The sequence below is a fragment of the Salvia miltiorrhiza genome, chromosome 7, assembly GCF_028751815.1.
Source record: "Salvia miltiorrhiza cultivar Shanhuang (shh) chromosome 7, IMPLAD_Smil_shh, whole genome shotgun sequence".
NCBI lineage: Eukaryota > Viridiplantae > Streptophyta > Magnoliopsida > Lamiales > Lamiaceae > Salvia > Salvia miltiorrhiza.
In genome coordinates this window covers 53,272,313-53,329,538 of record NC_080393.1, presented here as the reverse complement: position 1 = coordinate 53,329,538, position 57,226 = coordinate 53,272,313, and the positions used below count along the sequence as shown (strand labels likewise).

The 57,226-nt window shown below is 37.0% G+C and overlaps 4 protein-coding genes and 1 long non-coding RNA gene across 6 annotated transcripts; all 5 read right to left on the bottom strand.

Annotated features, from left to right (window-relative positions):
* Positions 1 to 5,422: 5,422 nt before the first annotated feature.
* On the bottom strand, positions 5,423 to 11,621 carry LOC130994840 (uncharacterized). Of its 2 annotated transcripts, none has more exons than XM_057919940.1 (14): positions 11,240 to 11,621; positions 10,256 to 10,285; positions 9,950 to 10,055; positions 9,727 to 9,858; positions 9,460 to 9,591; positions 9,260 to 9,391; positions 9,069 to 9,149; positions 8,733 to 8,974; positions 8,437 to 8,640; positions 8,247 to 8,339; positions 7,449 to 7,550; positions 6,987 to 7,352; positions 6,667 to 6,900; positions 5,423 to 5,669 (listed from the first exon to the last, which is right to left on the bottom strand). In XM_057919940.1, exons 3-14 carry the CDS (start codon positions 10,050 to 10,052, stop codon positions 5,643 to 5,645), a joined length of 1,848 nt encoding a protein of 615 aa, XP_057775923.1. In that variant the 5' UTR covers positions 10,053 to 10,055; positions 10,256 to 10,285; positions 11,240 to 11,621; the 3' UTR covers positions 5,423 to 5,642. The 2 variants fall into 2 exon arrangements, with proteins under 2 accessions (XP_057775923.1, XP_057775921.1); XM_057919938.1 differs by having other exon boundaries at positions 8,733 to 8,977; positions 11,240 to 11,620.
* On the bottom strand, positions 10,750 to 11,011 carry LOC130994974 (MICOS complex subunit MIC10-like). The gene has a single exon (XM_057920193.1). The coding sequence runs from the start codon at positions 10,966 to 10,968 to the stop codon at positions 10,765 to 10,767; it is 204 nt and encodes a 67-aa protein (XP_057776176.1). The 5' UTR covers positions 10,969 to 11,011; the 3' UTR covers positions 10,750 to 10,764.
* A 24,524-nt stretch (positions 11,622 to 36,145) lies between the features above and the next one.
* On the bottom strand, positions 36,146 to 37,739 carry LOC130995005 (uncharacterized). Its single transcript, XR_009091986.1, has 2 exons — positions 37,074 to 37,739; positions 36,146 to 36,377 (listed from the first exon to the last, which is right to left on the bottom strand). It is a non-coding gene; the product is annotated as an uncharacterized LOC130995005 (long non-coding RNA).
* An 8,849-nt stretch (positions 37,740 to 46,588) lies between these two features.
* On the bottom strand, positions 46,589 to 49,747 carry LOC130994394 (putative late blight resistance protein homolog R1A-3). Its single transcript, XM_057919438.1, has one exon. The coding sequence runs from the start codon at positions 49,745 to 49,747 to the stop codon at positions 46,589 to 46,591; it is 3,159 nt and encodes a 1,052-aa protein (XP_057775421.1).
* Positions 49,748 to 51,955: 2,208 nt separating this feature from the next.
* On the bottom strand, positions 51,956 to 53,386 carry LOC130994393 (putative late blight resistance protein homolog R1A-10). The gene is made up of 2 exons (XM_057919437.1): positions 53,119 to 53,386; positions 51,956 to 52,407 (listed from the first exon to the last, which is right to left on the bottom strand). Exons 1-2 carry the CDS (start codon positions 53,384 to 53,386, stop codon positions 51,956 to 51,958), a joined length of 720 nt encoding a protein of 239 aa, XP_057775420.1.
* Positions 53,387 to 57,226: the final 3,840 nt, after the last annotated feature.

The following is a 57,226-nucleotide window of genomic DNA, read 5'->3' as shown; positions in this document are numbered from 1 at the left end:
AAAATGAATTTGAAACGAATAGGTTATTAAAATTTTAAAATATTTTATTTTCTTTCTCTTTGTTAAAATTTTTCAACTTTTTATTTTTGTTTGTCTATGAAAATATTTATTTATTATTATTATGTGAAATACTATATAATAATGTGTAATATTAATTTGCATTATCAAATAATTTAAAATAATTTAATAACTATAATTATCATTACACTTTATACATAATTGAAAATTTCGTTCTTAATAATGTGAAAATTCGGATATTTATTGAGTAATCAGTTTATTTTTGAACCAGATTTTGCATTTATTATATTTTGTTTCTATTTAATATTTATATTTATTTATTTATTTAAATATATTATTTAATTTCAATTTCGCCGTGCATCGCACGGATGGCCTTACTAGTTCTTAAAATATAACAGCCTTTTTTTTAGTAGTGAGTAGGACATATAACAACCCTTTCATCACAATTTTCTTGTTTTGCGAAATAGGTTTCTTAAAATATAACAGCCTTTTTTTTAGTAGTGAGTAGGACATATAACAACCCTTTCATCACAATTTTCTTGTTTTGCGAAATAGGTTTATATTATTTGTAACAAAAATCTGAAAAGTTAATAACTTTTGGTAGTAAGAAAAAAAAAATATGTGTGGCCATTTTTGTAGTAGTGAGTAGGATATTTTAACACTCATCATTTCTTATTTAATATGGAGTAAATTCATTTATCGCCTCTCTTGTTGGTAATTATTTTTCATCACAAAAGTATTCATAACTAGTTATTTTTTTAGTAGTGAGTAGGACATGTAACAGCCCTTTCATCACAATTTTCTTCCTAAAAATGGAATATATTCATATATGTGATTAAATAAATAAAATCTTTTAAATACAACAAGATCATATATAGGCCTCTATTTTCACCAAATATGTAACAATAATTCTTCTCCCGCTATGGTATAGAAGCGAATTGTCACACCCCAATTCTTGAATGATACAATCGAGGTGCAACCAATTCATGGAAATAACACAAGAAAAATTTCTTGTTAAAATCGAAAAGAAGGTAATAAGTCGGGCTATGCCCCTTTGGATCACAAGTTTTGTTCCATGCTTCTGATAACCAAGTATTTATTAGCATATAACTAGGAGTTAAGTGTTTAAGCTCAATCAAAGATGTCATTCTAAATCTAACATGAAAGTCTTAAGTCGAGAAAACAAAAGACAAGATATTATTTACTGCTACAGCGTGAGTCTTAAAAGGAAGTTGAACCCTAGCCTCAGCTCAATCCCGTCAGCACCAGCCAGCCAACCTAAAAATATTTGAAAGTATTTTTGGGCTAAGTACTAGTGTACTCAGTGGGCATGCATTTTCTGAAACATTTCATATTTTCGTAAAGACAGTTTATCCAATCATACTGACATAACTTAGAAGGTTTTAAATTGAAAGAACTTCTAAGCATGTTAAAATAATTTCTTTCATTTGTGCGCACATGTTACACTCCTTTTCTGTTACTCTCTGTGATCCCGGACCTTTTAGCCACCGACGGATCTATGTCTCCTGCTTACTTGAACTGGGGGCGGACAAGTTTACTTTGACCTCGGGACGCTACCCAGGCAGGCCTCATATTTCTCATGCTCCGGAACACATCCAGCCAACCACCCTTATAACGCCTCTGGTTAGTGCCCAATGGAGATCAACCCACCGAATCAGCTAACAAGTGTACACAATTCTCAAACAACGTGTTAGGTCATAAGAGAACCTCAATTGATTAACTTTGCGAGCCTTAAACAGAGCAGAGTGCACATAAACATTTTATTGGATAAACAATTTGCATTTCACTAAATAAACAGTTTGCATTTCATTGAAACATTTAGAGCTTAATAACTCAATTATACTTTATACATTTGGAAAGTAACCCCATCTGGTTAGGCAAAGCCTGAAGATCATGATCACATAAACTCATCTCGGGAAAGCAGTGCTAATCCCCTTGGTCCACAAAGCCTACAAGAAATTCTATTCTTAATAGGTCTCGCAATGCTAATCTTATTTCTTAGTGAAGTGCTTACATTCTATAATCCACTTAGCCAGATTTTCAAAATTTAATAAATATTTGAAAACTAAATTCTTGAGTCAAGAACACCAACAATATCTTTACTCAATTTTTTTCTTAAATAATTGAATTTACGAAAACTAACTTAAAGCATGAATGCTTTCATTTACAAAAATACTTGATGCAAATCATTTCATGCTTTATCATATATGCACATAATAATAATAATAATAATAATAATAATAATAATAATAATAATAATAATAATAATAATAATAATAATAATAATAATAATAATAATATGCAAATCATTCTTTAAATTAATTAATTACACTAATTATAAAGTCTATTTTTTTTTTGTTGAGGAAAATTATAAAGTCTAATTAATATAAGAAGGCAGCCCATTTTAATTAAATGGTGAGCCCAAACTTAAATATATGCAGCCCATCTTTTAATAAAATCAGAGGCCCAACATAATTAAATATGCACAAGCCCAAAACATATAAAACTCAGCCCAACTAAAATAAAAGAATAGGCCCAGAAAGCAGCCCAACCTAATCTCTTCTTCTTCCTCAATACCTCAACAGATACGACACATACGATACAATCCGCCTCTCTCTCTCTCTCTCTGACCGAATTCGCTCAGTCCCCCAAGCTTCGTCGCCGCGTCTCCTTCTCCGGCGAAGGGCCGTTGGCCGCTCTCTACCTTCCCCCATTTACTCTGACTCAACAAGAACCGCTGTCTCTCTCATTCTCGGCTCCCTGATTCCCGGCGACAGCAGCGAGGACCGCCACCGATTTCCCTATCTCTCCGACGAGCAGCGGCGGAAAACCGCCGCCCCGACCTCTCTCTCTTAAAATCGGCGCCGCCGCCTGACCTGGTTCTCACCAGCCCACCGGAATCCCTCCGTCTCCGAGCAATAACGGTGAGACCGCTGCCGCTCTGAGCCCTAGGTCTCAAATCGTCGACTGACGTTAGGCACACAACCCAACTGGCGTCGCCCCTCACCCATCTCCCTCTGATCTCATACCTCTATTTTCGGCGAGTAGCAGCGGAAGCCGCCACTTCGCCGTCCCTCCACCGACTGGCGACTGACACACATACACACCACCAAGTTCCCCCTTTCTCTTCTTTAATAACCTCAACAAAATCAGTTCATGAAAATCACTCGAATGTATGTAAACTCTATTCATGTGCATATACAAATATATATGTTGAAATGATGCAATGAATGTATGCTGTGTGTTTCTTTACTTGATTGAGTTGGGATTGTCTTAGAGATTAATCGAAGTGGGTGCTTCACTGTGATCCAATCCAATGTGGGACACTTCAATAAACATTACAATTTATAGAGTAGAATTTTTATAGAGTAGAATTTGGAAGTGAAACCTTTTAATAAGGTTTCTGCTGGATCGGATTCTGAACATGCTTAGTTGCTGGAATTCTTGAGCTTGAGATTTTCTTATGAGAGAGATGAAATATGTTGGATGATTGTGTAGGTTGGAAGATGGAGTACTTAGCTGCAGGATTTTGAGGAGAAGGGGCATGGCTTTACAGGAGTATGGCTGCATAGGTGGTAGGAGGGAGTAGTTGGTGGCTAGGTGATGAACATGATATGACTAATTAGAACCCTTCTAATAAAAATTGGATCTATAATAATCCTTTGGTGTAACACTAATTAAAAACGTGCAAAACATTTTAAACACAATCTAAATAAATATGCAATGCACAATGATTCAAATATTGTAAATATTTACAAAGTATTGTAAATTATTTTTGTTGGAATTTAAAATAAATTCATTTTCTTTATCCGACATGAATCACCTTAACTTCTAAGTTCAACATTACTCTAAATTTAGCTACGAGGACACGGGGTATTACACGAATACAACAAATTTATCACACAACAATTCCCTTTAAATACCTCTCATTTGCACACCACACACACACTCAAACAAACTTCCTCTTCATCTCTCTCTCTCTCTCTCCCTCCCTATAAAGAGGGCTCCTTCTTAGCATATTCTTCGTCCTCACACACTCTTATCTTGCTCCTCCAAGATTTCTCTCTTTCTCAATATCCCTCGTTTCCTCAAGCCCTATAATACGACTTGAGGATTTTCCATTCCTCGCAATGGGGATCGGATGCTCATGGTGGACACTTACGCGACGTGGTGGCAAAAGCAGTTGCTGCATGGTGCAGCATTTGCGGAAGTTGATCACAGGAATTCCACCCATACCCATATATTGCAGCCTTGATAAACACCCTAGCCTTGACAAACAAAAGTGCAGGGTAAATAATTAATTAATTAGTATATATTCCCTCCGTCCCACGAATCTTGACACGCTTTTTTTTTTGGGTCATCCCACGAATCTTGACACGTTTTCTTTTTTGGGGCCTCCTACTTTATCACTTTTATTACATTCTCTTTCCTACTTTATCAGTTTTATACTTTATTAACTACACACTTAAAACATTAATCTATAACTCCTTAATTCTCGTGACGAAACCAAACATGTCAAGATTCGTGGGACGGAGGGAGTATATATATTTGTAACTTGACCTAAAACATGTTTTAATTAATTCTTTTAATTGATTTTAATCAGTGGATTATAATGTTGTCACTACAACAAAAAATGGCTTTCCAGACACCAAAAAGTGCCCCAATATGTGCTCTATTGGGGCACTTCTTGTTTTCGGGGCACTTAGTACATGTGCCTCCAAGTATCGTGTCCCAATAGGGTTGGGGGCACTTTTTATGTGCCCCGATATCAATAGCTTACCCGATAATTTAATATGCCCCGAGATTGATTTGTAGAGGCACATAAAAGTGTCCTTTAAAATATTTCGAATCCTATTGTTAAGTTTATAGGGATATTTATTTGTGCCTTCAAAAGAAATATTGGGGCACTTATTTGTATATTGGGGCACTTAATTGTGTCCTTTGCTTAAGTATCGGGACACAAAATGTGTATCTTAAAGTTCATTTTATGTCCCCAAATTAATGTTATGGGACACTTATTTGTGTCTTTTGCTTAAGTATCGGGACACAAAATGTGCACCGTCAAAATTAATTTTATGTCCCTAGATTAATATTATAGGGCACTTATATGTGTCTTTTGATCAAGTATCGTGACAAAAAATGTGTAGGCTCAAAATTTATTTTATGTCCCCAAAAAATGTTACGGGGCACTTATTTGTGTCTTTTGCTTAAATATTGGGACACAAGATATAGCCTTATAATTTATTTTATGCCTCGAGATTAATATTATAGGACACTTATATGTGTCTTAAGATGAACACATCAAATACTTATTTTGACAATCAAAATAAATTAGAGACACTATTATCTATAATTTAAAATATAAAAGCACTTACTGTACAAATACAATCATAATATATTCTTTTGATATATCAATAAATAGTATCATCCACATTTCAATAACTAAACAATCCAAATGACAACTCGATATAACTAAAAAATCCTATTATTCATGTCCAACATCAACAAGAAAAATTAAATAGTCACAAAGTTTACTATCTTCTATAAGAAAACAAAATGCAAAAATAACACCTCCATGAAGGTCCTCCGATCTTGTTCCTGCATCAATTTTCATCTTCATCCAAAGCTATCTGAATAGAGAAAATAGTATAATAAGTTATAGTCAGAATTTTACTCGTTGAAACAAATATATATAGCAGTCTCCACAACTATCGCCATAATGTATTCATTCATCAATCCAACACAGGCATAAACATAGCAAAATTACAAAAGAAGACTAAATCAGTGACTAAGAGCGAAATAAAGCTTATAATAAATTTTCTACTAACAACTAAGAAAGTAGTAGATTACATATCAAAACCTCAATAAAATGGAAAGTGAGCAAAAGCAAAGAATAAAAATTTAGCCACTTGAAAAGGAAAAGGAAATATGAAGTTAGGCCATGTAATAAAGAATACTACTCTATTTTAATTTGCAAACTTCAAGAAACTTAAAAGTATCTGAAAAAGATTAGACATAACATAATATATAATCCTGAAGCAGAGATCTTTTTTGCAAAACAAACAAATTTGATACTAGAAAGATCCCCTGATCCCCATGTATCAGAACCCCAATGAAAAGGTTAATGGTTTCTCCTAGCTGTTAATGCATTATTAGAGCCCATCATATTGGTTGGTTAGCATTCATCAGAAAATCTTGTTTAAGAAAAAAAGACCTATTTAAAAATCACTTGACAAGAAAGTCACCAAACTCCACTTCTAATGTAAAACCAGCAAGAGTTGGGTCAGGTAGAATGTGGCTTCTGACCATAAATGATGCAGCTAAGTGCTAACTACATTTCAACATTTCCACGATGGACTCAATTTCATACTCATCAACCAATCAAAGCTCACAATTTATAGGATTAGAACAAAGTATAAATAAATCTATTGAAAAATAATTGAAAAGAACCATGCATTGATGTTTTCATAAAACCCACACAATAGATAGGTGGTGCAAGTACCACAAATATTGCAACATTGCTCGTCAAATACCAACAAAATATAATATGAATCAAATAACAACACATAATTCACCAATTAGATTCACAAGAAACGAACAATTCATAATTTAGAGATTAGAATGTACCAATGATAAAGGCCAAGCGATCGGTGCTCCAATAGTATCTCCAATTGTTTCATGAAGGTCTGTTGGATAAATCAACATTTCTTCATTCTTCAAAATTGTTTGAACTATTACCTCACAAATTCCGGGCCCAAGGTCCCTACCATTTAGCCACACATTTCCTATTTCTTTCACAATGCCAATTGCAACAATTTCATTCAAATTAACAAGGCTTTTTAATTTCACGCAGGCTCCAACCTGAAATTTGGAGCATATGAATTACATAATTGAAAATATGTAATATTAAACTTGATGTAATAAACAATACTATTTATTGTAATTACCCTTATACGAGTTGGACGGCCACTTGAATTAGATGAAGTACGATTGTTGTGGGTTGAAACTGGAGCTCTTTGTGTCTCAATTCGTGTATCCGAGTGTGATTTGCTATACACCAAAGCTGTCAACTCTTCAACTTTTTGTTTAAGTGCTCTCAGTTCTTCTTTGTCTTCCATAGATTTTCTATGAAGTGCATCACGACTTGGTCTCCCACCATAGATATCACTCGGCTTCACTCCCATGCCATACATGCGCAATCGTCCATCTTTATCTTTGCCCAATATCTTTGCAAAAGCATCATCAGCATCATGCACAACATCACAATCACTTAAATTTCCATCGTTTTGTTTAGATTGCTCTTTCATCTTTTCCTATAAAACATGAATTAGAAAATATTATTGGCAATTACTTAAGATATGAGATTACATTAAAAGAAACTTAGATTATAAAGGCGCACGTTAACTTACAATAGCTTCTCGAACTGTCTCACTCGTAGCAGAACCATTAGAAGGATAACAACACTTTTCAAATAACTCTGCTCTTGTGGGATGTCTTCCCAATTCTTCATACTACAATATTTTAAGCTATTAGAATTCGAAAGTAACATTTCTAAAGACAAAAAGGCATGACAGCAAGAAACATGTTGCAAAAAGAATTGAAATAAAAAATTTACATAAAGTATCAGTAAGTAAAGTTTGAAACAAAAGGGTTGTTCAAGCCAAGCTCTGATGGAATTATTAGCGAGTTGGGTCTAGTAAATATACATGCCCCAACTTGAGAATGGTGTCAGTTTATATACAATAGAATAAGTGAATTTTCTGAACATGCTAAAGATTCATTTTAAAGACAAGAAAACCAGCGTGATGCCAATGAGTTTTCATTACTCTACTAAATACATCAGTGAGAAATTCCTTTGGATGTAAGATACAAACTCTAGCTAAAATATCTCTCAAATAGTGGACAAAAGACACTTCCATCCACTTCTTCTTGCCTCATTTTTATATTCATACTACAATTATAATGCATCGCAAAGTATAGAACAATTCCAATTTCCACAGTACAAATGGAAAAAACATAGATACACACGCCCAAAGACTAAAATATTGAACTGATCTCGAAGTAATATAGTTATATATTAACAGAAACATTGTGGAATTTTATTCATTGATTCATCTTTTGTTTTTCTTATGCCCAGCCACTATTACCAACAGTTTTATGATACATACATATACACATTACTAAATAGTTTAAAGATTCAATATTACCATTACTTCTGCCATAACTGCATAACTTCTTTTTCCCATTCGATGAGGAATCTCCAACTTAGCACGAGCTTCTTTGTTCTTTTCACTATGTTCCTGAATTAGTCGATAAAAAAAATGTCATGAAAAAATTAATGAAAACAAGATTTAAAATAAAAAATAAATATGATATATAAATTAAGTGTCATTTTACCTGTGCTTTGTCGGTATTCCAATGATCAAGTAGTTTCTTATATTGATGTGCATTTACCCTCTCTGGTACTGTCAGCAATTGTTCTTCAATAGATACACTTGGGTCAAAGTTCAAACTCTTCAATTGACACTTCCAATTCCTCCACTTATGGTTAATTGATTGTAGTATAAAACTGTCACTGCCAGCTCGCATAGTAAACCTCGACTTCAAAAAAGAAAAGGAAAATTGAGTTATACTTTAATAAATATAATATACAAACTATTAAAAAATAAATAAGAAACCTTAAATTCAACAACCTTCACTTCTCTAAGCATGTCTTCCTTATATGAGTTTGGCATCAATCTCCAATCAGTATAATGCAGTGGGCAGAATGATCCATTTCTTGCAATAGTACCTAAAAAATGAGCTAGCGTGCTTGTTTGCTTCCGATCATTAGGTTGCCCGAGCTCATTGAAAGAAACATTAAAATTTTTATTTAGGCCCCAAACTTTTGGCATGCACGTTGGTCCTCTTGCCCTCTTTTTCTTATTGCCGCCATCTACTATAAAAATATGCCATGTTCATCGATCATTAAACCTTAAAATAACTTAGTAATATGAATTGATCACTAATATAAATTAATAAAGACTGACCCAACTCAGTTGTGACATTCTCAGAGTTATTTTTGCTTGTTCTGCAACCAACTTCTTGGACATTTTCAGATGTGTTTTGGACTGCACTTAATAAAACCACATAAATGTGATTATTTTCAAAAAAATGTCAGAGATTTATAATGCTAAAATGTGATGGCAATAACATTTAATGAATAAAGTATTAATTCAACCTATCTCACGCTCAGATGAGTCATTCAATGAACCAATGATGTCATTATTTTGCCCAGTCCTTTGACGCCTACCTCTATTGGTACGAGGTTTTCTTACTTGAATGTCCGCACTCCTTTCAATATGATCTAAGCCTACACAACATCAATTAGATAATTATTATTATTATAATAATAAGACTAAATAAAAGTATTAATTCAACCTATTTCACGCTCGGATGAGTCATTCAATGAACCAATGATGTAATTTTCTTGCCCAGTCCTTTGATGCCAACCTCTATTGGTACGAGGTTTTCTTACTTGAATGTCCGCGCTCCTTTCAATATGATCTAAGCCTACACAACATCAATTAGATAATAATAATAATAATAATAATAATAATAATAATAATAATAATAATAATAATAATAATAATAATAATAATAAGACATGTTAAATAAAATAAGACTAACTAAACGTATTAATTCAACCTATCTCACGCTCGGATGAGTCATTCAATGAATCAAGGATGTCATTGTTTTGCTCACTCCTTTGATGCCAACCTCTATTAGTACGAGGTTTTCTTAGTTGCATATTAGCGGGTCTTTCAATATGATCTAGGCCTACAGACGTCAATGAGATCATATTTCAAACTAGTAATCAAATACGTTAAATAAAATAAGAAAACATTAATAAATAAAGAAATAAGTTTACCTAATTGGGTATCAGTTAAATCATCAACGGAATCAGGGCTGTCATTTTGTGCACGCCTTGAATGTCTTCCACGATTTCCATGAGATTTCGTGTTTGGCGCCATAATCTTCATGTATCAACATATATTGCAAAAAAAAAAACAAAAAACAAACAAACAAATGTAATATGACTAGACAAATAATAACAAAAACAAGGAATAGAAAATCATAGCATATCCAAATACAATGAAAAAAGCTCATATCATAACTCAAACTATAAGCATTTTATCAAAAGATTTAAGAGCCAACAAATATATAGAAAACTCACAATGAAGTTTGGATTGAAGGAAGCTCGAAACTGCATGAATTAAAAAATAATGCATCAGCTAAAAAATAAAGAAAAAATAGCTTAATAAGAATAACTATTCCAAGGTTTAGAACCCCAAGTGATAGGCCTGCAAATATGATTATTGTTTAGAACAAATGAATTGGAGAAAAATAATTGATAAGAATATATTTTTTCATTATTCACCTCCAACATCAAGATTCCAAGTGAAGGCACAAATATAAAAACACAGATTATAATTTCAAGTTGTAATGAATTCCATGGCATACTACAGACTGTTATTTTTTATAGTTACAAACTTTCAATAAAAACTCGCATATGGAGAAAAGAGCATTGCCCTAGCAATATGAGAGAGAGAGTAAAAAGTGATGGAATTAACAACAATTATGTGATGCATCACAGTTTGAGATTTAGTGGTCAAATGGTCTTGGAAATACACCATTGACACAAAACTTCACTCCTCAGCCTCAGGCAGAGGGGTGCCGAATATATTAGAGGTGAGAGCACTCTGAGTATGCCGAACCTATTCCCACTCCAGCACCAAAAGCTATAGATGCCCAACGTGTTGCTGGACTCCGGAAGATAAGGAAGCCGAAGACGGCGCCGGCGAGCGAAGAGTAGAAGAAACGACGAAGGCCGAAATCGAGGCACGCATCCCATGTCGCAGGTATCTCCGCTTTGCTTTCGTCCGCCATTTCAGATTACCGATCAGAAATTTTCCACTAGTTTCTTCTCTAAATTCTCTTGTTCAATTTCCATAATGAAGTTAACACTAATATAATCTAATGTGGGGAAAAAACTAAGATGAATGCAAGCGATACCTTTTCAAGTAATTAAATTAGAGAGTTTCCAATATAAAGCCAATGTATGCAACGCACTCTATCAATGATAAATTCCAGCAATTATAAGCAGTAATTAGAATTTCTTTCGCATATTGGTTGAGGCAACCTTCGAATCCACACATACCTCAACTACTTCAATAAAAACCTAGGCTTCTTAAATTGGGGGGAGAACAGAGGTTGCAGCGCTAGCTACAAGACGAGGGTGTGAGCAGAAGGCGCAGCGGCGACAGGATGTCGACGGCGCAGCAGTGGCTCGGCGATGATGACGGCGCAGCAGTGGCTCGGCGATGATGACGGCGCAGCGGCGGCTCGGCGATGACGACGCTGCAGCGGTGGCAATATGGATTTCAGATTTTTGAGTATTTTGATGATATGAAATTGGAGATTGATGAATGTTTCATGGGAGAGAAGAATGAGTGATATGAAAATTGGAAGAGTTTGAGTGAAATTGGATTGAGGAAGAAAGTCCGCCAAAATGTGAAAAATAGAAGAAACGCGCGTCCTCCAAAAATTTTCAATTAATTAGTGAAACTTAAATATTATCCGTCTCTACATGTAATTAGTATTTATCAATTGTCTCAAAAAATAATTTAGAGACACTTAAAAAAAAATGCCTCCAAATAAGTGTCTCAATATATCATTTTTGTTGTAGTGTGTTCCTTCTATGTGAGCTTGTTCTATTGGGAGTGACCATTGTCATCACTATTCTTTGCTTCCATACACATGAAAAAAGGTCCATGTTCGTCGGCATCCGAAGTTTGGGTATCAAAGTTGCTGCTCGCGAGCTCCTTCCTCCCCTCCCTCTGCAACCTCTTTCCTTGTAACACCAGTTTCATCATCTCATCCTTTATCACCATCAGTCTCCCCTTAGTAACAGTGCCGCCATTTAGTAATGTGATTGAGGGTATAATTCTCTATCTTCCAACATCAACATTTATAATTTCTATCCATAAAGCAAATTCAGTTGGTGGAAACAACCCCGGCCCCCATGAAATGGCTATGCTCCACCTTAATTTTGGACGATGGGTAACATGCATCAATCACTCAGATATGTGAGCTTCTTGGTCGCCATCATCAATGTAGGGATTCCAAAATTGCATAATATAACCCTGATCATATCGAACCATGCAAAAAATTAAGATAAAATTAGATGTAGATTAATACGCAAATTATATTTCGACTTACGCAGTGCTGAGAACATCAGCTTGTAATCCATGCATATTCTTTGGCAAAGATGAAGGAGTTGATGGCTTGCGGACCAGCAATGAATTTTAGCGCCATTCCAAAAATTGTTAGATTAGCTCCACATGCTAACACTTTATCTTGAGACGCCCTGCACCACATATGTATTAATTCATTATATATATTTACAAATTTATTTAATTTGATGATCAGCTAGAGTCTCACCCCTGGTCGTGCCAGCACCGGCTCTAGACAAGATCAGAATCGATCCTTCCATGATACCTGTTAGATAAAAATTCACTACAAGAAAGACGACCTTTTGCGACATTGAAAATGTGTCGCAAACTTTAATTTTTCTGTCGCAAAAGATAATTTGCGACATTTTTTGCGTCGTTGTGAATAGTGTCGCAAAAGGTTATGATGTAAATTTACGACATTATTTTCTAAGAGTGACGCAACATATACAACACTTCTTGCATCATTAAATCACATGTCGTATAAAATTTGCGACACATTACGTGTCAATAGTCGTAGTGACGCATGCTAATTTGCGTCACATTACGCAACATCAATTAAAATGACGCGTTCTAATTTGCGACACTAGTTTGTGACATTACAATAAATGCGACATAATATTTTTACAACACTTTTTTAATTTGTGTTGTAATATATACTACATTTCATGCATCACTAACTGAAATGATGCATCATAATTTGCGACAGTAATTTGTGACATTAAAATCAATGTGATGTAAAATTTCACGACGCTTGTGACATCATATTTAAAGTGTCGCTTAATAATGCAACGTATAACATTTATTGCAAAAAATTGTATAAATGTCGCAAAATATACAACACAATTTGCATCACTTTATTATTATCTTTAAAAAATTGTGTCATTTATATGACATTTAATTGAGTAATTCTATTATTGTATTTATTGATAATGTCTTGTTACTGAATTTAAGAAGAAAAAAATTGACACAAAATACATCACTCAAATAAAAGTAGCATATCAATTATTAAAATCATAAAAGTAATTTTTTCTAAATGTCAAGCTGGAAATAACATAACATAGATTGACATGTTTAGTATGTTATTCAAAAATCTAACATCGACTATGCAAGAAAACAAATCTCATAAATGACTACGTGACATTCAACGTCATTTTGTCTTCCTCTTGCTCTTTCTTGTTGAACTTTTCCCCAATTCCTGCATAAATTCAAAAAAATAAATTATGTTCCATACACATACTAAGTAAATTAACTGAAAAGTATAACCGATAACAATATATAGACAGGTGAAACATCCAAACGAATGTTTATATTGTTCTATCATCTCTTCTCTCATATAATAAATTGGTGAAAAATAAGTAAACCAAAATTTCGTATATATTCACGGAACAATAAGTATGAGTGCATTAACAGTTTCTTATTTAGTTGCTTTCTGGATCAACCATCTAGTCATCCCAATCGATAAATTTGGCATACAAGCTTTAACTAGATCCAAGGATACCTGCAACAAAGACCATTTGACAATCCTCATATAAGTTTAGATATGTTACAGAGACACGCGTACACATGTTAAAATTCACATAATGAAATACATTTATTCTCACTAGTTTCTTTAAATATTAGCTTTAGACATAAGCATCCCTAAAGAAGTTTAACTACACGATTCGTCAAAACAATACAAAAACATTTAATTGAGGTGTCGTTAATAAGGTGTCGCAATTTTGAGACATTGAAACGTGTGACGCATATGTGTCACTAAACTACGACATAGTATTTAGATGACGCACAACTGACACAAATATACGACACTAAATGCAACATTATTCTTAAAATGTGGTATAATTACGACATTCTATTGAGGTGCCGCAAATAAACTGTTGCAATTATGAGACGTTAAAATAAGGGTCGCATATTTGTCACTAAACTATGACACAATATTTAGATGACGCACAATTGACGTAAATATATGACACTTAAAGTGTTAGTGTGGTAATTTTACGTCACATACATGTAGTGTCGCATGTGCGTATGTCGCAATAGGTCTGTTTTCTTGTAGGCCCAAGTAAGTAACACCCAGAATCCAAGCATACAAGTTTGGATTCTTGGCGATTTTGAGGGAGACCTCTTTGATCAACGTGGCACCATGCAGCAACTGCTTTTGCCATCATGTCGCGTAAGTGTCCACCATGAGCATCCGATCCCCATCGCGAGGAACGGAAAATCCCCACGTCGGATTATATATAGGGTTTGAGGAAACGAGGGATATTGAGAAAGAGAGAAATCTTAGAGGAGCGAGATAAGAGTGTGTGAGGACGAGGAATATGCTAAGAAGGAGCCCTCTTTATAGGGAGAGAGAGAGAGAGAGATGAAGAAGAGGAAGTGTGTGTGGTGTGCAAATGAGAGGTATTTAAAGCGAAATGTTGTGATAAATTTGCTGTATTCGCTTCTATGCCTCAGTGGGAGGAGAATTATTGTTACATATTTGGTGAAAATAGAGACCTAACTCGTCATCCTTTGTGTTCTGTTGTTAGTCACCTAACAAAATTTACATTTAGGGAATTCTAATTTTTCTATATTGTATAAAATTGGTGAGTATAATGACATAAGCAAAAAGTGGTGTGAAGAAATAAATTATGTAGTGGTACACATTTTTTTTTTGAAGTTTGATTTATTCAAGGCACTAAAGCTTTTGCAATTTCAAACTCTTATCAGTAGTTATGATAATTTATATGTTGCATGTGTAATTACAATATATGATATTGTTGTATTTGAAAGATTTAATCACATATATATGTATATATTTCATTTTTAAGAAGAAAATTGTGATGAAAGGGCTGTTACTATACATGTCCTACTCACTCACTAAAAAAATAACTAGTTATGAATATATATACTTTTGCAAATGATGAAAAATAATTACCATATATATGAATTTATTCCATGTTAAATAAGACAATGATGAGTGTTAAAATATCCTACTCACTACTACAAAAATGGCCACACACATTTTTTTCTTTTACTACCAAAAGTTATTAACATTTCAGATTTTTGTTACAAATTAATATAAACCTATTTCGCAAACCAAGAAATTTGTGATGAAAGGGTTGTTATCCTACTCACTACTAAAAAAATGGCTATTATATTTTAAGAATGATGGCTTTTTGTCACGCATAGGTGTCGTTGGTATTCTTAAAGAATGATTCGCACCTTATCCATAGTGCAAAAATTTGGTGGCAAAAAGTTAAAAAAAACTCTCCATTCATTTCTTCTTTCTTGCTTAAAAACAAGCAAGGAAATTAAACAAATTTTATTTACCTTGATGTAACATATTTTGAAGGATAACAGTTTTATGATTCAGTTACGCGTCGTGGTCATCTCTTCTCATTTTGATATGATCTTTCATAACACTTTTCTTTATTGCGTCATAATTTTCCATATATCATCTTCTATTACCTTTATTTTATCAAAACAAATAAAGAGTTCTTATATAATTGGCAAATATTCCTACCTACGTCCTTTTTGCTTTTTCTGTTTTCTTTTTCCTATTGAACTTCCCACATGTGGAAAATTAATGGGAAATTGAATTAGTAATTAGTATTTGTATTTGTGCAATGTAAAAAATATATATCAACTCAATTATCATATAGAATAATACAAATGTTGTGGAATTTGTTCGGGAAAACAATCAACGCAGCAAGAACATAAAAGAACACCAAGGCAATTTACGTGGTTCGGATTTTTCAATCCTACATCCACGGTGCAGAACAATCTATTCTATTCACAATGAACACTCAAGAACTTTACAATTACAATTGAGAACACTCAATACTAGAAGAAGTGTATAGCCTACAAATCTATCAAGATTGCTATAATTCCTCACTCTCAACTAGTTTACAGTAATGGAAAATTCTTCAGCTTCGACTCAACAACTAACCTAAGTATTTAAACAAAAGAAATAGCAGTTGAGAAGATTTGAGCTACGCGCCGACTTCTGGAATGAGGGAACACAAATCCGTTGGATCTGTTGTAACTAACCTAAAATTGAACTCCCTTAACTCTTGCATATTTGCTAACAGATCCCTCAGCAATAGACTAAACACCCGTGCATATTTTACCCGTCAGAGGAATCGAACTCCAGACCAGAGAAATCAATATGTCAGCGGAGTCACAGTCAGAGAAATCATGCCAGAGGAATCGAATGCCCGAATTCCAGAGCAGCGAAGTCACATCACCAGAGAACTCAAGTTCAGAGGACTCAAGTCTAGAGCAGAGCAAAGCATCACCAGAGAAATCAAATCTAGAGCAGCGAAATCTCCATTCCGCTGGTGACCCATTTCTCTGGCGAGATCAGAGAACCTGTGTAGACTAATTGTATGTAGATACTTTACTCACAATTCTCCACCTTATCTAATACAATTAGAATACACCGACTACCTGCAAGAATTAGACAAACAACTTGCTCTCCTCGAGAGAGCTCATACCAATCAAAGAACAACACTTTTGGAACTTAACAGTTGGTAATGCTTTAGTAAGCACATCTGCAGCATTATCATCAGTTGAGACTTTCTTCACCACCACATCACCTTTTTCAACTAAATCTCTCACAAAATGGAATTTAACATCTATATGTTTAGACCTCTCATGAAAAGATTGATGTTTAACAAGATGAATGGCACTTTGACTATCACAAAGAATAGAGACAACCTATTGATTAATGCCTAATTTAGACAGCATACCTCTCAGCCATATACCTTCTTTCACTGCTTCTGTAACAACAATAAATTCGGCTTCTGTAGTGGAAAGAGCTACCACAGATTGTAGTGTAGATTTCCAGCTCACTGCTGTTCCATAAAGTGTAAATGCATATCCAGATTGGGACTTCCTTGTATCTGTACTTCCTGCATAACCCGAGTCAGTAAAGCCAACTAAAACTTGTTCTGAATTAGTGGCTCCACCTTGAAACATAATTCCTTTATTAACAGTTGCTTTTAAGTATCTTAATACTCCTTTTAAAGCATCCCAGTGTGCCTTACCAGGATTTGACATGTACCTGCTTACAAGACTTACATCATAAGCCAAATCAGGCCGAGTACAAAGCATAGCATACATGATGCTTCCTACCACATTTGCATAAGGAATAACACTCATGTTCTTAAGTTCTTCAACAGTAACAGGACATTGCTTATTGGACAACTGAATATGTTGAGCTATAGGAACCTGAGCAACTTTTGCTTCATTCATATTGAATTTTAACAATACTTTCTTCAAGTAATCAGATTGAACAAGCATAAGTTTCATATTTTTCCTATCTCGCTTGATATCCATACCAAGAATTCTCCTAGCAGTCCCTAGATCTTTCATATCAAATTCAGCACTCAGTGATTGCTTTACTTTATCAATCTCATTACTAGAACTACTAGCAATAAGCATATCATCAACATACAAGAGTAAGTAAACAACCACAGACTCAGTAACTTCTTTCAAGTATACACATCTATCATGCAGTGTTCTCTTGAAACCTATACTTATCATGAATTCATCAAACCTTTTATTCCACTGTCTTGGACTTTGCTTCAGTCCATACAAAGACTTTTTCAAGAGACATACCTGACCTTCACAGCCAGCTACTTCAAATCCCTCTGGTTGATTCATATATATAGTTTCCTCTAACTCACCATTTAGAAAAGCTGTTTTAACATCCATCTGTTGTAATTCTAAATCTAGGTGTGCAGTTAGAGCAAGTATAAGTCTAATAGAACAGTGTTTAACAATAGGAGAAAAGATTTCATTAAAATCTATACCTTCTTGCTGAGAGAAACCTCTAGCAACTAACCTTGCTTTATACCTGATTACCTCAATACCTTTGTGAACCTCCACCTTTTTCTTGTATAACCATCTACATGTTACACATTTCTGGTTCTTAGGTCTGTCCACCAAGATCCAAGTCTTATTTTTCAATAAAGACTCTATTTCCTCCTCCATAGCTTTGATCCATTGCTTTCTTTCAGAGCACTGAATTGCTTCTTTATATGACCTAGGCTCTCTGTAATTTACCTCTTCAGCTGCTGAGAAAGCAAAGCTAACTTGATCTGCTTCAGAGTATCTGATTGGAGGTTTGATGACTCTTCTAGCTCTGTCTCTGGCTAGATGATACTCACTGAGGTCCTCAGTATTAGCCTGTTGTTGATCATCTTCTTCCTGTTTTATACCTGTCACTTCTGATACTCTAGACACTACATCATTAATAGGAGTGTTATCACTAGTTTTATCGGTGTTTACTTCAACTCCTCTACCAGTAAACTCAGTAGTAGATTGCTCCTTAAGAGGCATTATATTTTCTTTAAACACTACATCTCTACTGATTAGGAGTTTTCCCTTTCCAGATTCTATGCACCAGAGTCTATACCCTTTAACCCCTGTTGGATATCCCACCATAACACATTTCAATGCTCGAGGTTCCAACTTATCCTGCCTAACATGCATATATGCTAAACATCCAAATTTTCTCAAATTTGAGTAATCTGCAGCCCTACCAGTCCACAGTTCTTCAGGGGTTTTAAAATCAATAGCACTAGAAGGACATCTATTTATAAGATAAGCAGCAGTGGTAACTGCTTCTCCCCAAAATTTAGGTGGCAAACCTGAGCTAGAGAGCATACACCTAACTCTCTCAAGGAGAGTTCTATTCATTCTCTCTACAACCCCATTCTGTTGAGGATTTCCAGGTACTGATTTATGTCTTTTAATTCCCCTATCTTTACAGAATTCTTCAAATTTTCCAGAGGTGAATTCTAAGCCATTATCAGTCCTTAAACATTTCAACTTACATCCCTTTTCATTCTCAACAGCACTACACCACTCAACAAATTTATCAAAGGCATCAGACTTGTGTTTTAAAATGTAAACCCAGACTTTCCTAGAGAAATCATCTATTAGAGACATGAAATATGCACCTCCACCTATAGTGGTGGTTTTGGATGGGCCCCACAGATCACAATGAACATATTGAATAGGTGCAGATGAAACATGTTTGCCAACAGGATATGGGAGTTTCTTGCTTTTACTTAATTCACATGCATCACAAGTGTTCAGTTTTTCATCAGCAGATAAACTCAATATACCATGTTTCCTTAGTTCAATTAACCCTTTTTCACTAACATGCCCAAGTCTCTCATGCCACAATTCAATATCACACGTAGAGGCAATTTCAGACTCACCAACAATAGTTTCAGCAACTAAATGATACAAAGTCTGTTTTCTGGTTCCTTTCAACACAATTTTATCTTCCTTTAAAACATATATATCATTAACACATGATTTAAACTCATAGCCTTTCATTTGTAGTGATCCAAGGGATATCAAATTCCTTTTTAGACTAGGAATATATCTAACTTCAGTTAGGAGTCTTACAGAATTATCATGTAGCTTTAACTTGATTGAACCAATGCCTCTGACAGGGCAGACTTGGTTGTTCCCCAAAACTACAGATCCCAGGTCCTTCATCTGCAAATCAACAAACCAATTCAAGTTAGGACACATATGGAAAGAACACCCTGAATCTAATATCCAACTATTCTCAGTTTTAGAAGATGTGATGTTTAAAGCTTCAGCTTCTTGGATATTTTCAGCAAGGTCGGCAGTGTCTGATGAGCTTTTTTGAGCTTGTTTTCTTTTCCAGCTGTAGCAGTCTTTCTTGATATGCCCTGGTTTCTTGCAGAAGTGGCACTTCTTTGTTTCCTTCTCATCATCCTCCTTCTTCCCTGATCCTCCCTTCTTTTCTTTGAAGGGCTTCTTGGATTTTGCTTTGTTGAACTTTGCTTTGACATTGAGGCTTTCACTTGCGGTTTCTTGTCTACCATCAGATGCCTTTTGCAACTCCCTGGATTTCAAGGCATTCATGACTTCATCCAGGGAGATAGCAGTCTCCCTCCCATACAGCACGGCATCCCTCATGTTGTCATAGGATTTTGGCAGGGCACTCAGGAGCTGGATTGCCTTGTCTTCATCTTCTAGCTTTACATCAATATCAGCCAAATCATCAACGACTTTATTGAATTCATCCAGTTGATCAGATAGATTCTTCTCCTCTGAAACTCTGAAGGAATACAGCCTCTTCTTCAAGAAGAGCCGATTAGCTAGAGACTTAGTCATGTAAAGACTCTCCAGTTTAGCCCATACTGCAGCTGCAGTGTCTTCCTTTGACACTTCTCTCAGCACTTTATCTCCCAGATGTAGGATGATAGTGCTATGAGCCTTCTTTTGCATTTCAGCGAACTTCGCCTTCCCATCTCCTTCTTTTGGAGCCTTCTCTGTGGTCAGAACATCATCAAGGCCCTGTTGGATGAGAATGGCCCGCATCTTCATTCTCCACAGGGAGAAATCATTCTTCCCTGTGAATTTCTCGGTGTCGAATTTAGCAATCGACATTTGGTAGTGAAAAGAATGGCGATTCCTCCACCGATCAAGAACACCTCCGATTCAGATTTCCTCCGATTCAAATCTCGAACAGTTGGTGTGCGTCGATCTTCCGGTTCCCACAGACGGCGCCACTTGTTGTGGAATTTGTTCGGGCGACATTTGGTAGTGAAAAGAATGGCGATTCCTCCACCGATCAAGAACTCCTCCGATTCAGATTTCCTCCGATTCAAATCTCGAACAGTTAGTGTGCGTCGATCTTCCGGTTCCCACAGACGGCGCCACTTGTTGTGGAATTTGTTCGGGAAAACAATCAACGCAGCAAGAACATAAAAGAACACCAAGGCAATTTACGTGGTTCGGATTTTTCAATCCTACATCCACGGTGCAAAACAATCTATTCTATTCACAATGAACACTCAAGAACTTTACAATTACAATTGAGAACACTCAATACTAGAAGAAGTGTATAGCCTACAAATCTATCAAGATTGCTATAATTCCTCACTCTCAACTAGTTTACAGTAATGGAAAATTCTTCAGCTTCGACTCAACAACTAACCTAAGTATTTAAACAAAAGAAATAGCAGTTGAGAAGATTTGAGCTACGCGCCGACTTCTGGAATGAGGGAACACAAATCCGTTGGATCTGTTGTAACTAACCTAAAACTGAACTCCCTTAACTCTTGCATATTTGCTAACAGATCCCTCAACAATAGACTAAACACCCGTGCATATTTTACCCGTCAGAGGAATCGAACTCCAGACCAGAGAAATCAATATGTCAGCGGAGTCACAGTCAGAGAAATCATGCCAGAGGAATCGAATGCCCGAATGCCAGAGCAGCGAAGTCACATCACCAGAGAACTCAAGTTCAGAGGACTCAAGTCCATAGCAGAGCAAAGCATCACCAGAGAAATCAAATCTAGAGCAGCGAAATCTCCATTCCGCTGGTGACCCATTTCTCTGGCGAGATCAGAGAACCTGTGTAGACTAATTGTATGTAGATACTTTACTCACAATAAATATAGTAAAAACTATAATTTTATAATAAATATTAATTTAAATAAAATTTCATAATCACTTAATTACTTTAATTACATAAATGAATATGAGTATAGTAAGTATAATTCCTTTCAATTATTGGAACAATAGTATTTAAAACTACAAGCGCGTGATTAAAAATATTTAGACTTGTATATATTAAGCGGCAGTACTGTTAGCATTAATTGAACCGGAATCCAATTAGCAAAATCAAACCAATTTAAAAATTCAGTAATTATTAGATAGTATATTTTAAAGAAACAATAGGGCCATTCGACTCTATTGAGCATACAAAATCAAAATATAACCTCAAATATTAAAACATCAAAATTTAGCCATTAATTAGGCGGTATGCCTAATTTGTCCCTTTTCCATCGCACTCCAATGACTGCCTCTTCCGCCGCGCTGAACTCAAACGGCCTCCGAAGTGAAACCGCCGAGCTGCTCCACTATCCTCCGTCCTTCAATTGCCGTCGCGGAGTTCTGAGCCTGCCATCGAATGCTCTCACGAAGCGGAGTTTAATCTTCCAGCGCCGCTTTCGTCGCGTCGGAGTGGTGAGATCGTCCGCCACCACGGTGGAGTCGGAGGCTGACTACGCCGCCGGTGAGGAAGGCAGGATTTTGAGAGTCGGTTTTTTCTAATCGATGAGGCGGCGGCGGTGGATCTGATCTGATCGTTGCGCCGCCTCCTCCATCGGCAGATCTGATCTTCGCATTCTTCAATTTCAGCCATCGGCAGATCTGATCTGATCTGTATTTGTGCTGCACGTATATAACACTATTAGTGCCATAAGTGCACACTTCCCCCTAGGGTTTAGATATTCCATTTAGGGTTTAGATTATCCATTTGAGGTTTAGATGTTCCATTTAGGGTTTAGATTATCCATTTAGGCTGTGCTTGATAGGTTAGTTTAGGCGTGTTTGTTTAATTAACTAGCGTTTTTTCGGTGTTTGATAGCATATGCAATTTAACAATGGGGCCCAATGAAAAGGGAAAGCCCGCTGCTAAACTACTGTTCATCCTCGATTATGTACCCCACGGTAGGGGTCAGTCACATTTACCTAAAGCTACAGTATTCTTGTTTAAAATTTTGGATTCCGAATTTGCCTTCCCAATTTTGTACATAAAATTCGATTCCTCTTATTGATGGCGAATTTGTTCTTCATTCATTGCCGATCTGGTAAGCCATTTTCTCTTCTCTCTACTTTTTTGTGCGATACATTCCGATGAAGTAACGATTCTAGTGGTAGCTCTGAAATTAGGATTTTATGTTGAAATTTTGAAATAGTATGATGTGGGTTAATTTTTCAATTCGATTTCTCTCTATCGTCTGTAATGAAACACAAAAGAGTATGAAAAACGCGTCGACATTACTTGTAACGACGGCTTCGTGTGCTCTTCGTTCGCCGAAAGTTTTGTAAAAGATAAAAAAAATTAAAAACAGTTCTTTTTTTGAATTGATGAAATTTCCCTATTTTTGCAATTTCTTGTATATTGGGTATTGGAGGCGACAGGCTGCAGGCAACGAGAGGGTTGATAAATGAAGTTTTTCGATTTTTCAGTGGGCATAGAGGCATGTTCAAGAAGAGGACGATGAGATTGGGTTTCGGTGGGGGAGAAATAAGATAATAGTTGGGTGAAAAAATAGGGCATGGGGTGAGGGGTGCTTCCAAGTTCCAGGCTTCCAGTCAGAGAGAAAGACGAGAGGGGTGGGCATGGGGGAGGGGTGACTTTTTTAATTTTTAGTTAAAATAAGATAAGATATTATTTACTGTGAATAGGCGAAAGTACCCACTTTCATAAGTTATCTTACAAAAGTACCCACCCAAGCCAAAGTCCAAAAAGTCAAAGCCGACATGCTTGGTTTTTTGTAAAATCAGACCTGACATGCTTCGTTTTTTGTAAAATGTCTGACTCACGTCACTTTCACAAGTTTAAAATGTGATGAAGAGTCAATAATTGCCCAACTCACGTCACTTTCACAATCTAATATATACTGTATGTTTGAAAATTTATAAAAAATTAGCTTACGTTTGCGTTGTAAAAACATTAGTAAGAGGACTAAAAATTTTACTATTATGTCTATTATGCAACAAAAAAATATTCTGAAAGCAATGGCATAACTAGCCGCCGGAAATTCATAGCCGCTGCCCAGTAGCCGCCGGTCCAAAATATACACGGCTACTTGGCAGCGGCTATGAACTTCCGGCGGCTAGTTACTCCATTTGTTTCGTAATATTTTTTTGTTGCATAATATACATAATAGTGAATTTTTGAGCCCTCTTAGTAATATTATATTATAACACGAATACCTTAATTTAGAGTTTTTATTTAAATTTTTATTTTTATTTTTTTTATATTAAAAGAAGTATACATTGATGTGAAATATGAGAGATACTGAATCTGCATAAAAATTGGATTATAGTGGGGTAATAATACTCACTTTATGTATGATTTGATTGAACACAAAATAATACAGTAAACACATAAAATAATAGGCTATTTTTGAAGAAAACACTTGAAACTCCTGAAATGTAAACAAAAAGATATTTGAGCCCTACAAAACAATTAGCCGCCAGACATTGAAAGCCGGTCGTACTAGCCGTGAGAAATTTTTCACACACGGCTAGTGACGCCGGCTACGATTTTGTGGCGGCTAATATTTTTTGTTGGAACAATAAAATCATTTTGAAGTAATACATATGGTTGTAAAATTTTTTACCTTGTTATGAATGTTTGAAAGTAACATATGTATCCCTTTTTTGTGTATTTCTATTTATTTGTTAATGTTTTAGTCAAAAAAGTACATGTCCACATGAAATACGAGATAAGGTGACTGCACAAATTTGGATTGTAATGAGGCTTTAATGCTCACTTTCTGCATGCATTTGATTGCACATTGAATAATAGATTGAAGTGTACTGAATGAATGAACAATACATTTCACGTGAATTTGTACAAAGTATTCTAATATTAGTCTATAATAGGGCTGCATTTGTGAATGAGAAAACATAAATCCAAATACTTGTAGAAAGAGCATTCAGTTAAAAAATTGAGAAATTGAAACCCTCAAGATTTGAGAAGTGGTTTGTGCGATAGTTGGTGCAATTGGTGTTCAAAATCTACTTGAAGAGGTGATTTTCTCATATATTGTTTGTGTAATTAATAGTTTGAATGTTTTATGTTATATTTATGAGAATTTTTAAAGTGTTTATGCATATTTTAATACTACATTTTATGTGTTTTTATAGATGGAATTCGTTAGATACATATATGTGAGATACAACGGACTCGTCGATGGTATACACTATGTTGGTGGGGCTACAGATGTCCTTCCCCTCGTCAACGAAACTATTGAGAGCCTGATGTGCAGCGTCAACAATATTATGAGGACGCATTCGTTGAGCTCGAGCTACCAATTGTATTATTTGGCGACCAATCTATTTGGTAGGGAGATGAAATGTGGCTTGGCCACAGACGATGACGTGGAAGCCTTGTTGGCAACTGCCGACTATCCCATGGTGTACGTTGAGCACTACAACGGTCCGATTGTAGAAGAAGCCTACATCCCTACTTTTAATTTTGCTGAACCTTCGGGACACGTAGATGAAGCACAATGCAGTCAGTATGAGACGTCGTATTATCATCATACGTCGTTTCATGGTGTCCAGAGCTCGCCTCCACGACAATATTTTACATGGGATGGACAACCGCTAGACGAATCTGCATGGAATCAAACCGAAAGGCTTAATGAAGTATGTGGGAGATTGAACGATGTGCGGACAGATGATGAACCTGAGCACGAAGCTGAAGGCTCGGTTGCATCAGGAGACGATGATGATTCTGATGACGAAGAATTTGACCCTGCGCTCGAGGTGGGCACTGCTTCTGATGCCTCTGAGGATTTATTAGACGACGATCTAATCGATTTCACGGAGACCGAGCGAGCAGGTTGGATCCGACAAAGTACAACACGTGACGGAGATCCGACAGCCGAGACCGGTGATCTAACTAATTGGTTAGTTCCCTTGATTCCAGTGGACGCCTCGGCTTCGCTGGTTGCTCGCGAGAGTGACCCTTCTAGAGTTGATGATCTGCAAAAGAATTCTTTTTACAACAGCAAAGACGACCTGATCATTGCTGTTGGTTTGTGGAACATGAAGCGAGGCACTGAGATAAAAGTTGTCCGCTCAGATCCGGGACGAGTCTATTTCTCGTGCAAGTACTCTGACAACTGCAATTTCGATCTTCGTGCGTCTAGTCACGGCCGAGGGATGTGGAGAGTGCATAAGTTGAAAGAGCATTCATGCGAAGGGGACTTGCGCACAGCTAAAAAAATCAAGGCGCACTCGAAGGTGGTGGCAGCGTTTGTGGCAAACAGAATACGCGATGATGGAGAGGTCATTAAGCCGAAATCCATCATGGCTGAGTTAGTACGCGATTTCGGCATCAAAATCAAATATGATGTCGCGCTGCGTGCAAGAAATCTCGGGATGGATATGATATACGGTCGAGTTGATGATTCGTTCCTCCTGCTCCCAAGATATCTGTATGCCCTGAAGGAAGCGAATCCTGGCACCTTATATGATTTGGAAGTAGATATAGACTGCCGGTTCAAACATTTGTTTGTTGCTCTGGCGGCTTCCATCTCACCTTTCTACTTTCACCTTTGACCAGTGATTGTGGTTGACGGCACACACCTGAAGGGCAAAAATAGTGGCATTTTGTTTGTCGCCGTGACAAAAGACGGAAACGAGGCAGTTTTTCCCTTGGCGATCGGTGTCGGTCCGATCGAGAATGATGAGTCGTGGAAGTGGTTTATGTCACATCTGAGAGGTGCTTGCGGCGAGCCCGATAACTTACTTATTGTATCTGATGCGCATGTCTCCATCGCTAATGCTGTGAAGAGCGAGTTTCCAAATGCTACTCACGGTATTTGCTACTACCACTTGTTGAACAAGATGAAGGGATACGGGCCCGGTGTTGCTGAGCTTTTCCGCCAAGCTGCATACGCCTACGAGCAATCAGATTACACGCGTGCAATGTCAGCCATGGCTGCTCTGAAGCCAAAGGCGTACGAGAAGTTGTTGCGCGTAGGCCCGGAGAAGTGGGCACGATCATAATGTCCTGTGTCCCGTTACAGTTTCCTTACATCCAATGCCGCCGAGAGTTTTAATGCACGTTTGTTGTGGGCTAGGCGTTTTCCAATCTGCTCGATGTTGGAGGCAGTCAGATTAGTTGTCGAGCAGTGGTTCAACGACAGGCTTGCGGCCGCACAAGAGAGCGATGAAAATCTGACTCCGGAGGCAAAACAGAAGCTCAGTGCAGAACTTGTAAAAAGTCGTCGTTACACAGCCAAGAGGACCACCGAGAGAAAATACAGGGTTCGTGCTAGTGGTCGCCATTATATGGTTGACCTTCAAAAGTAGAGCTGTGAATGCAACGAATTCAACGAGGACCAGATGTCGTGTTCTCATGCGATTGCAGCCATTACGTATGTCATTTCTATTCATGACCTCAATTACCATTATTAAATAACAAAAAGTATAATCGTTTGTTTTGCAGTGAGGCGAACGAGTCAGTGGAGGATTACGTGCACTCTTACTACTGGAACAGTTCACTAGTTGACACATATTCTGGTGACGTTAACCACTTGCCTCCCATAGAGAATTGGAATATTCCTTTCCGAATTGCATCTCAGCTTGTTTTACCAAATCTCTCTCGGCGACAAGCTGGTCGTCCAAAGGAAACTCGAGTTCGATCCGCAGGTGAAAGGCCGACTCAAAACACATCAACAGCGGAGGCATCAACTAGCAGTAAGAAACGAGCACCCAAAACGTATGGTCTCTGTGGCGGGTCTGGTCACACACGTCGATCGTGCAAGGGTACGGCCACCGATGCGTAGTCGTATTTATGTTTAAATTGAAGCTTTTTTAAATATGTTTTCAGTTGTACCATGTCAGCGTATGACATTAATTTATTTTTATGTATTATTTAAGTTCATTTAGAGTTCCCTAATTATTATGATATGTTGTCCTATAGTTTATTATATTATTCTAATTATTATGATATTATTTCAATTTCATTGTTCTTTTCTTCTAAATATTAAATAATAATTTATAATTTTTATATATAACTCATAGACTCGCTATATTCTATAATTATTATTATTACATTAGAAATAGAAATGAATTACTATATAATTTTGAGAAAAATATCATAAGTTGACCGGATTGATGGATTAAATCATAAAGTTGTAATTTGAAGAAATTCGATAAATTAAGTTTGAGTTAAACAATTTATAATGAACTATAAACTAAAATGATTGAAAAGCCGCCACAAAATGTGCCTACAAAGGGAGTAGCCGTGGGTAGTTACATTAGAACGGCTAATCCACACGGCTACACTTTTGTGGCGGCTAATTGTTCTATTTTGGTTTGTTTGACGTTGATAAATATATTCAATTGTAATATTTGACAAATTCAAACGATAAATCAGACTTACTTAACAATGATCACCATTTACATGTCACTACAATTATGAGTTGGAATTATGAATGAGAATTTGGGAAAACGAACAACTTGTACTAATAAATTTAGAATATACCATTACAGAGTTTGAAATTATGTGATTATGCATTAAACATGTCATTTAAGTTTGAAAAACTAATTAGCCGCCACTAATTAGTTTTTAAAGCTGTAGCCGTGGGTAATGAAGCTTGCCACGGCTAATCCACACGGCTACACTTTTGTGGCGGCTAATTAGTTTTTTCATCTAATCTTACAGTGTTATATGCATCACAAGTCATCATGGCAGTAAATATAGATAAAATGATACTAGAATGTAATGTAAAAATGTTGGTAAACAAAATAGTCATAAGGATGAAAATACACTATCAAAGTGTATTGGGGGTCGTGCAGAACTCATAGATGGCATTGCCTATCTTGTGCCTATACTCCTGAACATGGTCATTGCCCCACGACACGCTCGGCGAGTCTGCGATCAAACGCTCTACAGTCATGCACGCGAAAACACCAGAGCTCCATCGGTCAGCCTGTGTGAACTGCTCGGCAGGATCGGCATACTCGATCTGGAGCTGACGCCATTGGAGATTCTGATTCGGGTTCTCCACAATGCGTGTCCGCTCGAACCAAAGGGACACCTCAAGCACCCGGTAGAAAAGGCAGCCCAAAGGAGCAAGAGCGCGCAGCATGTCGTGGCGTTGCTGTGCCAGGATCCGATACAAGTTCGGATCAAAGACGCGGCATTTACCCGTGAGCATATCAATGCTACAGATAACGAAACGCTGAAGGACAAACACAGGAACAATAACTTGTACATGAAGAAATAATTGATCAACAATCATTATTGATCAACAGTCAAAGTTATTTATGATGTAGGTGTAATTGTGTACCGCAATGGCATCCATCCAATCTCCCTGACTCGATGAGGTACCCCTGCCATACACTGAATACATACGGTTGGCGTGCGGCTGCCACCCCAACACCGTCGCCTCAGAGTTTATAAAACGCTGCTCTGAAGGAGAGCTAAACATACGGCGCGCATTCTCTATGATCTCATTGTATTCTCTATCCAAATAAGTCTGCAAAGAAGAAAAACATTATTTCAAATAATATTTTATTATAAACGCAAAATATGTTAATGCTTACGAAGAATTCCGCATCCAATATGATATGCGTCCTGTGATCGATGTCCTGAAGCAGGTCTGTACCGGTCACCAGCCTATGCCTCAGCGTCATCATGTACGCATCTACATGCTGCACATACTTTAATGTTAATATTAAGTAAACAATAATACTACATGTAACAAGTGCATCAAAAATATTAGATACCTCGGGCTCGAGCTCTTTAGTCCTGTTCATGAGAGTCACCCAAAACTGCCTCTTGATCGGGTGCCCACTCTCTGTCACCACCAACTTCCTGTAGTTCCCACCACGGAGACGCTCCGCCATACGAGTAAATCCCTGAATATACTCCTTGTCGACGGGTTTCGGCTCGTTGCTGTGAACGTATGGGGATCTCAGCGCAGCCGAAGGCTGCCGCTCACGGTAGCTTCGTAGCAGTTGCGCATCCTCTGGTGGTGGTGGACAAACACTGAGGGGAATGGCAGGTGTTGCCCCAGAAGCAGAAGCTCCCTATATTTACATTAAAACAACACAAGTTAAACATATAAACAGTCCATAAATGACACGTAATTTCAATTAGAAGTTAAATTTAAAACAAATACTGAGCTTTTACCCCACTAAACTGCTGCCATAAACGCTCCATCTCTTCCTGAGAATATCCAGCCTCAGCCAGAATCGGCAGCGAAGAACGAGGTGGCTCGAATGGGTGTGCTAAGCTCGAGGGCTGCTCAGTGTACGAGTAGCGTGGCCCCAGATATGGGGTCAACTGTACGCCAGCCCCAAAAGTCGTGGACACACCAAAACCAGTATGCGGGCCCGGTGGGGTTTGATAATCATCACTGGCGGAGTGACCCGCGTCCCTAGCAAGCGACTCGTGTGCAGGGGACCACTGCTGCGACTCGTGTGCAGGGGACCCAATTCACGAATTTAAAATCAACGAAATAGGATACTTACTTGATTTGAAGAAGAAGCCATGGTGTATGCCTTCGGACGTTGAAAAAATCGTGAATGCTCTCCTTGAAGTTAAAAAAAAATGATTCTCATTCAAACATGGACAAACAAGAAAACAAAGCAAAAAAAAAAAAATCATTCCAATTTACCTTCGGTTTGGAATGCTCTCCTCTTTCTCAAAAATTTACCCGATGCTCTTTCTCCTCTCTCTCTCTTTCTCGGCTGCCTCTCTCTCTCACTCTCTCTCAAAAAATAAACTGATGCCGTGAATTCAAAATGGAATGCGGCTAGGTTAAAAGTTCTAATTCTTATACATGTAAATGGGTTTCTTGGTCAAACAAGCCTTAAATTGCCTTGTGAATTTGAGATACAGCCGTGTATATCCCCCCAATAAAGCTTCCGCGATTCTCGCCTATCTGTATAGCCGTATGAATTGTCCAATCACCCTTTAAGCTTATAAAAAAAAATAGGTTTTCGTGTATAAATAGAAGAAATAGTAGTAAATTAAGGGTAAAAAATATGAATATTATATAAAATGATATGAAAAATTATTTTAAAGACATTTAATAACTTACCCGCCACAAACGTGTAGCCTTCCGCTATAGCCGTGAGTAGTTTCTTACCCACGGCTACGGCAGCCAGCTACATATTTCTGGCGGGTACTTGGTGTTATGGTGTATTATGTTTCATTGATTCATAATATATGATTTTGTAATTTTTTTTATCCATCATTTGCTATTATTTTATGTGTTACAATATTAATTCATATTCCAATCAAATAAACTAAATAAATTTAGACTTATTGAGTTTATTTTGTCAATCTCCTTCTCGTGAATTTACTGCAAAGAAGAAATAGACCCTATAAAGCTGCATTGTAGCCGTATGAATTGTCCAATCACCCTTTAAGCTTATAATTAAAAAAAAATTAAGTTTTCGTGTATAAATAGAAGAAATAGTAGTAAATTAAGGGTAAAAAATACGAACATTATATAAAATGATATGAAAAATTATTTTAAAGACATTTAATAACTTACCCGCCAGTACTTAGTAGCCGTCCGCTGTAGCCGTGAGTAGTTTCTTACCCACGGCTACGGCAGCCGGCTACATATTTCTGGCGGGTACTGGGTTGTAAGGTGTATTATGATTCATTGATTCATAATATATGATTTTGTAATTTTTTTATCGACTATTTGCTATTATTTTATGTGTTACAATATTAATTCATATTCAATCAAATAAACTATATAAATTTAGACTTATTGAGTTTATTTTGTCAATGTCCTTCTCGTGAATTTACTGCAAAGAGATTGCCCCCTATAAAGCTGCATTATACCCGTGAATTGTCCAATCACCCTTTAAGTTTATAATAATAATAAAAATTAGGTCTGTTTAAAAATTTTAAATCAAGAGTATTATGAAACTAGAATTTTTTTTAAAGCTAATTAAGTATTTACCCGCCTGTTAATCCTAGCCGGTCACAGTAGCCGCTGGGATCCATTTCCAGACGGCTACGTCTAACGGCTACGATTAACAGGCGGGTAATTGTTGTATTAGCTTCAAAAGAAAAACTTGTTTCATAATACGCTTCATTTAATTTTTTTTCAACTTTCTTATACATGTTTAATAACATGAAAACTTGTCCTTATTTTTTCGAACTTAAGGCATTTTAGGGTTACAAATAATGACTTAAGTTAGCAAATAATGTCATTTCCTCAGATTTAGAGTCATATTTAACTACCTCTCTTACACATTTTCTTACACAAGTGTACTTGTGTAAGAAAAGTGTAAGAACTTTTACGGAAAACGATGCAAGCCTATCACCATCAATTGCAAAGTGAGTAGTTTTATAAGACATTTTATATGGGTGAGTAGTTTTGTAAGATAACTAACCAAAGTGGGTACTTTAAATTCCATCCCTATTATTTATATAATATCAAATTGATTTTATTATATATGAAAATAAGATTTTTTTTAATTTAACAATTTAAATTTATATAAGGTTAGAATTGTAATTTTCTTATCTAATCTACATTTTAATCTAAATTATCAAACAACTAATTCATGTTATCTAGATTTTAATCTTGATCTATCAAACACTAAAATACATTACTGTCACACCCCAATTCTTGAAATGATAACTATAACCGGGGTACGACTCATCATTTAAAATGAACAAGGGAAAAACCTTGTGAAATTCGAATAAAAGGGATAACAATCGGGCTTAGCCCCTTTGGATGAAGAAAGACAGGTATTCAAGTGATACAATCAATCAACAAACATAATAACTTCAGGATCAGAAGTTTAGTGTCATGCTTCAGATAACCAACATTTATAGAATGAAGTACTTGCGAATTAATAGTCTCGGCTCAATAAAAGATATTGTTTTAGAGTCACAACATAATAGGTCTTAAGTTAAGGAAAACAAAAGATAGTTACTAGCTAGTTCTACAGCGGAAGTCAAAATACGGAGTTGAACCCTAGCCTCAGCTCGCCCCGTCAGCACCAGCCGCTAACCTGAAAAACATTTGAAGATTTTTGGGCTAAGTACTAATGTACTTAGTGGGCTGCAACTTTTGAAACATTTCATAATCTGAAGAACAGTTTATCCAATCATACTTGACATGACTTAGAAGGATTTAAAGTGAAAGAACTTCTAAGCATGTTAAAACATTTCATTTTATATATATATATATATATACTTAATTTGCGCGCAGTTGTCATACTCATTTCTGTTACTCGCTATGATCCCGGACCTTTTAGCCACCGACGGATCCGTTTCTCCCATTTACTTGAACTGAGGGCGTAACCCAGACAAGTTTACTTTTGACCTCGGGACGCTACCCAGGCAGGCCCTTACATTCTATGCTTCGGAACACATCCAGCAAGCATCATTATAACGCCTCTTAGTTAGTGCCCGAATGGAGATCAACCCACCGAGTCAGCTAACGGTGTACACAATTCTCAAATAACATGTTAGGCTATAAGAGAACCTCAATTGATTCGTTGTGGCAAGCATTAAACAGAGCAAAGTGCACATAAACATTTTATTGGATAAACAGTTTATATTTTACGAACATTTAAGCTTATTAGCTCAATCATACATTTGGAAAATAAGCCCACCTGAATAGGCAAAGCTTGTCGTTTAACCTTATCTCTGAATCGGAATAGCAGTGCTAATCCTCCTGATGTTCAAAGCCTACAAGAAATCTATTCTTAATAGGTCTCTTAAATCTAAAATCAAATCACGGTAAAGTGCTTAACATTCTATGATTCACTTAGCCGGGTTTTCAAAATTTAAAGAATAAATAATTGAAAACATTTATCTTGAGTTAAGAACACCAACAATATTCTTACTCATCTTTCTTTTGTAATTGGAATTATAAATAAAACTAATTTAAAACATGATGCAATGCATGACTCATTTCATACTTAAGCATATAAGTGTTTACTTAAAAATGCACAAGTTCCTAGTTCGTTCTGCTCTGTTACGTTAACCAGCTCTGCTCTACAGCTCGGGTATTCCAGCTCTGTTCTGAAACCTAGCTCTGCTCTTCAGCTCTGGCGTCCGAGCTCTGCTATCCAGCTCTGGCTTCCCAGCTCTGGCTCCCAGCTCTAGCCTCCAGCTCTGGCTTCCAGTTCTGGCCTCCCAGCTCTGGCTCCCAGCTCTGGCATTCAGCTCTGGCCTCCCAGCTCTGGCATTTCAGCTCTGGCATTCAGCTCTGGCATTCAGCTCTGGCATTTCAGCTCTGGCATTCAGCTTTGGCATTCAGCTCTGGCATTCAGCTTTGGAATTTCAGCTCTGGCATTTCAGCTCTGACTTAAGCTCTTATCTCCCTACTCTTCTCTCATCTATCTACTCTTCTCCCAACTTCAGTACACCTCTCGACTGATTTACCCACACAGCCAAGTCCACAAAAATTTACCTTTCTTCCTTTTCTTTTAACACCGACAAGTTCTAAAGCAAGAATAAATACAAGACTCTACTTTTTTCCTTTCCTTTAACAGTTATGAAGCTAAAACACATATAAACACACAAATACATGAACATGGATTTGGGTTTCTTGAACAAAAAGTGAAGTAAGGAAGCAGAGGAGTAGAAGGTGAAACCTTGGCTTGAATTCGCTGAGCTGCTGTGTGAATCGAGAGCTATGGTTGCTGTTGTTCTTGGAGTTCTCTTCGGGTGTTGGAACGAGAGAGAGAAGTGAGTGAATTGAGAGAGAGTAAATTGGGTACTGGCGGAGGAGGTGTATATTTGAAAAAGGGGAATAGTGAGGCGGTGGAGTGGAGAAAATATCAAGGATTCAAAGTGGGTTGGGCTTTGATGGAAGATGATGGGTTGGGCTTTCATTCTTTTCTTGAAAGCAATTAAAAGCTTAAGGCCCAAACAAAATTAAATCCCAACTCATGAAATGCTTGAATGCTTAATTAAATAAATATGCAATGCATATAAATTTAATAACTAAATTTACAAATGCTTTTGTAAATCATTTTTGTTGGAATTAAAATAAATTCTTTTTCTCAATCCGGCGTGAATCATCTTAATCTAAGTTTGAAAGTATTCTAAACTTAGCTCGAGGAAACGGGGTATTACAATTACTAATCTCACTCAAACCATATTATTTTAACTAAGTTTTATTTATCACTCTTTATCTCAACTAGCTATCAAACTGGCAATTTCAACCATCGGCAGATCTGATCTGATCTGTATTTGTGCTGCACATATGGCACTATTAGTGCCATAAGTGCACACTTCCCCATAGGGTTTAGATATTCCATTTAGGGTTTAGATTATCCATTTGAGGTTTAGATATTCCATTTAGGGTTTAGATTATCCATTTAGGGTTTAGATGTTTCATTTAGGGTTTAAATGATGTTGTTGTTTCTGTATTTGTGTTGCACGTATGACACTTATGGCACTATTAGTGCCATAAATGCCCAAATGATCATTTTACTTAGTTTTATTTTGAATTTTCATTGGCACTTATGGTACTATTAGTGCCATAAGTGCCTAACCCGACCCGGCACGAGACCCGCGTGCCTGATCCTACCCGGTCCGCCTCATTAAGGGTAAAAACGTTCAAATCAATAAAAATGGCCAAATTTTGTGTTTATTCAATGTGTGACCATAAATTGTGTTTTATACTTCATTTTGGCTACTTCAAAATTTTACTCTATTTTAAAATTAGTGTGCAAAATCAAATTTTGTTATTATCTCATTATGAAATGCATGACATGCATCAAATGTGCATATCACATACAACCGATACAAAATTAGTACAATAATTAGAACACAATGTGTAACATGCTAGCTACACGGTTAAACCGAACAACCACTCAACACCTCTATATATATATATATATATATATATATATATATATATATATATATATAACATGCATGCTAATTAACACTCTCAAATCCATACCTCACACACTAATTAAAACACAAAACACAAAACTTCATTCCTCGCAATGCATATATAAGAGCACCTTCTTCACCCACATCGCTGGCGGCACCCCTGCCAAACGCAGCACCAAGATAACCGCCGTGGGCGTAGGCAACGTCAAATCATCCTCACCCAAGATCATCCGGTCATGCAAGTTACAAATGTCACGACCGGCCTTAATTAAGGATAATTAATCCGGGAAAACCATGACTGGGGAAGGGAAATTAAGAAGCGGGTTTAGAAAGGGGTGCATAAAAGAATACTCAAAGAGCTTGAATACGCGTGAAATATTTCTTAAAAAGGAAAAAGGCATAGTTCGCATAAAAAGGGTACTCAAAGAACTTGTATACGCGTTATATTCCTTAAAAGGAAAAAGGCATCATTAGGGGCTTGGCTAAAACATTATCAGAGTTTGCAACGGAAGGCGTAACTGAAATAATCAGTGTTTACAGCGGAAAGCATAACTGTGATACATGTATGAAGACATGTATCCTTTCTGAGCCTACTTTAAGTTCGACAAAAACTCCACTCAGCAACACTTCATCGCCCATCACAGCTCAACCTGCACAAACATAAACATCGAAGGGCTAAGTACAAGAGTACTTAGTGGGCAGTTGCCAAGCATATAACATAACATCATTAACAATTTCACAATATCGCATAAGAGGCATGAGTTTCTTTCATATCCTTTGCTCATTAAACATTTCCAAATTCATAAATAGCATAAGGGCATTCTTCATCATCAATCTTCATTAACAAACATCGTGTCGTGGAGAAGGCCTTCCCCAACGAACACGGGCATCGAACCGTGAGAGGGAGCCTCCCTCAGCGGTCACGGCATCGTACTATTGAGGGAGGCCTCCCCCAATAGACGCTGTAACACTGGCATACTGGCATACTGGCATCGCGCCGCGAGAGAGGCCTCTCTCAGCGGACACGGGCATCGCGCCGTGAGGAAGGCCCTCCTCAGCGGACACGGCATCGTACTGTTGAGGGAGGCCTCCCCCAACAGACGCAAGCATCAAATATAAGCATAAACTTATCAGCGTAAAGCATTCAAGCGTAAATAAGCGTAATCAAGTGTAAATTACATAGGGCGTAAATAGTATAAACATCATAGCGTAAATCATTTAGCGTGCAGCATAATAAAGCTTAACTCATTTAAGCGTAATAAAGCATACCACACTTGAAGATCCAATTTGCATTTTAAAGCATAACACTTGCATAACATTTTATTTACGCGTAAGAAATTGCCCACCTGATAGCAAAGTTTTGCTAAGGTACTCTAACTCCTTGTGTAGTTCTTACTCTTGTGCTTGACCTTAATCACGAGAATATAAAATAAGACATTGCCTCGAGGAAAATTCTTAATTAATGAGAAAGCGTAATTTAACTATGCATGAATCTGGTATGCATGAACTAATACTCTGAGCGATAATCGGGAATTCTACTATTAATCCTCGTTAATAGATTTAGCTAATTCTCGTCTAGCGCGGTCGAATAAAACTGTGATTCTTCCTTCCTCATCGGAATATTCTAGTCGTGAAATAAACCTCGCATTTGTACTTGATTGAAAAAAGGACTAACTCGGCTTTAAACGAGGTGTGACCTTGTAGAAATTATCGGGCTTTTCGATAGAAGCATCATTACTAGCGTAACCTCAAATAATTAATAGGCTCAAAAGAGAGTAGCCAATTAATTAAATAAACCAGTGGCTTAAATGAAATAAACAATAATGGCTTGCTTTAAAGTCGGAAGTCCAAAAACATTAATTAATAAACTGGGCGGCTCATTACTGATAAATAATTGGGCTCCATCAAAAATTGATACTGCTAGGCTTAGCTCAAAGGAGTAACTTCAGCTCAAGCTTTAAAAGAATTAAAGCCCAACTTAAAAAGTCTTCGACCCAAAACAATTAAAATAGGGGTCCAAATAATAATCAATGTGGACTGAAAAGAATTAATCTTAGCCCAAAAAGGCAATTTAATCGGCCAAAATGATGAATTAAACTGGCCCAACGAAATATAAATGGGACTAGAATAATAGCCCATCATAAAATATGCATCAGCCCAACTCCTTAAAAAAAATTCGAGCCCAATGTAATGGCCCAACATTTCAACTCAAAGCCCATTTGAATTTAATAGTGAGGCCCAAGTCATTAAAATTGTGAAGTCCAAAATAAATAAAAGAAGAGCCCAACAATTAAAATAGAAAGCCCAATATCAAACAAAAGAGGAGCCCATTCCAAAATAAAAGAATGGCCCAAGAAAAGGCCCAATTCTCTTCCTTCTACACCCAACTCTCGGTCTTCACTCTCAAACGTGATTCTCATCTTTCTCTCTCTTTCATCTCAAACAGCCGCTCACGACCTCTCTCTCTCTCTCTCGCGCTCTACGCGAGCTCCGCCGCGAACCGCTCCGGCGAGGCCGCGCCGGCCGAGCTTCTGCTGCTGTCTCTCTCTAATCCCAACTCAAGGAGCCGCTCATCCCTCTCCTTCCTCAAAGCTTACGCTCGGCATCCTCAAAACTCTGATAGGCTTCACCTTCTCCGGCTAAATCTGGCCGGCTGCGCCTCCTCCGGCGTTCAGCTGTCATCTGCTTCGGTTGGCTTCGACCGGCGATGAGTCTAACCCCGGCGCCGTTCTCTCTCCTCCCCCCAGAGCCCCAAAATCGAGCCCTAAAATCTGGAACACCGCTGCTACTCCTTCGCCCGGAATCCGGTGATTCAGTCGGCGTTGGCCGTACTCATCTCTCCCTTCGTCTCAACCATGAATTCAGTCAGCGCCGGTCGTTCTCTCTCTCGGCCAAGATCTGATCGGCTTCGGCTTCCGACGCGTCAACCCCAAAGACGTCCTCTCTCTCGCCTCACGCGGAAACCAAAGACGAGCCCTGAAATCTGGAATTCATCGTTGCCGCTGTTTCTTCGTACGAATCTGATGGCTGGTCGCCGTTCTAGTGCTGCTCCGGCCTGGAGTCGGTCGGCTTCGCTCACCTTCTGCTCCGGCCGTGCAGTGGCCGTCGGCTCTGGTAGGCCTCGAATTCAGCGTCGTCTTCTCTGTTCCTTCGGTTCATTCGCAGAATCCCATGGAGCCTTGAATTCCTGGCGAGTCGCCGCTGCTGTCACGCCATTGTCTCGAATCCGGCGAGTCAGCCCTTCTTTCCGATGCCGGCAAGACGGCGAGAGTTCGCCACTTTCCTTCTTCGTTTAATGGAACAGGTTCGACCCAAAGACTCCCCATTTTTCCCCAAATGCTAAGTTCAGTAATACTCTACTGTGAAGAAGAACTTCTAGTTTTTGGCAGTTCATAACTCAACTTTCTTGGCTCCTATATTACTAAATGCGAGATATCAATACTAGGCATGTGATTGCATCTGTTTGATAAGAGTTCTTAATGCATTTGTCTCATGAAGAACATGTATATAAACTAACTTCCTGTGATTGCTAAGTCTCTTTATGCATACACTCATCTGTATACTCTGTATCTTTATTCAAACATGTGATTGATGGTATGATGCATGCACTGGATTTGAATAAGCTGAGCTTAGTATAATACCTTGATGTCTAACTGTTGGTTGGCTGTTGTTGCATAGTTATATGAACTGGAACTACTGAACTTGAGAACTTGGCAGGAACAAGCTGGGATTGTTCTTTGGTACTCTGTGAATGAGCTGAGTGAGTATTGTATTATTGCGTGTGGTGGGGAAGGAAGTAAGTGGAAAGTTTGGTGGAGAAAAAGGGTGGTGGAGTTGGTAGAGTGCAAAGGTTGGTGGCTGATAGTTGGTGGAGTAAATACGTGTACATCATTAGCAAAAGATGGAAATAAAAATTTTATCTAAACTTTAATTGATTGAAGAGCTTTTGCTTTTGTAATATACTAGACGATTTTCCCCAAGCTGGGAACTAGACTGTAATCTGTGAACTGTAAATAAATACTGGCTTCGATTTTAAATCATCGCATTTTTGTATCTGCTTGATATCTTTTTCCTTGCCTGCTAACTTGATAAACTGTAATATAACTTAAATTAAATCCGTAGATTTAATCTGCGTTGCAGTCGGAATAATTCCTCGACTTCTAGTAAATAATAGAAATAATATTTCTATCGCATATAAATTAATAACTTGACTTTGCTAAGTCAGTTATTAAACTGGATAATAAATTATTGAATGACTGAATAATCCTCGTCGCGTTTTTCTCATACGTTATAAAGTATAAAGCTAAAATAATAACTCCGTTTCTGATAAAAAAAAAAATCAGGACCATAAACTGGATTCATTTATAAAAATTGCATTTACTAGTTTTAATCATAATTAAAAGAGCGGGCTACTACAACAAATATATAAAAAATTATATATACTAATACTTTTGCTTGGAGGTGTAGATGAAGAAAATAAAGAGGTAAGTCTAGGCCGAATGGACTTATTATGATAATTAAGATGCTGTGGGGATGAACGACAGGTAATTAAACCATAGAAAATCCAAAGCATGGTGTTCACCGCGTAAGTGTCCACCATGGCGAGGAACGGAAAATCCCCACGTCGTATTATAGGGATTGAGGAAACGAGGGATATTGAGAAAGATCGAAATCTTGAGGAAGAATATGCTATATAAGAAGGACCCCTCGTGAAGGCTGAAACATTAATTCATAGAGAGAGAGAGATGTAGAAGAGGGAGTGTGTTTGAGTGTGTGTGGTGTGCAAATGAGAGGTATTTAAAGGGAATTTCACCACCTTCTTTTTTTTTTTTTTTTGATCAATAAAAAATTCATTAAAAAACTGTGGTGGTACTAGGAGTACCAAAAACATCAAACAAGTGGTGCGAACTCGTTAGAGCACCACAAAGTAAAAGAAACATTGAACTCGACAACATGGAAGATTTTGTTCCAGCTCCAAAGCCTCCCTTTGACCTCATTAACAAGATTGGACACCTCCCAATTCTTGTTCTCAAACCTACTCTCATTCCTATACTTCCAGATCAGCCAAACAGTCCCAATCCAAAGAGCTTTAAGAAAGTTCTTGTTTTTTTTTACCACCTTCTAATCAAGCTAATTTTTTTTTTTTACTTTTTATTGTGCGCGACTTGATATTAAATATGATTCTTATCTAAGTGAAGCACATAGTCACATTTTTATGATTTCCTTTGCATGTACTGTACGTAACTGCAAACAACTACTCTAACAAATGGATTGGGTGATTAATGTTGAATATGTAAGCCATGTGGGATGTGTATTGTTTTACGCAAATGGAAAACAAATATTTTCCACTCTTTTTTATAATTCTTTTTTTAGAATTTGTAGATAATAGTAATTTTTATCGGGTTTTTTTTTTCATGGATTTTGATGTGGGTGCCAGATTGTTAATAATTATATGAAATATTGTTGTATCATATATTATAATTATACAAGTCAAATATTTCAAAGACAAAATGAAGAATAACTATTTCTTTCATTTCTTTTATTTTTGCTCTTTCTTTCTAGAAATTCATCTATATTTTTGCTCTTTTTTTTCACACGATAAAGGACAAATAACCGTCGTTAAGCAAAAAAGCTCCAATTAATATTCCCTATTTATACTTGAGGAACTCAGCTAAGACCATAATTCTTGTTTGGATTATTTTTCCTTTAATGCAGTCATAACCATTATTTGTGACTGCATGTGATGTCTGATTTATGCATCGATCAGAAACCAAGTGCTTCACTGTTGAAATCCCTTTCAAATTTCCAAAAATTTATTGTCCTATTTAGGAGGCGTTTACTTTGCATGATAGATAAAATAGATGATTGAGTATTTTTATCCTCAAGAGTAGGATTACTCCAACCACTCTTTCCATGGGATAAAAATCAAGCAAAATGTCCCATTGGGATGGCCTAGTGGTTGGGGTGGTTGCCTGTTGTCCAAGAGGTCACAGGTTCGAATACTCTCGGCCACAATAACCACTAGGTGGGGTGTGTGTGGTTTGTATTATTTATAATGTAATTTCATCAAAAAAAAAAATCAAGCAAAATTAGCTTGGAGTATAGAAATAATCAAGGGCCTTGGGTTATCTCAAAGTTGCAATCATCAAAGTAAACAAGGGATTAGCCTTACTATTTTTATCAAACAAGGCTTATCCACCAAAGTAAACAACTCCTTAATTAGGGTATTGGAAAGTGGATTGCACATAATCATAAAAAAGTTAACATATGCGACAAATAATCAATGTATGCCAGAAACATGTGACGAAATAAATACGAAGTGTTAAAGTAAAAATATGCAAAGTTGTTAGATTGCCGTTGAAGCATATATATCAAATGGCTTACGCATTTCTAAGATGCGTTTATAAATATACTAGAAATTCTGCACCGCAAAGAACGCGGTTTTTCCATAATTGCTCCGTGAATTATGGGATCAATAAGCGTTGGTCGAATCATTTTTAAGTCTAAACATATTATACCATGAGTATTTAATTTGTACAGCTAGGAGCAACAATCTACATAACACAATTTATATATAAACTATTTAAGTATCCTTTCAGACGTTACGCGTTATATATACATATACATTAAACCAAAAATTGCATCGAGGCATATACAATGTACATACAAAAGGTAACCTCAAAATGCTAGAAGAATGTCACCGACACGGTGTAATAGAGCCAAAAATCATAGCTAGAGAACTGTACAAAGTGCGTACATACAAAAGTTGCTTCAAAGTCTCATAAAATATTTCACTTCATTAGTCCAATATTCTTCGCTTGATTGTTCTGCCACTCCTTGACTTGAGTGTTGGTGTTTGTGTAACTCTTTTGCCTAAAAGTTAATGATAATATTAATAAAATTAGTTAATGACAAACATAATGTATTTGCATATATATCGTTGATGATTTGATTTAGAACTATTAACACCATTGTCTCATGTAGAATACTAACCTTTATTATGCTCGACAACCACTTCAGTAAGTTGGTGGGATGAATCAGATATGCTTTGTATCTTGTCTTTTAAGATATTACACTACAAGAAACTAGGTGATTAGCGACAGAATTTTTCGTTGCTAATGCCCAAAATTTCGTTGCTAAAAACAATTACTGACAGATGACCGAATGAGACCGTGAGTCGCCGTAAACGTGGTCGCTAAGTCGAATACCGACGGAAGACGGAGACGACGACGGTGCGGCCGTCGGCGGTGATTGACGACGAAGGCGTCGTCTGAAATCAGCGACGGAATTTTTCGTCGATATCAGCGACGGAATTTATTTCTATCGCTAATTTTTTTTAATATATATATATATTTTAATCAATCTACCTTTATTCCCCACAAGTATTTTTGTATTTATAATGTATTTTGAACATAATTGCATACGTTAAGACGAACTTCCCAGTGGGTCACCCATCTTAGTTGTGCTCTAAATCGAACACGCTTAACCTTGAAGTTCCTTTCGAGTGGTCACCAATACAGAACACACGTATTATTGATATAACTAACACTTATTAATTCATTTAAGCTCTATTTCAATATGTAATATCATTTACCCATAACCTTAGAATATATCGAGATGATATCTAAGACTTGTGGTGCCGACGAAAGAATGACGGAAAATATACGATCGAATTTAAAATAATAAAAAAATTAATATTATCGTTAATTAAAAAATATGTATTATTGTTGAAAATAACAATAAATTTAAAAATATTCTCAATAATTTAAAAATAAGAAAAAATGGAATATTAATTAAAAAAATAAAAAATATATTTTTTAAAAAATAAAATAAAAATAAAAATAAAAAAATAATTATAATATTTACCGACGGATTATTTTTCATTGCTAACTGAAATTAAAAAAAATTAAAAAATAATATTTAACGACGGATTATGTTCGTCGCTATTCGGTCGGTAAGACTAAAAAAATAATTAAAAATAAAAAAATAATATTTAACAACAGATTATTTGCTGTCGCTATTCGGTCAGTAAATCTAAAAAAATAATTAAAAAATAAATTAAAAATAAAAAATAATATCTAACGACATATTATTTTCCGTCGTTAAAAATTATGTCGGTAATTCCGTCGGTAAACTTTTAAAAACATCTTCGTCAGAATTCCGTCGTTCCGTCGGTAGATATCGACGGATTATTTTCCGTCGGTAATTCCGTCGGAGTCCGGTAAATTTTTTTGTAGTGTTAGACTTCATTTTCTTTGCCTTCTTTATTGATAATGTTGTACAGAAACTCCCATCAATCATACAAGAACACACTTCAAAGATTAAGTGTCTATAATGACAATAGTTTTTCTCTAGTTTTTCAGTTTTGTACCCTTAGCTACTTGTTTGTCTTTAGCTTGAGCTGTTTTAGTCTTCCTTGATGTTTTTTTCCACAAGGCCCTGTTTCTCCTGGTATAGTGTGCCTAAATGATTGAGTTAATATTGTTAACAATGAAGAATATTAGAAACAAAAGTTTATCTAATTGGTTGAATTGAATAATTACCTGCTAAAGGTAGACATGACTCCATATGAGAATCTTCAACAAGTTTGCAATCAGTTGCTCTCTCCACAAATTCATCTACAAATAAAGTTCGTTAATTATATTTGTATACGTTTTATAAGTTGTTGGAACTAAGCAAGTAATTGGTACACATGTGTATTGGTTTAGATTTCATGGTAATTACATAATAGTAACAAGTGGCAGTTCAAAACATCAAGCTTCCTTCTTCAATATCCTTTGTTTGGAATCTGCAAAAGTTGATCTTTCAAGGAAGGTGTGGACTAGTTGATGCACCAGCTGAAATTTGGGAGATGTCACAACTCAGGCACGTCGTGTGCAACAACATTCGTCTCCCTGATCCTTCTCCGAGTGACCAGGAAGACGGGGTTTGTGTCTCGAGAAACTTGCAAACATTTGTGCAAGTAGTGAATTTCAGATGGATGGAGGAGGTGTGCAAGAGAATTCCCAACATCAAGAAATTGCGCATGGTTTTTGATGACGTCTCAACAGGTTATGAAGATTGTATGTCTTACACTATCTCCACAATCTCGGCTCTTTACAGAAGCTCGAATCACTGAACATTCCCCACTTGGCTAAACAAGTTATGCTTGAGAAACTGCAGCCTCACTCGAGAAGATCTAGCAACGATTGTTTCGTTGCCACATCTACAAGTTCTCGAGCTAGAACACAGCTCTTTCTTGGGAGGCGAGTGGAGCACTTTCAACGGTGAGTTTCCTTGTCTGAAGTTGTTGAGAATCGACGACTGTGATGTTGGTGGTGTTGTGCTGCAGGCACCTCTAATTCAACTACACATATACACACCAACAAGAACAACCTCCAAGCATGATTTTGCAACAAGCTGTATACCTCTTTCACCAAACTCTTCCGTTCAAATTCTTGAGAAACCACTTTTACATTAAAATGTGCTCAACTCTTTCTCCAATATCATGTCTGCATCTTTTTTCAATTCATCTGCACTTCCACTCAACTTTTCTCCACCAAGTCCGCCATCTCCATTCAGTGCTAAATCAGAATTCTCAACCCGACCTCTCTCTGCAACATTTGTATCCAAATCATCGCATCTCTCAGCTTCAATATACAATATACAACGGCGGCGGTGCCTCGAATTCGACACAGCACGAGAGCTCCGCCGCCGACAGCTGCAAGCCCTCCGATCTGTTCGGATTTCTCTCCTTCCAGCAGCTCAACTACGGCCCTAACATCGGCCTCTCCATGAACCCCAACACCAGCATTTTCTTTAATTCCAGCTCCAAGCCATCGGAAAATATCATCTCCGATCATTTCGGAGCCACCGCCGCAGCAGCAGCTGCGAACCACCGTGGCAGACTCGGCGACCCACGCTGCACGAGGGAGAGGGAGGGAGAGAGAGATGTTGTCGGAGGAGGCGGCAGCTGCTGTCTCAGAGAGAGGGAGCAAGAGAGGAAAGGGAGAAGAGGAAGAAAAGAGAATTGAGGGAGAGAAAATGAGATTATTTTATAATATTTTTTTTTTAAATTTAAGCAAGTTTTGGTCAGCCTTATCAACAGTTATATCTAATAAATTAATATATTCATATAAATATATAATATGTAAAATAACTTTAAAATAATAAAACATGTAATAAGGGTAAAATAGGTCATCCACATGTGCTCAATACTCTTTTTATATTAGTATAAGATATAGATTTTTTATTAGTAGCCAAAATATTACATAGCATATAAGAAAATTTGTGAAAAACATTTTGTGTAGTTGATAAAACAATGTTCGAGGCATATTCAGTCAAGAATATGACCTTATGGATGTGTTTACTTTGGTAGTAAAATTTTCATTTGAAAATAATGGATAAGAAAATGTGAGATAATATTATTTTTTCTCCTTTTTTTTATCATGTGTTTACTTTGTTAGAAATAGATGGATAAACAAATTGAAATGTTGGAAAATATTTTCACACCCTCCCAATAGGATAATATTATCCAACATTTGTGAGAAAAAGAGTGAAAAAGGGCTGCCCGAATAAATTTTCTTGCTTGACCGGAGAAAATTATCCATCATAGGAAACATGTGAGAATGATGAAAAATATATTTTTTCTTAACCTTTTCTATCAAAGTAAACACACCCTATATGAAAAACACAATTCTTTCTTAGGACATATCAGCAAGAATGAATGTAGAACAATTGTGCTGATAACGTGTTGTAAAGTAGGGAGAAGAGGAGAAGAAGAGAGAATAGCGTATGAAGATAAATCTGCATGAACATATTATTGTGATGACTAAAAACCTATTTATAACGAGATACAAAACTAGGGTTTAGAGTTTGGTCTTCATCTAGATTCTATACTATCTATACTTGGAAATCTATATTTATATATATTTTTTACATCAAATTGAACATTATCCAGCGTCAAGCCCTCTGTTTCCACCATTGCCATGAAGCTCTCCAGTTTGGCTGAAGAGACATGAATTTGGATTTGAAGGTCATCATTTCCCTGATACTCGAGCTGGTAGTCTTTTATTTTCAAAGCCGAAATCGCGGCGGAGTTACTGCAACATTTCACATGAATAAGTTTGAGTGTTGGTATCTTAGCAATACCCCATGGAATCTCTTCCAACTCATTTAGAGTATGAAGAATAAGCTTCTCCAGATTTGGGAAATGACAACTATCTGCATTCCAACATCTCAGAAAGCAGTTATAAATTTTCAAGAACTTGAGGCGTTGAAATTGGCCAACAACAGGACTCCACGTCCTCGTTTCCGCCATGACCCAATTACCTCGTACCACGAGAACTTCCAGTAGGGGCAAGGAACCAATTATTGTCAGATCATCCCACTCAAATTCGAAACCACGCAAGATCAACTTGTTTAGTGAATTGGGAAATGTGAGTACCTCATTCAGCTTAAAATACATGTTCCTCCACCTAATGTCGCCTCTCAGTTTGAGTGATTCAAGTTTATGCAAGCGATCAAGATTACACAAACACTCCATCAAACTATCATCGTACCCTCGCAACCCATCATTATATTGTAGATGCAATATCTTGATGTTGGGAATGATGTTGCACACATCCTCACTCAACCTCAAATTCACTGCATTCCCAAGCGTCTGAAGATTTTCCAAGATTAACAACTCATCTTGTCCATTGGGATGAGGAAGACAAATTCCACCACACTCGATATGCCTAAGTTGTCGCATCTTCCAAATTTCAATTGGTGCAACAACTAGAGAACCCGACCTCGAAGTTTTCTGAAAGATTAAAGAATGCAAATTCCATAACAAGGATAATGAACTAGGAAGCTCCAACAAAGAAACTTCTAGGTTCTGAAAAGCAATGTAGCGCAAGTTAACACACCCTAATAATTCTTCAACTGACCTGTCTCTGTATTCATACAAAATTCTCAACAATCTATGTTTATGAGACTCCACCAACTGAAATCTATAGCACATGATAGAGCGTGCAAGTCTGGAGGTATCATTGTGATATACAAGGCGTCGTTCTGTGCCTAGTACAGGGTCTAGAGTGATCGCATGAAAAAACCCTTGTTGCTCTGCTACTTTTAAGCATAGGTCTCTCAAAAGATCATGAATATCACAATATTTCATCTTCCAATTTTTACTTCTCTTCTCAACTATTATCAGATTTCTATCAATTAGTTCCTTCAAGTAATCCTCTGCAACTTCTTCTAAAACTTGGCCTCCATTTGATTTCAAAAAACCTTCAGCAACCCAAAGTTGGATGATACTCAATATATTGAGTTTCTCACAATTTATATGCTTAAGAACTCCTATATGAAGGAAGCAAGGCTTTAGATAAGAAGGCAAGTAGTTATAACTTGAAACCAATACATCTAAGCTTTCTTGCTTCTCTTTTGAATTGGGACTTGATTCTATATCTTTGGCAACACTCTCCCAATATCCTACGGTCCAGGAAGACTTTAAAAGTCTCCCTCCGATCACAACAATGGACAATGCTAGTCCTCTGCATAATCTAACAATCTCCTTTCCAACTTTTTCTAGTTCAGTGGGGCAATCTTCATTTTGGAATGCCTTCTTACAGAATAATTCCCAACTTTCATTCTCATTTAGAAGACTCTTCGAAAGGCAAGAAGATCCACAATTGTTAGCCACATCTGACAACCTAGTAGTTAGAAGAATCCGGCTTCCACTTCCATTATTGGGAAAGAAACACCTTACTTCATCCCAAGCTTCGACACTCCATATGTCGTCTAATATGATCAAATATCTCCTACCAGATAAAGTTTTATGCAATTGTTCTCCTAATTCATCTACCATTTTTTTGGAGGAGTTGTCTTTGTCAGAAAGAAGTTGTTGAAGAATTTGTTTAGCATTGTATTGCTGAGAAACGGTAGCCCAAGCACGAATATCAAAGCGTTCGATGATGAGTTGATTAGAATAAATAGTTTTGGCAAGAGTAGTCTTACCCATGCCGCCCATACCGACGATTGAGATGATGTGCAGATTGGATCGATGACCGGTGAGCTCGTCAAGAAGCTGAATCAACTCATCATGAAATCCTACCATAGCAGTTTCTTCTCTCAATCTCTGAGTAAGACTAAGAGGAGTTGTTGAATGCGTGGGGGGTTGGTCCTCTCTGAATCTGTGCTTCTCCTTCAACTCATTGGCCTTTTCGATGAGAGCATCCATGTCTTCAATTATCTGCCGCAGATAGTCAAAGTTGCTGAGGTTATATTCACCATGAAATTGATCAACATCTCCAACTGCAGCTGCATTTTTCTCTTGAATTGCCCTTTTTTTCTGTAGATACAATGAGAAACTCAAAGCTGCTTCCCCATCCTCAGCTGAAACAGGAAGGAGTTGATTGACGATGTGAGATTCAATCATATCTTCAGCCGTATGAGCTGCAGATGCGATTAGGCTTTCCAGATCTCGTGCTTCTCTTGCAGCCACATGAGGTGCATGCTCTTCAATTGTTTGGTTGGATTCACCGTGAAACTGATTCACATCTCCAACTGCAGCTTCATTTTTCGGTTGAATCGCCCTTTTTCTCTTAATGAGCTGCATGAAATTGATCCAGCATCCACCTTTAGCTACATGAGGTGCAGGCTCTTCAATTGCTTGGTTGGATCCACCATGAAATTGATCCACATCTCCAACTGCAGCTTCATTTTTCTCTTCAATTGTACTTTCTTTCTGTAGATACAAAGAAGAACTCAAAGGTATTTCCTGATCATGAGCTGAAAGAGGAAGGAGTTGATTGACGATGTGAGATTCAATCATATCTTCAGCTGTATGAGCAGCAGATGCGATTAGGCTTTCCAGATCTTGTGCTTCTTCGCTAACTCCACCAACATAATTGTAGGTCTCTATAAAATCAAGCAACAAAGCAGCCTTTTCCTCGAGAGATTGGATCTGAATGTTGTGGAAAGAAGTGGAAATAGGAGGATGGGTCATCATCTGCTGAGTAGTGTTCAAGAGAGAAGCAAGAGCTGCATAAGCTGCCATCTCAAACTAATCTGCAGATTGCAATATGAAAACTGGTCAACGGTAGTGTTGTTGGAAACGAAAGAGTGTTTGTTTGGATGAGAGCAATATTATCTTTTGAAATATCAACTTTGGCCCTTTTTCTGCTGATCCTAATCCACTTCATATCATTATTTTATCCTTATTATAGCATCCACACCGCACGAGCCCCTTTTGGGTCCCTACTTAAGAGCCCCTCATCCACAATGGGGGTTCTATAAAATTTATTTTTATTTTGTACAAAATAAATATTAAATTTTAAAATCGAACATTTCATTAAATTTAAAATTTCAACATTAAAATAAATTACAATAATAAAATTTACAATAATTAAAAGAATTACATTAATTTAACTATGATTGGATAGGAAGGACCAAATTAATCGTGCTCAAATATGCTCGATTAAATCTTCGTGGATGTTGTTGTAGAGTCGTTTATGAAATGTAAATTTGTATTTATTATTATTAAGAAAAATATTATTTTGTATCATAAAGATACTTTATATGTATGGTTTCATTTGCTATGGTCGTTATGGACAAAAGTATTATTTGTTGTTAGTAAAAATATCAATTATTATTCATAAAAATATCATTTACTTAATACTATAAGAAGGTGTTTGGTTTGAGTGATAATGGATGATTGATAAAATAATCCATTGTAATCAAGTGTTTTGGTTTGCATGATTGGCCCACCTCTAATCAATTAACTGAGTGACACTTGATAATAGATATGCATGAATTGTAGCGGAACGAGTACTTCAAATTGAACGTCCCATGACACATTAATTACAACAATGCAAAACCAATTATTCTAATTAAGAGACCATCAACTTTTCATGATTATGATTGATCCTTTCCACATGGAACCTTTAACTTTTCGCTTTTACTGGAAAAAAGATCATTCTCGTGCAAAAATGAAGAAGCATGCATTCAAACCATAGAATTATGTACTGCAAGTGCACAAATAATACAAAGCACAGAATATGAAACCATTGCCATGAAGCTCTCCATTTGAGCTGATGAGACAAGAATTTGGATTTGAAGGTCACCATTGCCCTGATACTCGAGCTGCTCGTCTTTTATTTTAATAGCTGAAATGGCGACGGAGTTATAACAACGACTCACATGAATAAGTTTGAGTGTTGGTATCTCACCATTCACCAATACCCCGTGGGATCTCTTCCAACTCATATACATGACAAAGAATAAGCTTCTCCAGAATTGGGAAATGACAACTATCTGCATTCCAATATTTCAGATCACATTTTAAACCACTCAAGGACAACTTGTTCAGCGAACTCGGAAATGTGAGTAACTCATTCAGCTTATAATCCCACAATCCACTATCGCATCTCAGTTTGAGTGATTCAAGTTTGTGCTAGCGATCACGATTACACAAACACTCCATCAAACTATCATCCCATCCTACAAACTTACGATATTCAAGATTCAATTTCTTGATGTTGGGAATGATCTTGCACACATCCTCACTCAACCTCAAATTGCATTCCCAAGAGTCTGAAGATTTTCCAAGATTAACAACTCATCTTGTCCATTGGGATGAAGAAGATAAATTCCACCACACTCGATATGCCTAAGTTGTCGCATCTTCCAAATTTCAATTGGTGCAACAAATTTCAAAACGTTCCGTGAAGGTTTCCGAAAGATTAAAGCATGCAGATTCCACACCAAGGATAGTACACTAGGTAACTTCACATCCCAGTCACCAGGGTAGCACAGAGCAAGGTAGCGCAAGTTAACACACCCTAATGGTTTTCTATAAGTCTCACGAGGAAAATCACATTCCAAGATAGTGCGTGCTAGTGGAAGTCTGGCGTTTTGTCTCACCCCCCGGAAGAATTGGAAGTTTGCCACTCCCACCAGCGAACATTAATGTGATATACGAGGCGATGTTCTGTGCCTAGTACAGGGCCTTGAGAGATCACATGAAAAAACCCTTGTTGCTCTGCTACTTTTAAGCATAGTCTCTTAAAAGATCATGAATACCAAAACATTTCATCTTCCCATTTTTACTTCGCTTCTCAACTAATATCATATTTTTGTCAATAAGTTCCTTCAAGTAATCCTCTGCAGTCTCTTCCAAAACGCGGCCTCCATTTGATTTCAAAAATCCCTCACCAACCCAAAGTTGGATGATTCTCGAGATATGGAGGTTATGATAAGGAGTAAGTTAAAGAACTCCAATATAAAGAAAGCAAGGCTTTAGATGAGGAGGCAAGTGGTCATAACTTGAAAATAATACATCAAAGCTTTCTTGCTTCTCTTTTGAATTGGGACTTAATTCTATATCTTTAGCAACACTCTTCCAACATTCTACGGTCCTAGAAGACTTTAAAAGTCTCCCCCCGATCACAACAATGGACAATGCTAGTCCATTGCATAATTTAACAATCTTCCTTCCAATTTCCTCAAGTTCAGTGGGGCAATCTTCATTTTGGAATGCCTTCTTACAGAATAATTCCCAACTTTCATTCTCATCTAGAAGATTCTTCAAAAAGCAAGAAGAGCCACAATTGTTAGCTACATCTGACAACCTAGTAGTTAGAACAATCCGGCTTCCACTTCCATTATCGGGAAAGAAACACCTCACTTCATTCCAAGCTTCGACACTCAATATGTCGTCTAAAATGATCAAATATCTCCTACCAGATAAAGTTTTATGTAATTGTTCTCCTAATTCATCTACAGTTTTATCGGAGGATTTTCCTAGGCTAGAAACTAGTTGTTGAAGAATTTGTTGTTGGGAAATTAGGTGCAATTTCCCTCTAACCAGATATGTGAGAGCGAAATAAATGCGGAATAATAAAAACACAAATTTGATAACGAAGTTCGGCCAATTATGCCTACGTCTCCGGAGCTGCTTCAGATCTATTTAACAAGGGAGAAAAATATACAGTGTTTACAACACTCACAACACTCAACTCACAACCCGTTATACCCCGAGAAAATTACTATCTAATTTTCTCACACCAAAAGCTTCTAACTAAGCTTTTGTCTCAAACCCTCAAACTCTCGTATTTGAGATTTTCCTTCAACTCACTCTTGCTCTCTCTACTAACAGAAGAAGATTTCTCAATGTTGCTGCAAGGCTCAATTTATAGGCAAACTTAGCCGTAATAGTTGAAAACAATGGCAGCAACTTTTGACAATGAGATTATTTGCCATAAATGCATGGAAATTGGCAAGAGCTGTGAATAGTAGCCTATATGCTGGCCCATTTGACCAACATTTGTTTAGCATCGTATTGTTGAGAAATGGTAGCCCAAGCACGAATATGAAAGTGTTCAATGATGAGTTGATTAGCATAAATATGTTTGGCAAGAGTAGTCTTACCCATGCCGCCCATACCGACGATTGAGATGATATGCAGATTGGATCGATGACCGGTGAGCTCGTCAAGAAGTTGAATCAACTCATCACCAAATCCCACCATAGCAGTTTCTTCTCTGGTCTGAGTAAGACTAAGAGTAAGAGGAGGTGTTGAATGCTCCTCTCTGAATCTTTGTTTCTCCTTCAATTGATTGGACTTGTCGATGATAGCACCCATGTCTTCTATTATCTGCCGCAGATACTCCAAGCACCTGAGGTCTGCTTGGTGCATTTTTCTCTTCAATTGCTCCTTTTTTTCTCTCCAATTGATTTTTAATGAGCTGCATGAAATTGATCCAGCATTCATCTCCAGCTACAGGTGTAATTTTCTTTTCAATTGCCCTTTTATTCTGTAGATAGAGTGAGAAACTGAAAGTTAATTCCCTGTTATCCGCTGAAAGAGGAAGGAGTTGATTGACGATGTGAGATTCAATCATATCTTGGGCTGTATGAGCAGCAGATGTGATTATAGGCGTTCGAGATCTCGTGCTTCTTGGCTAACTCCATCACCATTGTGAGTAAAAGTATCTGCATACAATTAGTCTATAGCTGAGGGGCTGAGGGGTCAGTTAGTAAATAAATAAGTGTTAAGGGAGTTCATTTAAAGACTGATAAAAGTGGTTAAAACAGATCCAACGGATCTGTTCCTTCAATCCAGAGATCAGCTCGCAGGTCAACCATTCCAGTTGCTGGTTTCCCTTGTTTAAATACTTAGCTTAGTTTTTAGTTGTTGCTTAATATTTCCAGTTACTGTACGAGCTAGTTGAGAGTGAGGAATTATAGCAATCTTGATAGATTTGTAGGCTATACACTTCTTCTAGTATTGAGAGTTCTCAAATGTAATTGTAAAGTTCTTGAGTGTTCATAGTGAAATAGAGTTGATCGTTTCTTCTCCGTGGATGTAGGATTGAAAAATCCGAACCACGTAAATCTTGTTTGTATTCGTTTCTTTTCTGTTCTTGCTACGTTGATTGTCTTCCCAAGCAATTCCACAACAAGTGGCGCTATATGTGGGAATAGGAAGATCGACGCACACTAACTGCTTGAGATTTGAATCGGAGGAAATCTGAATCGGAGGAGTTTCTGATCGGTGGAGGAATCGTCAATCTTTTCACTGCTACATCATACTGAATCTCAAGACTGGAGATCAACCAAATGTCGATTGCTAAATTCGACACCGAGAAATTCACAGGGAATAATGATTTCTCCCTGTGGAGAATGAAGATGAGGGCCATTCTCATTCAACATGGCCTAGATGATGTTCTGACCCCAGAGAAGGCACCTAAAGAAGGAGATGGGAAGGTGAAGTTCGCTGAAATGCAAAAGAAGGCTCATAGCACTATCATCCTGCATTTGGGAGATAAAGTGCCGAGAGAGAGGTGTCAAAAGAAGACACTGCAGCTGCAGTATGGGCTAAACTGGAGAGCCTCTACATGACTAAGTCTCTGTCTAATCGGCTCTTCTTGAAGAAGAGGTTGTACTCCTTTAGAGTTTCAAAGGAGAAGAATCTATCTGATCAACTGGATGAATTCAATAAAGTCGTTGATGATTTGGCTGATATTGATGTAAAGCTAGAAGATGAAGACAAAGCAATCCAGCTCCTTAGTGCCCTGCCCAAATCCTATGACAACATGAGGGATGCCATGCTGTATGGTAAGGAGACTGCTATCTCTCTTGAAAAAGTCATGAATGCTTTGAAATCTAGGGAGCTGCAAAAGGCATCTGATGGCAGGCAAGAAACCACAAGTGAAAGCCTTAATGTCAAAGTAAAGTTCAACAAAGGAAAATTCAAGAAGCTTTTCAAAGAAAAGAAGGGAGGATCGGGAAAGAAGGAGGATGATGAGAAGGAAAACAAGAAATGCAACTACTGCAAGAAGCCAGGGCATATCAAGAAAGACTGCTACAGCGGGAAAAGAAAACAAGCTCAAAAAGGCTCATCAGACACTGCAGACCTTGCTGAAAGTTTCCAAGAAGTTGAAGCTTTAAACATCACATCTTCTAAAACTGAGAATAATTGGATATTAGATTCAGGGTGTTCTTTCCATATGTGTCCTAACTTGAATTGGTTTGTTGATTTGCAGATGAAGGACTTGGGATCTGTAGTTTTGGGAAACAACCAAGTCTGCCCTGTCAAAAGCATTGGTGCAATCAAGTTAAAGCTACACGATAATTTTGTAAGGCTCTTAACTGAAGTTAGATATATTCCTAGTCTAAAAAGGAATCTGATATCCCTTGGATCACTACAAATGAAAGGCTATGAGTTTAAATCATGTGTTAATGATATATATGTCTTAAGAGAAGATAAAATTGTTTTGAAAGGAACCAGAAAACAGACTATGTATCATTTAGTTGCTGATACTATTGTTGGAGAGTCTGAAATTGCTTCCACTTGTGATATTAAATTGTGGCATGAAAGACTTGGACATATTAGTGAAAAAGGATTAATTGAACTTAAGAAACAAGGTATGTTGAGTGTATCTGCTGATGCAAAGCTAAACAATTGTGATGCATGTGCATAAGTAAAAGTAAGAAACTTCCATATCCTGTTGGTAAACATGTCTCATCTGTACCACTTCAATATGTTCATTGTGATCTGTGGGGCCCATCGAAAACCACCACTATAGGTGGAGGAGTATATTTCATGTCTCTAATAGATTATTTCTCTAGGAAAGTTTGGGTTTACATTTTAAAACACAAGTCTGATGCCTTTGATAAATTTGTTAAGTTGAAATGCTTAAGGACTGACAATGGCTTAGAATTCACCTCTGAAAAATTTCAAGAATATTGTAAAGAAAGGGGAATAAAAAGACATAAATCAGTACCTGAAAATCCCCAACATAATGGGGTTGTAGAGAGAATGAATAGAACTCTCATTGAGAGAGTTAGGTGTAAGCTCTCTAGCTCAGGTTTGCCACCAAAATTTTGGGGAGAAGCAGTCACCACTGCTGCTCATCTTATAAATAGATGCCCTTCTAGTGCTATTGATTTTAAAACTCCTGAAGAACTGTGGACTGGTAGGGCTGCTGATTATTCAAACTTGAGAAAATTTGGATGCTTAGCTTATATGCATGTTAGGCATGATAAGTTGGAACCCCGAGCATTGAGATGTGTTATGGTGGGTTATCCACAGGGGTTAAAGGGTACAGACTCTGGTGCATAGAGTCTGGAAAGGGAAAACTCCTAGTAAGTAGAGATGTAGTGTTTAAAGAAAACATAATGCCTCTCAAAGAGCAATCTACTACTGAGTATGCTAGTAAAGGAGTTGAAGTAAACACTGATAAAACTAGTGATAACACACCTATTGATGATGAAATATCTAGAGTATCAGAAGTGACAGGTATCAAACAGGAAGAAGATGATCAACAAAAGGCTAATACTGAGGATCTCAGTGATTATCATCTAGCTCGTGACAGAGCTAGGAGAGTTACCAATACTCTGAAGCAGATCCAATTAGCTTTGCTTTCTCAGTAGCTGAAGAGGTAAATTACAAAGAGCCTAAGACCTATAAAGAAGCAATTCAGTGCTCTGAAAGCAAGCAATGGATCAAAGCTATGGAGGAGGAAATAGAGTCTTTATTGAAAAATAAGACTTGGATCTTGGTGGACAGACCTAAGAACCAGAAATGTGTAACATGTAGATGGTTATACAAGAAAAAGGTGGAGGTTCATAATGGTACAGAGATCATCAGGTATAAAGCTAGGTTGGTTGCTAGAGGTTTCTCTCAGCAAGAAGGTATAGATTTTAATGAAATTTTCTCTCCTGTTGTCAAACACTGCTCTATTAGACTTATACTTGCTCTAACTGCACACCTAGATTTAGAATTGCAACAGATGGATGTTAAAACAGCTTTTCTAAATGGTGAGTTAGAAGAAACCATATTCATGAATCAACCAGAGGGTTTTGAAGTAGCTGGCTGTGAAGGTCAAGTATGTCTCTTGAAAAAGTCTTTGTATGGACTGAAGCAAAGTCCAAGACAGTGGAATAAAAGGTTTGATGAATTCATGATAAGTATAGGTTTCAAGAGAACATTGCATGATAGATATGTATACTTGAAAGCAGTGGCGGATCTACA

Coding starts and splice junctions, on each gene's coding strand:
- LOC130994974 (XM_057920193.1), bottom strand. CDS start 10,968: ATGGCGGACGAAAGCAAAGCGGAGATACCTGCGACATGGGATGCGTGC.
- LOC130994840 (XM_057919938.1), bottom strand. CDS start 10,052: ATGGCGCCAAACACGAAATCTCATGGAAATCGTGGAAGACATTCAAGG. Junction 9,592..9,726: donor CTCATCCGAGCGTGAGATAG/GTTGAATTAATA, acceptor GATGTTGTGTAG/GCTTAGATCATATTGAAAGG. Junction 7,551..8,246: donor CAGTTATGGCAGAAGTAATG/GTAATATTGAAT, acceptor AAAATATTGTAG/TATGAAGAATTGGGAAGACA.
- LOC130994393 (XM_057919437.1), bottom strand. CDS start 53,386: ATGCACCAAGCAGACCTCAGGTGCTTGGAGTATCTGCGGCAGATAATA. Junction 52,408..53,118: donor CGTCGGTATGGGCGGCATGG/GTAAGACTACTC, acceptor TGATCATTTTAG/ACGACATATTGAGTGTCGAA.
- LOC130994394 (XM_057919438.1), bottom strand. CDS start 49,747: ATGGCAGCTTATGCAGCTCTTGCTTCTCTCTTGAACACTACTCAGCAG.